Genomic DNA, 72,089 nt, shown 5'->3' with positions numbered 1-72,089 from the left:
AAGGCCTCGCCTAATAGATAGCAGGCTAGTCTACGGGGAAGGGACTCGCGGTGCTAGGCACTTAGGCCGGTATACTAGTCTATTACGTTAATAAAGCGGAAAACGTGTTTATAGATTAGTTTAGTTCCTTCGGTCTTAGGATCCTAGTCGGTAGCGAAGTATAAGGGGGGCTTAAAGTAGCCTAGGTCGTTAGCCTTAAATCGGTGCGTCCGATTATTGCGTTGGCTAAGAATAGCGAGCAGATCCGATTATCGTATATATAGGTATAGTTCCGGGTAGCTAACGCCCGGCGTGTTCCCTAGGAGAGGACCTACGCCGGGGGGGTTATATCCGGGGGCACTATTACCCGGAGGGGCTATCCGGTACCATAAGCGTTCCGGATTCCTATTATTCCAGGTTCCGATATCCTCTATCTAATCGCGGGGGTAATATATAATATCAGAGGTTATAAGGCTTATATAATTATTATAATAGCTTATAGTTTCGGCTTATTAACTATCCTAATCGGAGAATAGTATATAGTTATCGGGTATTAGGGTATAATTAGGCATTCCTTTAAAGGGTTTAGCGTACTTTAAAGAGGGGCTTTCCGCCATATCTTCGGGGAAACTTCTAACCGGCTATTCGACTATACTTATAGCGGGGCGGAATAAAAGCGATTCCGATCCCTTAACCTTAATCTTTAGTTCCGTTAGCAGAGAATTATAGCCGGCGGTAAAAAGGACTAGTTTTTTTCTCTTTATTATGCTATAGGGTATAACTATAGACTTATAAAAGTCGATATACTCGGGCTCCTTTTTTAGCTAATTATAGAATAACTTCACGAATAAGTTATGATAGGTAACCCACTTCGCGGGCTAGGTTAGCTACGGAGGCAGGAAAGCCTTAGAGACTCTTCCGCTAGAAGTCGTAGCGTGGCTAGCTCTACTAATATCAGGGAGGTTCCCTGCTTACTTAGCTATAAAAAGGAGTGCCCGATATTCGGGTAAGAGAGCCTTTTCGGCTATGTCTAGATAGGCGTTTGCTATTATAGCGAGGGGATATATGCCTTTTAGATCTCTTAGTGTTAGGGGATAGTCTAGGAGAATAGGCTAAGGACCGTTAGTTATTATTAAGCGGGTGCTATAATAATACTATTTAGTATTCGATAAGTTGTTTTAGATATAGGCCTATCGGATAACTAGTACTCGTGGACTCTTATACTTATCGCTTACTCCCCTAGTCCTAATAAAGGGGAGGCGCTTTACTTAGTAGACTACGGTTAACCGGTGCCGCTTTAGCTACGTGTCCGCTTAGGGCGCTATATATAGCTATTCGACTAAATAGGAGTTTAGTACGCAGACCTTTACGTATCTCGCTAAAGGGCTAGTAGACGTAGTAAGGGGTACGTGGGTAAGCAGTTCCTTATCGGCGCTATTAGACTATAGCTCGATAGTCGCTGCTCGTCGCCTAGTCTTATTTAAAGGGAGGCACTTTATTAATAATAGATAGTTATTTACCCTGGGATCGTGTAACTAGAATAGTCTATACGGTCGTTTAATAGGATCAGTATATAAACCTTACTAAGATCGAATAATCTTATTCTAGCTACTACGATTTAATATACTAACCGTATATATCTCTAGCTAGCTAATAATATAAGACCTATAAGAGGATTTACGTTAGGTAACCTTAGGGTATAGTAAGTAATATATAAATAGGATGATTTCTCTAAAGAGAGAGGGCGAGGTTCCTGCTCTGTATATCTACGGGGCAACCTCGGGCTATCTAAGGCTAGGCGCTATACTGGTTAAGTGCTAGTATGGAGCTAGTATTAATCTAGCGCTATACAGGTTAAGTGCCTATATAGTGCTAGTAATAATCTAGAGCTATATAGTTTTAGGTCCTGGTATAGTGCCGGATAGTGGTGCGTAGCAATATATATTAAGTAACGGAAGAAGAGCTAGAGGATATTATTAGTTATATCCGCCTACTAGATATATATATAATTAAATAAGACGAACCGTAAGATAAAGCGGCCGATATTATAGAGGGGTGGATCGGAGACCCAGTGCCATATCGTTAGGACGTCACGTAACGTTATAAGACGCGCGCTTTTTCATTCATCTTATATATTATATATACGTGGCGACGCCACCCAGACACAGAGGATGCTTATTATCCTACACAATCATTATCCTTTTAACCCTAAGTTTTACTATATTTATTATATTTACTTTATTTAAGCTACGTTACCCTAATCAGAGTAGCGCGCACCTCTAGGAACCTTTTTTAAAGGTCTCCTTATTATATATATTATTTTAGTTATATATACTTCGTGGTCTTAAGCACTCCTGTTATTAAAGACTTATCCGAGATTATACTGCCTAAGCCGTTCTGTATAGTAACGGCTTCGCCTTTCTATAATTAGTGCTCGGAGGCGGATCTATTTAGTGCCTAGGAAGTCCTGATCGTCTAATTAGGGTAACCGAAAGCATTTAAGGGGAGTTCCGGCTTACCTAAACGAACTACACGTTAATTACGGAAGTGGGAAGGGAAGTATACGGCTAAGGGGCTAAGATTAAAATAAAGTATTAATATTCGAAATTAGTATTAAGATTACGATAATAGCCTAAGAAACCTGCCCCCCACGTAGCCTTAATAAAACCTAATAACCAGAAAACGGGGACGGATCCTCCTTACTAAAAATAAGATAAGAGCTATAGACGGAGAGATAGGCCCTTACCGCCGATAAGGTAAAGGTAAGAAAAAAAGCGAAAAACCGTTAAGAAAAAGGTATAATAAGTAGAACGAAGAATAGATTAACTATAAGATAGATTCCGGATATAGTATAGATATAAAGACGGAGGGCGCGCTCCTTTACCGGAATAGGAAAAGCTACGGATATAGACTATTAGGGGCTATAAAACCTAGATATAAAAAAATCCTTTACTATAACCCTCTAAGTATAAAATAATAAAGGCGAAGGGTTAACCTTATTATAATTAGGGTAATAAAGGCCTATACGAATAGCGGTAAGTCCTTAGCCCTAAGAATTTTAAGAAAATCTAGTTATATAAGGCCCTAACGGTTAAAAGAACCTATTAAGGAGCCCCGAGATACTACGCCCTTATATACCCGGCGGTTAGGTAAACCTACTAATAAATCCCGGAAGCGACTTAAACTAATCTCTTATAATAGCTAGCGATACCTTATCCTATTCCTTATAGGTATCTCCGTTAATCTAATTATAGTAGGTTTCCTCCTAAGCCTTAGCGCAGATTACTTATATTATATCCTTTAGGGCCCCTAGGAAAAGGGCTCCTCCTACCCCCTATTACTAAGTAGAATTATCCTTAGACTTATAGACTTAATACATAACTACTTCTTATTTCTTAACCCTTTCTTTTTTTAAAAACCCTAATTCCCCTAATTTACCTAAACCTATTACTATAATAAATTAACCCCCCCCTTTTAATAATATAACGGCTTCGTAATAGACTAACTATCACGACCCTCCCCCTACGGTTATAGTCTATAGCGACTCTAAGCCTAATAATAATAGTATATACGCGGCTATCCTAACCCTAGCGACCACGGTTACGCCTAATTAGGGTAACGCCGCTCCTACGGCTAACCCTCCTCTCGCGACCGTCTTACTTAGGTAAGGGGATATAGACCCCGGTATCGGCCTATCGATAACCGTCTCTTATAGTCAGGGCGTCCCGGCGTCCGGCTACGGAGCCGTATCGGCTTCCCCTTCGCCTAGTCAGGGTAACCCGAACCCTAGCGGCGGGCTAGCTCCCCCCGCTCCCCCTATTCCCCCCGTTTCCCCCGGACTAAGCGCTCCTTAATAGGCTCACGCACCCACCACGGCTATCGCGTCTTCTAACGATATCCTTAAAAGCTTTAAGGTAAGCCTTACCTTAAAGACGCTCGTAGCTATCTACTAGTATATCAGCCTATACGACGATAAGAAGACTCGAGCTATTATCACGTCTTACGCGCCCCTAAACCCCTTCGCCGCGGAAGCCCCTCGCTTTAGTGGAAGGGCCCTATATAACTTCCTTAGGGACTATAAAGACTTTGCTAAGCTTAACCGCCTTAGTAAGGCCGATAAGATCTCCTATATTAGCCTATTCACGGAGCCTAGTATCCGTCCTACGGTTAATAAGATAATCCGACTAGTCAAAGTATCCGGTGGCCGATAAAAGCACTTAAAGTAACGGCTTATTAATAAATACTCTTACCTAGATCCTGACTAGCAGCTTAACCTATCCGACTAAGTACGCCAGTTATAACTTACTTATAAGCACGAAAAAGTTAAGATAGTCTAGTAAGTTAAGCAGCTATTAATAAGCGTTATAGTTTAGAAGTCGAGAGTAGATAAGGTCGGCGGCACCTTTATCGAAGACTATAAGCTTTATAATATCTTCCTCGCTATCTTATATAAAGATATTAATATATAGCTCGGTAACCGGATAAACTATAAGTTCGTTAACCTAAAAGACCGACTATATAGGTATTACGACTTATCGGATATATTAAAGGAGTAGGCAGAAGACGTCTATATAGCCGACGGGCGGCCTATTAATAAAGTAGCGAGTATTATAGATATTCCTACTCCTACGCTAACCGCTAAACTAATACTAGTAGTTACGCCTTGGCCTAATTAGGCTAACCCGATAATATATACGCCGACTATCTTATAGAGGCCTACCGTGGTGCCTAAACCGGCTATATAGATAAGGAGTGATATAGATAAGTTAATAAAGCTTTTAGAGAAGTGCGCTATCTTTATAGTCTATAACGGTATAGGCGTTATTAGGAACGCGGTCCCCTAAATCGTGGCCCTCTCGCGCCAAGTAGGAGCCGATAAGGTTAACGCGATCCTGGCTACCGACCCCTACCTAAAAACCCTATTCTACGCCGCCCTAAAGTAGTCTACTTCGGAGAGGCAGGACGCCGCTCCGGTAGCTTATTATATTACCCCTAATTAGACTAATATCGGTATATATAAGGACGATATATAGTATAGGTAAGGGCTACCGCGGTATAGGAATAGGAATTCCTACCCCTATTCCGGCGGTCTATTATAATACCACCCCATTAATAACTAACCCCCCTATTTACTTTATTATAAATAGGAGCGTTACCGCTATAAGCAGTACGCGGTACTATAGCTAAATAAGACCTAGCACCTAGTTAGGTTCCGCTACCCCGACTACCTCGCCTTAGACCAGAATAACGAGTAGTAGCCCTGCCCCTAGGATATATACCTTAAGCAGTAAGACTAGCCGTACCGGCGGTCCGTCCTCTACCAGCTTAGCACGCGCCTTTAAGGAAAGTATAAAGACCTAGCTAAAGCCCACTATATTAGTATTAACTCCGGAAGCCTCCCTATTAAGATAAAAGATATTATACTAGTAACGTTAGAATATTATACTAGGCTAAAGGAGGAAGAAATAAAGGCTAAGGCTCCTATAGTAAGCACTAGTATTAATTTCGTGTCTATTATATCCGATTATTAGTAGGCGGATATTTATACCGCGTCGAAGGATACTCGGAAAAAGCAGCCCCCCTTTTAGCCTTTTTACACGATTAGGAGTAAGAGGATCGTTAAACCCACTCTTAAGGTTATCCGTTTCCCTAATTAGGTTATTAAATAACGTCTATAAAAGTTAAACCCTAGTCCTAGCTACCGGGTCCCGACCCCTATTATAACCGAGGTCGTTAATAAAGAAGTGGAGATAGATAAAACGCCGATATAGCCTAAATAGTAATAGCTAGAAGTTATCGGTAAAGGCAAGGCTAGTGCCTCCGCGGATAACCTTTACGATATTAAGTAAGCACGGAAAGACCTAGATAGGTAAATCAGGGATCTCCGGATTAAAGTTCCTATCTAGTACCACCTTATTAATAACCCGGAAGTAAGGCTATAAAATAATAAAAGGATACGTGCCGCTAAGATTAGTTAACCTTAGCGCGAGATTATTCGCCTAACCGCTAATAAAACCTTCTTCCTTAATAGACGAGGTCCCCCTAGTATACCTCCTCCCCCGCCTTCGTCTAAGGGATATACCGTCTTATTTACCCGACCTAACGACGCTAGCTCGAATACCCTTATTATCCTCGAAAAAGAGGTAGTCCCTAAAACCGATAACCCTTAAGTTATTACCCGATATATAGTCTTAAAATATAGGCTTACTTATAAGGGTGCCTTAACGTATAACCCCGACGTTTTTATTAAGGCTATTATTGATATAGGGGCCACTTTTAATACTATCTTTATAGACACGGTAAAACGTTTCGGTTTAGAATATCGTATTAGCTAGACCGAAATCCGGATTAAGGGTATTAATAACTAAGAGGGATAGCTGTGTATAGGGTACCTTAAAGAGCGTTTATAGGTCGGCGGATAAAGTAGCGTTTTTAACTTCTAAGTTCTCCTTAGTCCGGGGCCCGATATACTACTTAGTATACCATAGATCCAGGAGACTAAAGCGTCCTTTTCTTTCCGGGATAATTAGATTGATACCGACTTTACGCTCGGTAACGCCTATATTCTTATCCCTATCGCCTATCGCGAGTAGATTAAGCAGATACCGAGGAACTAAAGCTAGCTAAACTATAAGGCTAATAAAAGGTGTCGGATTAATAAAGATTAGTCTAATTAGGCTAATTAATATTAGCTCTAGGATAGCGACCCTACCTATTAGCCTAGGGCCGCTACCTCGCTATCCGTTAAGGAAAAGGCTAACTATTACCCTTTAGATATTCTAAAAGAGGGCGATAAAATCTAATACACGATTAGGGATACCGACGCAGCGTCTTTAGTGGCCTTCGTATTCTTTAAGGAGATTAAGCCACTTTTGCTAAGGGTATACGTGGCTTTAAGGGTAATACCACGGAATTAAGGCTAAGGGTATAGGAAATACGATAAGGAAGCCTAATAACACTATAAACACCGTTTTCTTCCTTTACTACTATATTTTTCTATAAGTCCTTATTATAGTTACCCTAATTAGCCTAATTTATACTAAATCACTTTTACTAATTTTAAGTCGGAAGCGTAGAAGTCTTACTAGTCGTTAACGTTATCGGCTCTAAGGGCTAAAGACGCGGGTATTATTAGCACCGCCGTAATAGCTATAAAAAAGCTATAGACCGCGAAAAAGAAAAAGCACTAAGACCTAATCGAGGAGGTATACCACGAGCCTAATCAGGCTATCTATACTATATATAAGCCGAAAGCCTTTAAGATTCACCCTATAGATAACGCGCCGTCCGATAGTTCTTTCCCCGAAGGCGACCCCCTTTAGAAGCAGAAGATCTTAGCGGAAATCCTAGAGGATATATAGAAACAGGAAGACGACCGTTTTATTAGCCTAATTACCCTAAAGTTCTCTAAGATTACCCCTTGCTTAAGACTTACGGAAAAGCGACTTAAAGATATCTTAGACTCTACCGACTATCTATTACCTATAAAAAAGGAGCTCTTAACGAAGACCCTCCTAAACCGCGAAGCTGCCCTTATATAGGATTAGCAGGAATACGGGAGGCTCGACCCTAGAGTCGCCCCGCCGTAAAAGATTAAGGTGGTTCCGTATAAGGTATAGTAGGCGAAAGGGATCCTTATCCTAAGAGCCTTAGAGTCTATTATCGTTAAGATAATTAAGGATAGGAAGGATAAGGGGGTTATTAAGGAAAGCCACGCGGCCTACCGTAACCCCTAGTTCCTTATAAAAAGAAAAAAGATAGTAATATACGCCTTATTAACTCTACTACTAAGATTAACGCTATTACCCTACGCGATGCCTTTATCCCGCCTAGGGCTAACGAGTTTTCCGAGGACTTCGGTATATATAAGATAGTTTCCCTTTTAGATTTCTTCTCCGGCTATAACCAGGTCCCCCTTAATAAGGAATTAAGGGACTTAACGACCTTCGCCACGGTTTTAGGACTTTTTAGGATATACACCCTTCCGTAAAGGGCGACTAACTTAGTAGCCTAATTTATATATACTATAACCCGTATCCTTTACGACCTTATTCCTTAGTGCTATTAACCTTTTATAAACGATATCGCGGTTAAAGGGCCGACCACTACCTATAATAATACCCTAATTAGACCTGGAATTCGCCGCTACGTGGCTAAGTATATTAGTAATATCGATAGAGTCCTTTTTAATATAGAGCTCGCTAAAGGTATTATAGCTAGCGCTAAAAGCTAATAATATCAGAAAGCGGCTATTATTATAGGCTATATATACAGAACCGATAATCGTTCCCCTAAATAGGCTAAGGTGGCTAAGTTAACTAAGTAGTAGAAATACCGGACTATTTTTAAAGTCCGTTCTTTTCTTAGTCTCGCCACCTTTTACTGTATCTAGATCTACCGCTTCGCTATTATCGCGGGGCCGTTAATAGACCTACTAAAAAAGACTTCTATCTTCCTATAAAGCGAGCCTTAGTAATACGCTATAAATACTCTTAAGGTTACCCTAACCTCTATACTAGTCCTAATTATTATTAAGTATAGTAAAAGGGCTAGTATTATTTATATAATTATCGACGTATATATTAAGGGCTAAGGCGGAATCTTAGGCTAGTATATCGACGGGAAAAAGGCTATCGCCCGGTACAAAAACGGTAGATAAAACCCGGTAAAGAAGGTCTACGATACCGGTAAGCTAAAGCTAAGGGGAGTATTAAAGGTGCTTCGCTAACTTCGTAACTATCTTTATAGAGTCCGCTTTATACTAGAAATAGATACTTAAGCCTTAGTATCCTAGCTTAGTGGTTCTATAACGGACCTGCCTAGCGCACTTATTACTCGGTGGATTACCTGGATCCGACTCTTCGACTTTAAGGTTAAGTATATTAAGGGAACTAAGAATACTACGGCTAACGGACTTTCGAGGATACCTACCACTCCGTCTAATTAGGCTAATAACGCTATAAAAGGAGATATTAACGACTTTATTAACGGCTAAATCTTCCTTATAGACGCGGATAAGAGGTTTAATAACCCTACCCTAGCTAAAGACGTTTTAGACCCGGATATTACCTAGAGCCAGTTCTCTTAATAAGTGGCCTTATACTTAACGAGCCTACGGATACCCTTTAGAATAGACCCTTATAACGCCCGCCGCGTTAGAGATTAGTCGACCCGTATTTTTATAAAGGACGGTCTATTATAGATAAGAGTTACTAAGAAAGATTCGACTCCTAAAAGGCGGATTAACGATAAAAAGACTTAGGTTACCCTGATTAGGAAGGCCCACGACGAGTCAGGCTATCGTGTAAGGGACAGGACATACTAGAAGCTTACCCCCTTATATACCTAGGACGGTATCTATAAGCAGACTAAGGAGGTTATTAAAGTATACGCCGAGTATTAAAACCGCCGAGGCAAAGCACGCGAGGATCCCCTAATCGCTACTTAACTACAGTGGGTAATCAAAAGTGGCGATTAGAAATACCCCACTAACGCGTCATAACGCGTTTTCCCTCCTTCAACACCATCAACCCTTTAACTTTAAAAATTTATCAAAAATCAGAAAATGCCCCCAATTACGCCGCGCGTTGAGTATTCGCCTTATAAACGGACCCTGATTGCGCACGCCTATTTTAGTGGGCTTAGTCAAAGGGAGGTTAGGATTAAATTCAATATATCTCCAGGGTCAGTATCTAGCATCGCGCGCCGCTACGAATCATAAATATCAGCCCGATTAAGACCACGGTCTAGCCGCCCCCAGGCCCTTAATACGTACCAAAAAAGGCGTATTATATATACTATCGGTACTAACCCTTTTATATTACCCACGGATTTAAAGGTTTAACTAGGTCTTCCTTATTTAAAACTCACTTTATTACGATACCTTCGTTTAGAGGGCTTTAACCACTTCCGCGCCCTACGCCGCCCGACCCTGACTCTAAGGCACGCGCAAATACGGTTAGAATAGTGCCTACGCCACGCCTCTAAACCCCTAGACTAGTAGAAACGGGTTATCTTTTCGGATAAAACCACGGTCGCGCGCGGAGAAGGGCAGAGGCAGAAATGGGTTTTCTGCTATGTTATAAGTTAACTTTATTAAGAGTTTATACCTTTACTAACAAATTTATAGGGAAAGCGACTTTAACAGGATATTATTCAGCCTCGTAATACGCCTACGCGCTATTCGCAGATATTCTAGGCCGGCTTTTCGTATAATAAATGCACCGAATTAATCGCCCTTCACGGCGACCCTAATACGCCGCGTAAAGGCGTTACGGCAGCCGTTATTAAGCGCACGCTTAAAGAAGCGCTTCCTACGATATACGAACCGGGCAGCGTATTCGTTTAAGATAACGCTGCCGTACACAAGGCGCGCCTCGTTCAAAATTAGTTACTGCCGTGGGGTTTAGAGAATAAGGTTACTATCCTGGATTAGCCGCCGTATTCGCATAATCTTAATCCTATCGAAAACCTATAGAAAATACTAAAAGAGAGGATCCATTTACGGAATCCTACTCTAGCGAAGATAGGCTCTACGATAACCTTACACGAGCTACTCTGCCGGGCCGCGGTGGAGGTGTGGAACGATTTTAAAGAGGAGCTTCTACAGGCTCTAATTAAGTCGATGCCGCGGAGGGTTAAGGCTTATATCGAGGCTAGGGGGTGGTACACAAAGTATTAAAAAGATATAACTAGATATTCCTTTTATACGGTTATTCCCCTCTATAAATCTGATTTTTCCGAAATTTTATAAGTAGTATTCGTAAAGTTATTTATATTCGTATTCGAAGGGTTAAAATAAGGTTCTGGTGATAATATTTGGATATGAGTCGCCTAATCGCCACTTTTGATTACTCACTGTACCTTAATAAGCCCTCCCCTTTATATAGGTAAGTCTTAATATCCAGTATCTTAGTGGCTACTACTTAGTAAAGGCTTAATATATATTCACGGGATAGGTCGAAGCCCGTCTACTATAGAAAAACACGTCGCGAGCCGTCGCGATATTCTTATAAGAAGACGTTATCTACCGGCATAAGCTATACTAGTATATTATCGTGGATAAAGGACCTAAGAATAAGGGTAGCGTGATTAAGCTAAATCGGGTATACCTAATAAAGCGTAAGGTTATCTCTGTCTATTACCCCCGCGCTAATAGTCTAAATAAGGTAGGATATAAGCCTATCGCCTACACGCTAGCTATCTAGTAAAAGATTTACCGCGGTACGTTATATAAGATCCTGCCTATAATCCTTTTCGCGGACCGTATAACTATCCGAGCATCTACTAAAAGAACCCCCTTTTACCTCCTCTATAGCTATAAGGCCATCACGCCTATTAAAACGACCTGCCTTACTTAGAGAGTGCTCGACTAAGGCCGCGTTAAGACCCCTAAGAAGAGATATTACTACGCCTAAGAGCCTTCGCCTAGTTAAAAGCCGACCGGAGGACCGCCGCCGATATAGTTAATAAGTAACGGTAGCAGAAGACGGGCTCTATTAACTGTTTAAGAGTCAGGACCCTGCGTAAGCAAAGACTCCGAGTCGGCGACCTCGTCCTTATATATAACACTAAGCTAGCTATCGATATAAGCCGCGATAAAAAGCTAGACTACCGCTAGAATAACCTATTTCGTATTATATCGTCTAATCAGGATAATAAGACCTTTAGGTTATCGACTTTATTAGGGGAAGATCTCTAAGGCGTCACTTTTACCGCTAACCGCCTTAAGAAATTCATCCAGGATAAAGACGGATACTAGGAACCGGAGGACTAAACGATACTAGAAAGGGATTATGCTAAAGAACTAATAATTATATACCCTGCCCGCGGCGTCCTTATCGATAAAGAGCTAGTTAAAGCACCCCTCCTTTTAGGTAAATCCACTAATAAAGATACTAGGGCCGAGGATAATAAGCGTTAAGATAACGCAGGTTCCCCTAATCACACCGTTAATGCACTCCTATAATAGTTAGTAAGACTTCGGGACTTACTAGGCGAGTATTATAAGAGGTTAAAAGTAGAGCTCCGGAAAGCGACGTAGTTAGGAAGAGTCGAAGTCTATATCCCTAGAGATCCTGACTTTAACCTATATAAGTATAAGGACTATACTAGGACCTTATACTTTATCCCCTACTGTTACATCCTACCTAGTTAACCTAATTATAGTAATACTATACTTAATAGGAGTCTTATATATAGTATTAGGGCCGAGGATATATAAGGCACCGCTATCTATTTATTATTAAAAACTAACCCCTACCCCTTAAAATAAAAACACTACTTTTAGGACTCCTTTACTCGCTTTTTTTCCTATTTCTTTCCCGTTTACCCTTTATTACCCTAATCACCCTATTCCACGCCCTTTTACTTATTATTTTATTTATTAGTTCCTTTTATTTATATTTTACTATTACTATTTTCTGTTTATACGCACTAACTAAGTGGATACTATAAAGATATATCCACTAAACATATTTATTATTTATCTACCTTTCCTTTACCCGTTTACGCCGCGTACTAAAATAAAATATCCTAATCATACTAAGGTTACCCTAATTATAATAATCACTACCCGAATTATCTATCTATATCTTACTCCGGCTTACTTTTATAGTTACTGTTACTAGGGCCGTATACTTCCGACTTATACCGCTAAACCTAAGCCCTAAAGATAAAGGGGATATAATACCACTCCACCGTCTCTTCTTAATCCCTTTTCGTCGGGTTATTCTAAATAGTATAATAGAACTTCTTAAGGTCGTCCTTATATTTATACGCTAATACAGGGACCTATACTATTATATAGTCCTACGGTTTAAGACCCCTTCCTTTATAAACATCGCGTATCTGCTAAGCATTTTCACGGTATAAAGCAATAGTGCTCACTATAAAGACACTATACTAAGGGAATAGCCGCGGATATATCTTATCATCGTATACAGACTATAATAGTACTAATAAGTCTTTAATACACGGATTAACGTGACTAACACCTATATAGTCACTATCCGGCTATAAAACCTCCTAATCAGACTAATAGAACTACTTCCGAAGTCCCTTATCGCGATATATACACGCCGTCTTATGAAAATAGCAGTTAGTATAGTCCGGGAATCGATTATTACGTTAAAGCGATATATACTTAAAAAAGGGATAAGTGATCTTATTATTAACCCGATCACTTATAGCCGACCACCGTTCCTTATAGCACTAATATAGCACTTTATTAATAACTCCGAACCATTAGATAATCAGGGCTCTAACCGTATAAGCTCGGGTTATAGTCTTTATAATATACTCCCTCTAGGGACTAGCGAGGTCCTTAGCCACGAATACATAGCGATAAAACAAAGATAAACCATTACTAGACCTTACCTTCTTAAATAACTCCTATTCCACGTCTTTATTAGTAAGATTTAGTAGGCTATCCTAAACCCGGCCTATAATAATAGCTTTAGAGTCGCCCTAGATAACCTAACCCATAAAATCCAGCTTAACGTATAAAGCGCCACCCTTACTAGCCACTTTATACTAAATAAAATACCAGTTTACTTATATCTATAATATTAGCTTACCCTAATCAGGGTAATATAATAAAAAGCATAAAAAGAACTCACCACTATATCTTAAACTATTATAAAAATATTATACTTATTAACCGCACCCGCGATAAGTCGTGTCTTAGACTAGAAACACGGTATAGGATAAACTAACTCTTAATAAGCCACGGCTTTCTTACGCTTATAAGAGCTAAGGTTATTAAGCCCTACGATCAGAGCTTTAGCGGATATATCGATAATCTTATTATTATTATTAATAATAAGAAGTTTATAGGAAAACATAATATCGAGTTATAAAATAATATAAAGACGTAGAACCCGAAAGATACGCCTCCGGCTAGCAGCCCTCTGCCTTATATCCCTTAACGATAGGTAATATAGCCTAGCGATTTATAGTTTTAGTGACTTAAGAAGGCGTAGTTAAATAAACGGCCTATTTTAAGTTACTAAAAAGATCAGGCTTTAAGCGTGATTTATAATTACCTTCCTTATATCGCTTTATTACATAGTCGCGACTATAGGTATAATAAAGAAGGTACTATCTAATCTTTTCGTCTAATCAGATCGGGTATATAGTAAGCCGACTTCCGTATTTAAATCCCGCGCCTAATTCACTAAGTTACCTTTATCCGAAAACCATAAATAGTATTAGGATTACCCTTTCTTTAATAATCATAACCCTATTTAACTAGCAGCTATAATAAAAACTCCAGTTAAAGCCAGTCTCGTAAAGGAGGCACTACCTAGAAATATTAGACATCGATAAAGGATATATATCCCTTATTACTACCTCCAGTTAACCCGTCTTCCCCCTCTTCCTCTCTTTTCCTATATCGTTAAGTTTATTTTTCTAACTTACCCCCGCTATCTATTTCTTTACTATCTACTACCTCGCTGCCCTTATATATTTTCCCTATATCCGCCACCTACACGTTACTATAATCAGGCTAATAAAGATATTCAGAATATCCGTATCCCCTACCTTTAACTACTAGGAGCCGGCTCCCGCTAGTCCTATCCTTACCGCCAATATTATTCCCGCTACCCGTGTCACTATTAATAAGACTATACGCCCCCGCCGTATTAATAACCCTAATAATAGCCGATAAGTATTCCCTATATAAGGACTACCGTACCGTTTATTTAACGTCCCCGATAACGCTGCCCCCTTTATAGGTTTCCCTTAATAGCCGGAAGATAATATACACGTAGTTTAACGCCTCCTTAAGAATACTATAAATAATAAGCTTAACGCTATCACGGTTAATATAATACTACCTTATATTCCTATAATAAGCACGTTCACTAAGAGACCGCGAGATACCTACCCGGTAGTATAGTCGTCCTTTAGGATATACTATAACCTAATAAATAAGAGATAGCTAGAAAGGGGCAGTTTAGAGGATATAATACGTGCTATATTTAAGCGTAGATAAGGGGATACCCGTCCCTTAGTATAGATCAGTGTTACGCCTTACTAGGAGTTAAATAGCCGTATAACGGTCTACTTATCTTAGCCGCTTAAGGTAATTAACCGTATTAAAAGAAGTCGCTTTATCCCTATTATTTATTACTTTGATAATCACTTTATTAGTCTAATTATAGATTAAGAGATACAGTGTATATATAGATATAATAGCATTTAGAACACCAGTAATACTAAGGACCGCCTCTTACGGTTATTTAAGTGCGCTATGGGTTAGCTATATAGCATTAATACACCTAATAAGGCCGTCTCTAGCCTTACTCGCCGTTTTTATATTATTCCCGGTCCCTATTAAATAGATAATTACTTATACGGCCTCTTCGTTATTAAGTAGATACGAGCTATTATCTAGGAGGGCTACTTATTCCCTTAAAGCTCGAAGATTCACCGGTTCGTATAAGGACGCTACTACTCGAATAACGGTGCAGCTTACGCTTATTATATTAAGGAAAAATAGCTATCCTATATTAAAGCAATTCTCGGTTTTAGCTATTAGAAGATACTAGTAGTCCCGGTGGTCCCTTAGTCCCCTCTACCGCCTCCTCCTAAAAGCATAGGTTTCACCCCTATTAATAAACCTATTATTAAGTCTAAGCCTGCTACCCCTGGTTCCTTTAATCAGGTTAAGAAAAAGACTCAGGCGCTAATTAGGAGCACTCTTAAGAAAGATACTAGTATCCCGGTGCGTCCTAAGATACCTAAGGCTATCTCTAAGAAGCCCTCGGCACCGAGCACGCCTAAAAAGATCGCTAAGGTCACGAAGAGTCCTAAGAAGACTCCTAAGTCCTCTAAATCTTCTAAGTTTGTTAGTATTAACCTAAATAGCTATAACATTATTTAGATATCGCTAAAGAAAGTCTTAGTATAGCCTAGGAAGATTAATATCTAAGGTAAATAGGTTAAGGATATAAAGGAGCAGGATAAGGGCGTCGAGATATCTTGTAGTTATCTATTCTATAGACTATATAATCCTCGCCCTATAGACTCTCGTGTTAGTCTGATCAGACCTAGCTTATTCTCTTAAAATAATTAGGTTTATTTATATAATAGTGTTTACCGGGCGATACTTCACGATACCGCCGTTAATAGCTCCTTATATATACCGCCTTTACGCGTAATTCCCTAGGAAGGATAGTTACGGTATAACGCTAGGATTAAGTAGGATAAGGATATAGTTACGGCCACTATAGAGTAAGTATATACTAAGAAGGAGGATTATATAGTCGGTGGACGGACTCTCCGTAAGCGTAAATAAGTTTTAGGATAGTTTTACTAGATTATACTTAGCTTAATCAGGGTAACCTAATTATATTTAGAGTTATTATAGCCACGAGGATATAAGTAAAATAACTAGGGCCGATTATAAAGGGGTAGATCGGAGACCTAGTGCTATATCGTTAGGACGTCACGTAACGTTATAAGACGCGCGCTTTTTTATTTATCTTATATATTATATATACGTGGCGACGCCACCCAGACACAGAGGATACTTATCATCCTACACAATCATTATCCTTTTAACCCTAAGTTTTACCACGTTTATTATATTCACTTTATTTAAGCTATGTTACCCTAATCAGAGCAGCGCGCACCTTTAGGAACCTTTTTTAAAGGTCTCCTTGTTATATGTGTTGTGTTGGGGATATACACTTCGTGGTCTTAAGCACTACTGTTATTAAAGACTTATCCGAGATCATACTGCCTAAGCCGTTCTGCATAGTGACGGCTTCGCCTTTCTATAATATATATATAATAGCATAGTTTAAGCCTATTCTTTAGTCGGGTAGCGAGGTTAACGAACCTCTCCTAAGGGCTACGCCTACCGGCCTCGAGGCTCGGGGGGTGGAACCGTTTATAACGCCTAAGAGACCGGAATACTAGGAGGAGCTTATAGAGCCTATAAGGCCGGAGCTAGAAAAAGACTCCTCCACGGCCGCGATTAATCACTAACGCCTAGATAGTCACCTTCTAACTCTACTAAAAACCCCTCCTTAGGCAGGGCTTATAGCGGCTGCTTTTACGGGCTATATATCTATAGAGCAGGGGGGCGCTAAATTTCGAAGCTATAGCAGTAGCCGCGTCTCTGGATCTCTGCTTTTAACGCATAAAGATATGCTCTATTAGTCCGTAAATTAAGAGGCGTGTTATTCCGACTATACCACTTGGTTATTCCGACTATAGTTCTGATATAGACCCATATTTTTCCTTTTTTTAACTAATCAAATATTTTTTTATCTAACCATATAGTCACTAAATCGATCTTCGAGCCTAAGGTTAATTTAATTATCACGATTAATCTAATCTAATCGCTAATAATCGACGGTATCTTTAATCTAGTCGATTAACGCCATAACGCTCCTGCCGCCGATCTTATTTGCCTTAGGGTATAAAGAATTTCAAGATCTTCTAGCTTCCGTTGGTAACTAAGTAAAAGAACACGGATATACTATTATAATTCGTCGCTCTTCTAATAAGAATAAAAGCGGCCGATATAGGCAGAAGGAGCTTTACTACGATTACGGCGGCAGTGAACGGGAATTATAAGCTACTAGCGCTCGCCCGAACGTATCTTTTAGGAAGGTCAGGTATCCTTTTACTATCGTAGTAATCTTTAAAGATGACCGCTGGTTTATAGATATCACAAACCCTGACTATAGCTACGACGCTACCCTTAATATATCGTCGTATCCGATCCATCGTAAACGAACCTGGACTCGCGAATAACGTAACGAAATCCCATAGTACTTTAAGATAAGCCTTACCTCCGCCCGCTCTATCACTGCCTTTATACGCGAAAAATACCCTTCCTAGACCTAGGTATATACCGATATTCATAATAAGATATCTAAGGCTCGAGAGGAGTTACTCGCCGGGTACACACTTATATAAGCCCTTATCCGCGAGTTCCGTGATCGTGGTATTAAGCACTTTATCCGTTAGCTAGATAGCCGTGTTACGGGACTCCTTTAGACGATACCATAGTGCGAAGAGATATAGAAACGTAATCCTACGGTTCTCTTTATGGATAACATATTTAAAACCAACGGATTTAGAATACCTCTAATAGATATCTGCGGGGTATTAAATATCGGCTCTATATTCAACGTTGTTTTTACCTTAGCTACTAAGGAAGATAAAGAGATATATATATAGTTAATGGAACGCCTTAAAGAACTCTGTTGCTAGCTTTCTGTTAATATCTGCTACTAATAACTATTATATAGTTATAGGCAGAATAATAAGAAGCATAAAGATATATATTTCTTTATACTAACTTATATATTTTACTAATATTAATAAAGCATTTATGGCTTGATTATTAATATATAAGGTTAGTAATAAGAAATACGAGAAGAGAAGAAATCTATTACGTAACGTAACGTAGTCTACCACGTAATAGTAAACTATTACGTAAAGTAAAAAGCTTATATTAAGTCTACTACGTAATACAGTATCCTTCTCCTCTTTATTCCTTCGTCTATATATATCTACTTCTTCTCTCTCTCTTTTCCTCTTTTTCTTCTTTTCTAAGCTAGTTACGATATTCTTAATATATACGGAGGTTATCTATAATAACTATTATATTCTACTAGATTATCTCGAAATCATTTATAGGTTATAAGCCCGGCAAGCTCTCCTTTCTTCCGCTCTTCTCGACGATAATCCTGTCTCGAAGCTCCTCTCGAAGACGATTCTTTTCCTAGAAAGCTTTCTGCTTTTCTAGCTAAGTTACTCTTCTAGCTACTTTTCTAGCTACTCTTCTAGCTACTCGACGATTTCTAGGTTAAAGGAAGAACCGAAGACGTTTCCCCCTTTCCTGGAACTTGCTAGACTCGCTGGCTTTCTTAGAACTTCCTAGGACTCGGCCTCTTTTATTAGGACTTCCTGGACTCGCTGACTTTCTCAGAACTTCCTAGGACTCGGCCTCTCCTTTTAGGACTTCCTACGGCTCGCCGACTCCTCCTATGACCAGTCTAACCTTCCTAGATCTTCCTAAGACCCGTTAAGACTTTATTTCTTTTCGTGGAATTTTCTATGAATTTTCCTAGATTTTGTAGGATTTCTTCTAGAATTCCCCTCGTCTTCCTATATTCCCGGCCTTCTGGGATTCTCCCTGCCTTTAAGGAATTCCCCTATTTTAGGGGATATTCGCTATCTTCGAGATTTCCCTCCTTTTCGAGAAAAAAGCTTATTTTCGTACTAGAAAACTTAAATCCGTTCGGATTTATTACCGCGGTTCGGCCCGCTTTTTCTAACTAATAATACCTCTTTCCCACTAATAGAGGTTCTGCCCGTTTTCCTGTCTCTTAGCACCTTTTCCTGACCGATAAAGGTTCCTTTTCCTTTATTTTTAGCTATAAACGATCGAATCGAATAACCGATTTTAAAAAAGAGATAAAGTAAAAATAAGAATAGGGATTAAACGGGTAAAAAATAGCTATAAGTATACCGTTAGGCTACTTATATTATATCTTTTTATATAGCTATTTAAAGTGGCTTATAAAGGTGGTTTAAATACTTAGCTATAGTTAAGTAGAAGTCTTTACTTACATATTATCTATAATAGCTAACCGTTTTATAAACCGTTTTTATTTCCGGATCCACTATCTATTGCTCTATTTATAGAGTATATAAGAGGTCCTCCTGTTCCTTAAGTGTTTTAGGAATTAATGAGGAATAATAAAGATATAAAAGAGATTCTTTATCTTAAACCTTCGTGGTTATTAAGGTTATATAACCTTAGTTATACCTTTTATACGTAAGTATTAAGATATACTTCTTCTTATTACAGAAAGCTTTTAAGGAACTATAACTTTAAGCTATTTTCTTTATTATAAAAGGAAAGAGAAAAGTCTTAATACTTAAGGCCTACTTCCCTTTATTAAGGAAAGGCTTTTAAAGGAAATCATAACTTTATATTATTTACTTTATTAAAAAAGGCTAAAGAAAAGAATGAAGAATCTTTATACCATTAAAGAAAGGCGAAGCCGTCACTGTGCAGAACGGCTCCGCTAGGGCCAAAACAAACAAACAACCAACCAACCAATAATAGGCTAGCCGAAGGGAGGGTCAGGCTCGTCACGGGTCCGTATCTAGAGCTAAGGGTCCCGAGGAGACGGTCGCCGGGCCTCTAGAAGGGTCGGCAGTGGTCCGATCAGGGGAACGAATAGCTAGATAGGCAGGCGGGCCTACGGTCGGCTCTTCTGGATCGTCTAGATAACCAAAAGGGGTAGGATGATGCAAATTGTGATTGTGATGGGTGATAGGTGACGATCGTGAAAGATCGGACGAAAAGCTAGCTAGATATAGTGGGTCTATTCCGAAGAATAGCCGCATATAAGACCAGATCTCTGGGACCGCGTACGTGGTCACGTGATATCCAACGTCCTGACCCGGAACACGGGTCTGCCCCTCTACACCATAGTAGATTATTATCTACGTTTATAGTAAAAGTCTTAAAGTTATAAATATAAGTAAATATCCAAAGATATTAGGTATAGGCTACTCTATTATTATAACAGAGTAATATAAAGGTTAAGACTTTTATATTTCTTTATAAAACCTAGCAGCTAAGAATTATTCTTAACTGGATATCTTTCTATAGAAAGGTAAAGGAAATAATCGTGTAACTATATAAGCTCTTTATTATATTATTTTGAGAGTATTAAGAGTACTCTTAATAAGTCTATAACTTTATGTATCGATATTAATCGATAAGTGGAACTAAGTCCGGTTATTACTATACTTCTTAATAAATAGAAGTAGTTAACGGTTATCACCCTACTTCTTTCTTAATCTAAAGAAGTTATTAAAATACATTCTTAATATCCTTAAACAGAAAAGATATAAGGATATAATAATAACTGTTTTAAAAGCAGGATATCTTTGCTTTATTATATACCCATTGTAATACCCTAATACCTATTAGGTTAAGGGGGGTTAAGTTATAAATAGTTTAAAAGAAAGGTTCTTTAAAAGGAGTATTAAGGCTTTAAGCCTCGCTCCTATTTTCTTATGAAAGAAAAGAGGCAATAAAGAATTTATATCTTTAAGCCTTGCTAGTACTTTTCTTAATAAAGGAAACTTAATAAAGGAAAGGGGTAATAAAGACTTAGTATTAATCCCTTACTTAAAAGAAAAAAGGATAAATCATTATCTAGTAAGGAATTTAATATCTAAAGGAGATAGAAAGATTATAAATCTCGTCTCTGGAAATTCAGAGCATAATATAACTTTACTGTCTTAAAGACTATAACGTTTAGATAGTCCTGGTAATATTGCTAGTGATACGAATCTTAGGATATTTATCCTATTTACTATACCTATCTAAAAAAGCTATGGATATTATAGAAGAAATAGAATAGGTAAAACCTTTTATTATTTATAATAAACTGGTTATAAAATCAGTTAATAAATGAAATAATACGAAGTATTATCTTCGTGGCCTTATAACATTAAATAGAGCTACTGTTTTAATAGTAAAGTTACTTTACTTCTATCTAAAAAGGCATTATTTATATTTATTATATCCTATTAACAGCAGGAGCGGGTACTAGGCTTATAGTATTAAACTATCTATAAAGAGTATATAGCCTTATTATAGCTAAGAAGTCTTCCTACCTTTTATAAGGAATAAAAGACTTAATAATAATATTATTATTATATAACTCTTTAGATATATACTATATCTATGCCTATAACGGTTTTATTAAACCTTATGATTAAAAGTCGAAGATTTTTATGTCTTAAAACAAATAAAGCAAAGAACGTATTAAAGATCTAGGATTTATATATCCATTAATAGATCGAATTCTACCTTTAAAAGGTCTAGGACTTATATATCTAATAATAGACCGGGTAGAAAACAGTAATATAAAAGCAAAGAACAGCTTTAATTTAAGGAACTTTATATTCCTAAAGCATAAAAGGTTACGTTATTTAACCTAAGGCCTTAGCAGTTCACTTAAAGTACTCTACTTCGCTAAAGGATTAATTATATCCAAAGAAAGGGTTATGAATATAAGAACTGTATTGCTTAAAAGCAATTAGGGGCAGCGAAGTATTCTCTTTAATAAGACGTCTTATTATAGACGTTCTCTCTATATAAGTCCCCTATACGCCTAAACCATATAGCTTAAGTTATAAGCTATGGTTAGTATAGTTATGAAGGTGAAAACCTAGCTTTCTATACAGGTTCTGATATTTCGAAGGAAAGCATTTTACTGGTCTATAACGTATTATATTATACGGACCTTAATCTTGGAAAATCAGAACTACAATTCTTACGTGGTCTATTAACAGGCTTATATAACTATACGGAGTTCGGTTTCTATTTGAAATAATAACGAACTTAAAAGCGTATATATATATATAATCGGTTTGTATTTTATTATATAATAACTGAAAGTCTTTTAAGCAGCGCAAGGAGTCTGATTTAATTAATCTAAATTAGGAATAACAGACTATGACTTCCCCTTAAAAGCGACCCTGTAAAAGAAGATTCCTCTATCCGAAGAAGACGAATAATAATAATATCAAACATTATTTAATGGGCTACGACCTATAGCGGCATCAGAGCTCTAACTAAGACTTAGTCTTATATAAAAAGACCCGCCGTATTAATAGGATCGTTAAAATTCCTCTATATATCTATGAATATAAGAGATGAAAAAGGTATTTCTAAGTTCCAGAGACCCTCCAGGCAATCTAGGAGTGGTGCATCTGTCTTTTTTCTAAGAGGGAAGCTATAAGGACTTTATCTCTGAGTCCTAAAGATCAGATTACGATCTAAAAGTAAGGCCTTACTATATTAATCAGAAGATACCCTTTAAGGAAGTCTTTAGCAGTTTATTATACAGTATTTACTCTTAAACTGCAAATTATATACGAACCAGCTATCTAAGTAAAGCCTATTAAAGCCTGAATAAATTATAAAGGATAGAAGCTATAGAAGCTGAGATTCGAAGAAAAACCTGGAATACCACCTATCTTATATATACTATAATATCTCATAAAGAGGATATAACGCTGCCTATACACCTAAAGGGGCGTGGTAGGTCTAAAAAGATATAAAAATGCGTTTATACCGGAAAGCCAATATAAGGCCCGGTGGATTATACATGGTTTTGAAAACGGGCACTCAAGTACCGTAAAACCATGATTAATCACCTATAAAGCATATAGCTATAGGTTAACCTATATCCATGGAGTTTATATCCGTTGGATACTATACAGCTATGATCTGCTGTAAACTTAACCAGCGAGTATACGCAAAGCAGCTAATATACGCTATATAGAATATATATACTAAAATAGATATTAAGTTATCTATATAGCCTTATAGTCTTTGTAACTATTATAAGGCTTAAAGCCGTTATTGCAGGCTAAAAGACAAGGCATCATTCGGGCTATAAAAGCCCGTATCACTGGCATTAACTCCTAATGGAATTTCTAATATTCTAGGGAGTATAATATCGCCTAAAGTGAAGCTGCCTAAAGTATTATAAGTCCTGCTATAAAAGGACTTAAGTAATAAGTTATATACTTATTAAAGGTTCTATCTCTATCTACAGTGAGTTTCAAAAGACCAGTTCAGGCTATTAAACTACTATTAATTCTAATAGGAAGGTATAAGCCTATACTACCTAAACGTTATACCAGTATATAACTCAAGTCTTTAACGGTATATACCCCTTTTACTACTTAAAAGATACTTTATTTCCTTTTATAATAAGAAGTATATAAGGCCGATATATAATATATTAACAGGAAAAAGGTACCTTACTTTACCTAGTACTGCAAAATAGACTAATATCAGTCTATACGGTATCTATATACTAGGTATTAAAGTAACCCGTTAAAGACTATTTTACGGCTTTAAAAGAGGGCTAAGGCAAATCCTATCCTGATATAGTCTGTATAAGACGTATATATATATTCGGTTACTGACTAAGACTTGTTAATATCTATACTTAAGAGGATCTTTTTTTAGATTCCGGTATAGAAAAAGCCAACTAACCCTCTATTATCTTATAAGATCACGAGGGGGCTAACAGATTTACTTAAAATCTCTAAAAGTCATAAAATATTACTAGATCATCTAATCGCTGTTGGTATTTATACTATAATAGGAATATAATAACCGTATATTTAAATACGGTATTATTATTATAATCAGGGCTATTAACTATATAACATAAGACAATAACTGGTATATGAGTATTTCCAACTAAAGTCGCAGAGTTACAAGCTTTTATTAATGACTTATATTATTTAACGAAAAAGGCTAGTAAATCAGGGGGGTAGTAGGTTTTTTACCTTTCCAGGTTTTCCCACTATACGGATTTTTAACCTTTTTTCCTATTATAAAAGGCTTAGTGGGTTTTTTACCATATTATTTTCCTATACTCTAACCTAGATGGTTTTTGCCTAAATTATAGGGTTTTTACCTGGGTATAAAGATTTTTAAACTTTTTATCTATTATAAAAAGTCTTAGGTTCTCTTGCTTACATTATAAGAGATCTACCTCAGAAGTAGGCTTTTACCTATATAGGGTTGCCCTATAGGTTTTCCTGCTATGATATCCTGCTATGATACTTAGAGTATTTTCTCCCTTTTATAAGGGTTTTTACCTAAGTAAAGAATTATCCGCCTTTTAAGGCGATTTTCTTAAATAAAAGAGGGGTTTTGTAAAATACTTATTTCCCCTATAGTATGTATAAAATGCTACGGACTTATTCTTTGTATAAAAGAAAGAAAGTGGAAAAGAAGAGCCCTAATACCCTTTTAAGCAGCTATTAATTTAGCAATGAATGCTATCTAAGCTAGATTGTCTAGCTTACGAGGGGGTGTTAATATCTGCTATTAATAACTATTATATAGTTATAGGCAGAATAATAAGGAGCATAAAAATATATATTTCTTTATACTAACTTATATATATTAATAATATTAATAAAGCATTTATGGCTTGATTATTAATATATAAGGTTAGTAATAAGAAATACGAGAAGAGAAGAAATCTATTGCGTAACGTAACGCAGTCTACTGCGTAATACAGAAAGCTTATATTAAGTCTACTGCGTAATACAGTATCCTTCTCCTCTTTATTCCTTCGTCTATATATATCTGCTTCTTCTCTCTCTCTCTTCCTCTCTTTCTTCTTTTCTAAGGTAGTTACGATATTCTTAATATATACGGAGGTTATCTACGATAACTATTATATTCCACTGGATTATCTCGAAATCATTCACACTTTCCACGATACCTCGCCGACACGTTATTATTACTAACCTCGATTAAGCTCTGAAAAATACTATCGCGACTATCTAGGACGATATAGAATAGCAGATCTGCGTATAGCACGTTAATAAGAACATCGCTAGCAAAGTTAAGGATAGATAGCTATAGGAAGGCGATTGTCCCGAACAGCAACGTGGAGGTTTTAAGGCTCGTGAAGCGCCTCTTTTTAGGGAACTGACTCTTACTAAATAAGAGGAAGAGCACGGCACTCTTCTAAGAGGCTCTTATATCATACACGATCCTCGGGGCTTGCTTATAATATAGAAGGCAGTCGTCTACGCGAAGACGGAAGAGGATTTCGAGTAGCCCTGGCTATATCTGCTTATAGAATTCCCCGAGAAAGTTAAGGTTATTCAGTATATCCTCTAAACGTGGCTGCCTTAGCGGCGACAGTTTATGAATTACTGGATTATAAATAATAGGAACTAGGGCCACCGTATAACGGCTCGATCGAAGGCTAACTATAGCTTAATTAAGGGATATCTGCTTAACTCTTCTACCGATATTAAGTTCCTAGTGTAAAGGGGCAGACACGTGTTCCGGGTCAGGACGTTGGATATCACGTAACTCCTTGGTCCTAGAGATCTGGTCTTATATACGGCTATTCTTCGGAATAGACCCACTATATCTAGCTAGCTTTTCGTCCGATCTTTTACGATCGTCACCTATCACCCATCATAATAACAATTTAGATTATCCTCCCTTTTTAGTTATCTAGACGATCCAGAAGAGCCGACCGTAGGCCCGCCTACTTATCTAGCTATTCGTTCCCCTAATCGGACCACTACCGACCCTTGTAAAGGCCCGGCGACCGTCTCCTCGGGACCCGTTTAGCTCTAGATACGGACCCGTGACGAGCCTAACCCTCCCTTCGGCTAGCCTATTAGTTAGTTATTTATTTTAGCCCTAGCGGAGCCGTTTTATATAGTAACGGCTTCGCCTTTGTTTAATTAGTGCTCGGAGGCAGATATAATTGGCGTAGGGGACTTTATCCTTCCCTATGCTCGAGGGTAGTTCCGGCCTGCCTCACAAACGGCCTATTAACGTGTTAGTCTTAGTCTCGATACGGTCACGGGTTTCCCTTTAAGTCTTTAGCCTTAAGGCTTTAGTCTTTAAGTCTTGGTTTGGATATAGCTTCAGATATAGTATTATTTTAGATACGATATAGCTTCGGTTTCGGTATAGTTTTAGATACAATATAGCTTCGGTTTCGCTATAGTTTTAGATATAGTATAGCTTTAGTTACGGCACGGTTTTAATTTATCCTCTAATAGCGGCCAAAGGGCTTAAGTTAAGGCCCGGAAGAATAGCGCGTTACGTGGGTACTAGAAAACAAGAAAAGGATTATAATACGAGTTCTGATTCCGGATATAATACCGCGATAATAATAAAAATAATAAAAATAAAAACAGTTTCCCGGGGCCCGAGTCTTCGGAAAAGCGATCCTAATAATACTTCGCAAGAGCAGAGGCTGCCTGCTTATTAATAGCTATAATCTATCCCGACGCAGAGACTACCTGTATACTAATAATCTGAAAGATCCGGCTTAATAGTCCCGAGTACCACGGATCCGGAAAAGCTGAGACTACCTGCTTATTAATAGTCCTAATATAAAAGGAAGACGCCTTGGCGTCGTAAAAGGAGGATATATACCGGTAGGCAGGGTGGTTAGAGTCGCGCGTAGGATACGTTCCTATTCCTCTTAATCGGGTTAGCCTCCTTTTTCGAGGCTATCGTGAGAGTCACGCTTAAGGCGTGCGAGGTAGCTTTATAGGAGCTATACTCTCTATAATCTAGAGACTCTTTACTATTTACTTCCTATTCGTTTAATTAGACTAATAGTAACGTTGCTGGATATAGGCAGCCCTCCGTTCCGGGCAGCCTACATAGCCGAAGCTGTAATCGGAAGAGCCGCCGCCGCGGTAGAAGTACGACTCCGCGGAAGAGTCTGATTCGGTAAAAGAGTTAGGAATAGAGTCCCGCCCGGTATATTCCTATTCGTCTAATTAGGTATTATTCCTGCGGTCAGGAAGGATACTATTAGGGGAATATACCTAAAGAAAACGAAGAGCCCTGTTAGCTCTATAATCCGGAAAAGCTCTTATAATAGCTCCGCGCTTTAGAAGAACTGGCGCGTTAGTTCCGTTAATCCTATTATTCCGGCGTCGAGCTCCTATACTAGCTCCCCTGCCTCTATTGATTCCGTGGTACCGGTTCCGAAGAGTCCTCCCGTGGACTCCGTGACCAAAGAACCTGCCGTTACTACCGCCCCTCCTCCCGCCGTTCCTTTAGTCCAGAGTCCTCCCGTGGACTCTATAAAGGAGAAGAAGACGCCTACCGTTCCTGCGGTAGAAAAGAGTCCTCCCGTAGACTTTACCGTTCCCGCTATTCCTACCGTTTCTATTATTCTACCGCAGAGCTCTTATACTAGCTCTGCCGCGCCTACCGCGGAGGCGAGCTCCCGTCCTAGCTCCCCCGCCTTTACCGATTCTATAGCACCGGTTCCGAAGAGCCCTCCCGTGGACTCTATAATAAAGGAACCTGCCGTTACCGTATCTACCGCCCCCCCTATCCCTTTAGTCCAGAGTCCTCCTATAGAGTCCACCGTTCCCGTCGATTAGCCTAACGGCCTGCGTTTCCACCTGTCTCTAGGCCTAAAAAAGAAAATATAGGTATATATCGATAAGTATACAGAAGAGGAAGAAGAAGAGGAGCGGCGATATATTAGAGGCCTGCCTCCGGCTATTAAGACCGAGGCCGGTATTACCGATCCGTTTATTAACCTCCTTGCCCGCCTACCTGGATAGACGGCTTTCCTTTTACCTAACGGCTTCGAAAATCCTTATCTATAGTGGTATATAGGCTATTATAGTCTATTAAGCCGGCTATAGATCGAAGAGATATTCGGCAGCTCCCTTAAAAAGGAGGTGAAGATAGTTAAGATCTACGCTTTATGGTAGGTAACAAAGACGATAAAAGTAGAGGTATAGCAGAAATAGGGCCTTTATAATTAGGCGTTAATATAATCGCTTTCGGGAAAAAAAGATATTCGTGATATTATAAGAGCTTTTTCTAGTTCTTAATAGCCATTAACGTCTTCTGTTTAGTGGATTTACCCTAGGGCTAAGGGATTTTTAATCCTGTTTTTCCTCGCTATCTTCCTCCTCCTCCTCCCTCTTTTCCTTTTTCCCGCCCTTTTCATTTACCTAATTAGGCTAATAGAATCGTTTTGGGAAGCAGAAGTCGCTTATAGACTCCGTAGGAGCTGTTTTAGTTCCTAATAGGGGCCGTGTTCGTGGACTTATATCTAGGGCCGCGTCTTTCTTTTTAAATTACGCCCTAGGACCGGATTCTTTTTTTCCCGAAGCTACTCCGTTAACCTAATCAGGTTCTTTTTATTATTTTATTTTTAGGTTATTTAAAAGCTGCCCTCGAGGGGGACCTCTTCGTATAGCTTTAGGGCCGATAGATATAGAGTCCTGCCCTCCCCCGATTTTACCCTCTTTTCTTTTTAGAAAGCTATACGCGCAGGAGCTTCTTTATATAGCTTTAGGGCCGATAGATAACTAGGCCCTAGGCCTAGCCTATAAGCCTATAGGAGTCCTGCCGATGTTTTAGCTTTTCTTCTCACCACTTTCTTTAGACTATATCTTGTATAGTTTTCTATTATTTCTTTTACTTATAATCACGTTAGCCTGATTAGAAGAAGATAAGTCGAATGGCTCCAATTTTAATTAATTTAGATTATTAGTTAGTAAGTTATATATCGGTTAGTTTAGCTACTATTCCTGCCGCCCACTATTATTTTACTTTTTTTGGATCTTAATCGTGCCTGTTATTTTCTGCTGGTAGTCACCACGAGCTTTTTCTTTATTTTTCCCTCTTTTTCCTACTCTTTTACTACTCTCTTTTCCCGATATCCTTATTTCTCTAATCGGCCCGAGCCTAATCCGCCTACCCATAGGTAATCCGATTAATCCTATTAATCTAGTTAATCCCGTTAATCCTGCTTCCTCTTTCTATTCCTTCGAGCCCGGCCACGATACCACCGTCTCAAAGACTCCTGCCGCTAGACCCGAATCTATTCTTCGCCTACCGACTCTATAAAGAATTAACGAACCAACCTGCCCCCTAGGTGCCGTGCCACGCCACCGCTAAAAAGATCCGACCTGTATGCTTTACGCCTACGAACCGAGAAGTAGACTACCTGCCTTAATATAGGTAGTAGAGAGAGATAGATATACTCTGCGTTATCGCCTACTTTTACGTTTAGCATCGTTAATCTTTTACTAGGGCCGCCGCGTTGCTTTATTTCTATAGTTATAACCCGGAACCGAAGCAGCCGCCGCCGCCTACCCTATATATACCTTCGTTATCACGGTCTTCTCGAAGACTACGCTAGGGCCGCCGCCTATTTACCGCCGCCTACTACTACTACCGCCGCCGCCTAGCTTACGTATAAAGGACCCACGAGGTCACCTCTATCTATAAGGTCACCGTCCTTCGAGCTTACGTCTTCGAGAGACGTCTTTAGGAATATACACGTGCGCGAGGAAAGAAGGACTATTACTAGACTGCTTATTAATACCCTAATCAGGGTAATAGAGATATATTTAGAACGGTTATGCTATTATTTATAATAAAATCATTAAGACCACGGGGCGTGGCTTAATAATTTAGTGCCGATTATAGAGGGGCAGACCCGTGTTCCGGGTCAGGGCGTTAGATATCACGTGACTACTTAGTCCCAGAGATCTGGTCTTATATACAGCTATTCTTCGGAATAGACCCACTATATCTAGCTGGCTTTTTATCCGATCTTTTACGATCATCACCTATCACCTATTATAATCATAATTTATATTATCCTCCTTGTTTAGTTATCTAGACGATCTAGCAGAGCCGACCGTAGGCGCGCCTGCCTATCTAGCTATTCGTTCCCCTGATCGGACTACTGCCGACCCTTCTAGAGGCCCGGCGACCGTCTCCTCGGGACCTTAGCTCTAGATACGGACCCGTGACGAGCCTGACCCTTCCTTTCGGCTAGCCTATTGGTTGGTTGTTTGTTTTGGCCCTAGCGGAGCCGTTCTATACAGTAACGGCTCCGCCTTTCTTCACTAGCTAAACGGATTAAGCTAATAATCGTAAATACTCGGGTCGATTACGAGAGCAATAAATCTAACTAAGCCTAGGGTTAACTTAAAGAATATCGTACGCGGTATTAGATAGGAGACGTGCGATAATCCTGTAGTAGGATCGCCTTAAAGCTCCTATTAAGGCAGTTTTATCACGCTATCGGTTCTGCTAAATCGCGAACGCCTTCTACTACGTGTACCGGGCAGTTTAGACGGCAGTTTAGAGTCCCTTAGGGCTATAATATTATCGCCCACGAATAAACTAAGACTCCCTTTACCTATACCGACTTCTATCCCTACTAGCATCTTAGCTCGTATCTTAGTCAGGATCCCGATAATAATATACGGCGGTATCTAGACCCTCTTATTCTAATAGTTGGTCGCGGCCGGCCTTGTATCGCCCCCGAGGATATTCCGATAGCGTTGATGCCTCGTGGGAATAATATACAGAGATAGGCGTAAAGGACTCGCGCGCGTGATGCCTCCGAATAGGAATTAGAGGAATAAGCGGCGGCGGCCCGGCAGGAAGAGATAGCGGCGCGATTTACTGCTTCGTAGCAGGAACAGAATTAACGTGGAAGAGGCTGTGGAAGAGAGCCTGGGCGTGGAAGAGGCCGTGGGCATGGAACTACTACTGCTGCTTCTACTACTACTGCTTCTGCTACGATCGGCTTTAATCGAACTAACGAGCTTATCCGTTAATTATAATAACAGCAGCAGCAGTAGTGCTGGCTTAATGTACGAGTAATAAAGTACGGGGAGCCAGATTCGGCAAATAGACCTTAATTAGTGGTATATAGTAATATAATAGAACCGTGAATCTCAGCAAGGTCGTTCAGATCATCATGGCTACTGCCTTTAATTGATCTAAGCGATTAAATTAATCTAAATAATAGAATTAATCCATTACGTTAAAAAACGTTAGTGGTTTACGACCGTGAGCGTGTATAGGATTCCGAAAAAGGAAAAATATGGGTCTATGTCAGAACTATAGCCGGAATAGCCAAGTGGTACAGTCGGAATAACGGGCCTCTAAATTAAATAGTAAGCCGATAACTAAGTTAAAAATCAAAGAGGCACTTAACAGACCCTGTAAAATATACTATAATTAACTACCGGCCCCTTTAAAGAACTAACGAGACCTTAAAAGCTACCTATACTAGTTCCTATTCTAATAAGCCTAAAGAGATTATTTAAACCGTTATATGGAGATAGACTCGTGGATCACGGTGCCGAAGGATAAGGCAAAGGGGTATTAGGTGCTTAGATATATATAGGTGATAATCTATAAGTTTAATAAACACGGCTTTGTATAGAAGTGTAAGGCTAGACTAGTGGTCCGCGGAGACTAATAGTATTAAGACTCGTTAAAAGATATATATACAGCCACTCTCCCTGTTACTCCTTTAGATCGTTAATAATAATCGCTGCCCGCTTCGATTTATGCTTAATATAATACGATATCATTAACGCAGTTATGCACACACCGCTACTACACGATATATATATATGGTTCCCCCCCGGACCGCGTGCCGGGTTAATTACTATTACTAAACAAGGTATTTTACGGGCTACGGGAGTCTCCTCTGCTATAGTAAAAGCATAATATAGAAGTGCTAGAAAAGCGCGGGTTTAAGATAGTACCGTAAGAGCCCTGCTGCTTTATGCGCTATAGGCTAATCCTGTTCTTCTATATAGATACTATCGTGATCAGCTCTAAGGAAGACTTTAAGGAAGAGATAGAATAAGCCGTCACGAACCTCTGAAAGCACTACGCCCTATAAGGCGGATAGCCACTATAGTGGTTCCTTAGCATTAGGGTTATTCAGGACCGTCCCTTAAGAAAGATATAGCTATTATAACGCGAGTATATTATAAAGGTAGGATATCTATTATTAACGGTATCTAACTATAGGCCTATAAGCCCTATAAAGCCGGCAGAGCTACTACCGTATATAGGGATGTCTACTACCATTAAAAACTATTAATATATAATAGGATTCGTTCTATACGCCGTAGTAATATTATATCCTAATATCGCGTTTATAGTATCTCGACTTTATAGATTTAATATAAACCCGAGCCGTTAGTATTATAAGGCAGCCGATTATTTAATTCGATATCTGCTAGCTATATAAACCTACGCCTTAGAATTAAGTAGAGGCGACTCTATTAAGGTATTCACCGACGCGTCCTTTATAGGTAACTTAAGGTTCTAGTTATTCCGACTATACCACTTAGTTATTCCGACTATAGGTTAGACCTATACCCTTTGTAATCTTCCTATTAATCTTCTTTATTAGTCTATATCATTGATCTACATCATTAATCTACATCATCAATCTATATCGTCAATCTACGTCGTTAATCTACGTCGTTAATCTACATTGTTAATCTACATTATTAATCTATGTCTTTAATCTACGTCGTTAATCTACGTCGTTATGCTACATCGTCAATCTACGTTATTAATCTACGTTTTTAATCTATGTCAACAATCTATGTTATCAATCTACGTCGTCAATCTACATTGTCAATCTATATCGTTAATCTACGTCGTGTCGCATAGGCTGGCCTAAAGCAGGTCCGGAGCGGGTTATTCCGGGCCTAAAAGTAGGAGTGGATCTGCCGCAGGAATAAGGGCAGGAATTTAGCACTACGATCAGAGATTTCTGTAGAGTTAATTAAATTAATAGATCGATCGCTTACTTTACGTGATTAAGTTGTACGCTATTTATAATAATTAAGAGTCTTATTTTTTCTTAATAACCTATTAAAGCTATTTACGCCGAGCTGCCTATAGCTATAACTATAACCTTAAATACGACTATCTATGCGAGCCATAAAGACTAGGAGGTATAGAAGCGTCTATATAAGGTTAGGGCCCGTAGTAACAGAGTCTAGGACTTCCTACACCCTAACAATCTAGCCCCTAGGCCGTAGCGAGCTACCCGTCCCGAATTTGCCTCCTACGCCTTTATCGCTAACGTTAACGGGTAGCCTACTAATGTCTCTAAGCTAACGGTTATGGGTAAGGCCGCCTATACCGAAGACTACCTCCGTTATAAAGAAGATTGTAAAGACTACGAGACCTATTAGAAGGGTATTAACGGTATACTTAGGTGGGTGGAAGACTCCATCGTAGCGAGGAGATAGAAGGCCCTGATAAAGGGCATAACCTTGGAAGAGATCTACGTAGTAGTGTAAGCCGATACCGTACCCTATATCGCGACCCGTATAAAAGACTTCTAAAAGAACTATAATCTATATAAGAATAAGCCGCCTACTAACCCCCGGAAAGTAGGCGCCTAGCTAGACGATTAGCAGGACTAGCTTTAGGACTATTATAACGTCGGGATATATAACAAGCCCTAGGAGATTTAGATTAACGATTTCTTTAACGCTATACGACCTGCCCTGGGTAACTAGGTGGATATAATAGAAGTAACGCTAGACCTTAAAATAGTATTGGCGATAACCCTTATTATAGAAAGGAAGAAGGCGGCGGAATAACTTAATATACTGCCTACTCGAAGCTATAAAACCATAGCCTTCCCGGCCCTAAACCTAGGTAAAGGTAACGATAATAACGCGGTATAATAGGCTAGGAGGACTAACCGGACCGGAGCCTAGCGGGGCTATAGTGCCTACCCTAAAGGTAAGATAACTAACCGTATAAGCTCTAAGCGCCGGTAATCACTCTTCTATAAGGATAAGTACCCCGCGTGCTACCGGCGCGACTATAATCTACAGGGCTGCTGGATTCTATTCCTAGAGTTAGCGCCAGAGGGCTTTTAAGCTAACGACTCTATTAGGAGGCTTATAGAGAAGTCCCTTAGGATAGACCGGGACCTATAAGGCGCTATAGAGAAGATTAGGTCCCGAAATAAAAAGACAAGGACCGCCGCCACCGAGTATAAAGTTATAGATAATAATAACGAAGTTAGTGGCGGCGGCGGTAACGGCGATAATAATAACAAAGCCCTTAAGGAGGCGTGACTACGTATAGTAATAAGAGCCGCCGTTAACGGCGCCGAAGTCTTTTTTAAAATTAAGAAGACCACGAAGCTAGAAAAGCTTATAAATGTATCCTATAAAAGGCAAGGTAAGGCATTAAACACCGTCCGTTCCGGGCTATTCCGGATAGAAGCTCCGGCGGCCGCCCTCTTAGCCGCTATATATCCTTTACGTTAATCCGCTATATTAGACTTAGGTGCTATATCCTATGTTTTCTATAATAGAAATAGGTTTACGGATTATAAACCAGCCCGCCCTGGTGACGTTATAATCGCCGGAACTATAACGGTGCCGATCTAAGGATATAAAGACGTTATTATTATAATAGAAGGAACGGCCGGCTTAACGAAGTTCCGGTTAAAACATATAGCCTATTACGAAGATTTTGTTTATAACCTAGTCTCTAATAAGAGGATATGTTAGAATGGTTATTGGTAGGACTAAGAGCCACTAAACGATTATATACGCCGCCGTGACCGATTAATCCTTTATAAGCTAAGTGTCTACTACGATTAAACCGTTATAGAGCTGTTTCTAATTACTAACGCCCCCGTTGCTACTACTCTTCTAGCCCCGAATCTATTAACCTAAAAACCGATTAAAAGAGTAGCTAGCTAAGCCGACGGTAACCTATGGTATCTCTCTTTAGATCACGCTGGCTCTGATATAATAAAGTAACGAGAAGAGTAGTTATAGGGCGTGAAACAAAAGGGGCTAGGAACGGTAGAGTATAACGCCTACGGTTAATCGAAGATAAGTTATTAGATTAGCCGTCGGACCCGTATAGCTCTAGGCTACGCCGGCGAGAGGTAGGCGATCGACTTTACGGAGTTTCTACTAACCGCTAAGGGATATATGCGGATTATATTCTTTACGGATCGATATAGCGGATTCATGGCCTGCTATGTTATAACGTTAAGAAGGGCTTCCGATATTTATGTAATTATAAACTACTATATCCGATAGGTTTAGAGTTAATTTAATCGGTAGGTACGGGTCTTTAAGTATAATAACCAACTGATATAATCGCTCGAAATACAGGGCTTAGCTAAGGGTTTTGGTATCTAATTAGAGTCCTCTTTAGTAAAGACTCCCGTATAGAACGGTGGTGCCGAAAGATCTGGGACTGTTATAGAGCCCGAGAGGCCGGAATGACTGGTTATAGCGCCTGAGAGGCCGGAACGGTAGGAGGAGCTTATAGAGCCTGCGAGGCCGGAGCTAGCAAAAGACTTTTCTATGGCCGCGATTAATTACTAACGCCTGGATTATAGACACCTTTTAACTCTACTAGAAACCCCTCCTTAGGTAGGGCTTACGGTGGCTGCTTTTACGGGCTATATACTTATAGAGTAGGGGGGAGCTAAATTTCGAAGCTATAGTAGTAACCGAGTCTGGATCTCTGCTTTTAACGCAGGAAGATATGCCCTATTAGTCCCTAATTTAAACAATAAGCCGCTAATAAAGTTAAAAATTAAAAAGGTATTTAAGGGACCCTGTAAGATACACTGTAAGTAACTGCCGGCCCCTTTAAGAAATTAACAGACCTTAAAAACCACCCATATAAGATCCTGTTCCGATAAGCCTAAAGGGATTACCTAAAGAGTTATAAAGAGATAGGCTCGTGGATTATAGTGCCGAAAGATAGGGCGAAGGGACATTAAGTACTTGGCTGTATATGGGTGATAACCTATAAGTTTAATAAGCACGGCTTTCTATAGAAGTGTAAGGCTAGATTAGTGGTCCGCGGAGATTAATAGTATTAGGACTTACCAGAAGATATATATATAGCCACGCTCGCTAGTCGCTGCTTTAGATTGTTAGTAGCAATCGCCGCCCGCTTTAACCTATCTTTGATATAGTATAATATCGTTAACGCTTTTATACAGGCCCCTCTACCCCGCGATATATATATACGGTTCCTGCCCGGGACCGCGGTGCCGGGTTAACTGCTATTACTAAAAAAGGCGTTATACGGCCTACGGGAGTCTCTATTACTATAGCAAAAATATCTTATAGAAGTGTTAAAAAGAGACGGGTTTAAGATGGTGCTATAAGAGCCCTACTGCTTTATACGCCATGGGCTCATCCTGTTCGTCTATATACATGATATCGTGATCGGCTCTAAGGAAGACTTTAGGGAAGAGATAGAATAGGCTATCGCGAGCCTATAACAGCACTATGCCCTATAAGGCGGGCAGCTATTATAGTGGTTCCATAGGATTAAGGTTATTCGGGACCGTCCCTCGAGGAGGATACAGCTGTTATAATACGATTATATCGTGAAGGTAGGATATCTGTTACTAACGGTATCTAACTATAAACTCATAAGCCCTATAAAACCGCCAGAGCTGCTGCTATACGCTAGGAAGTCTATTACCGTTAAAAGCTATTAACGAAAAATAGGATTAGCTCTGTACGCTATAGTGATTATACGCTCCGATATCGCCTTTATAGTATCACGACTCTATAGATTTAATATAAACCTAAGCCGTTAGTATTACGAAGCAGCCGACTATTTAATCCGATATCTGCTAGCTATATAAACTTACGCCTTAGAATTACGTGGTGGCGACTCTATTAAGGTGTTTACCGACGCGTTCTTTACTAATAACCTAATTAATCGTAAGAGTAGTTAGGTCTTTATAATATGCCTATTTAGAGGTATAGTAGCCTAGCGAGCTAATAAATAAGTAACGGTCACGACGTTAATAATAGAGGCAGAGCTGCTTTTACTTATATAAAGTACGAAGGAAGGGATATTGATAAAGGGGTTATTAGAGGCGATAGGCATGATATTAGATGATCCACGATTAAAGATACGATGCGATAAAAGCTAAACGATACGCCTGCTAACGGCGGAGATCGCTTGATTAAATACGCGATTACGGTACGTGGATATATTTAACTACTAGTTATAAGAGGCGTAATAGTATAGAAGGATTAAAGTTAGTTATATTATAAGCGCCGATATAATCGCTAATAGATTAACGAAGGCCTTATCCGGGGAAAGGTTGATAAGCTTTGGGGAATAGGTAGGAGTGATGGATATATAGGGACGTCTGTATATAAATAAGCTAGAGGAGATCTTACCGGAGTATCTAGAAGAGCTAGAAAAGAAGTTCGATAGAAGCTACGTGGACGTTATAAAAGGGGATATATCGATAAAAGAGGCCTATGAATAACGTTAACTGAGTAACTGATATATAGTTATTTAGTTAGGGGGGGTGTGTCGTATAGGCTAGCCTAACGCAGGTCCGGAGCGGGTTATTCCGGGCCCGAAAGTGGGAGTGGATCTGCCGCAGGAATAAGGGCAGGAATTTAGCACTACGATCAGAGATTTTTCCAGAGTTAATTAAATCGACAGATCGATCGCTTATTTTACGCAATTAAGTTATAGGCTGTTTGCAACACGTCGTCAATCCACAGATACAGGCAGCGTGTTCTATTACCTTATTATATAAAGTAAGAATAAGATGGCCGTGGTCGTGTAGGCGTGGGTGTGGACGTGGAAGAGGAAGAGGAAGACGAAGACAAAGATAAAGGAGTTACTGCTACTGCTGCTACTAGCTCAATTAAACGAATAAGCTATCCTAGCGTGTTGTTAATTAAGTCAGCGCGATTAAATTAATAAAAAAGACGTCGAAGTAGTTTACGACTATGGTTACGAAGGGTCTATGTCTAAACTTTACAACGGTCACGAAGAGATGGAACGGAAGAGGAAGATGTAGAGGAAAAGAGGCAGTTTTTATTGTGGAAGACTGTGAAAACTGCAGAAGTAAGATACAGAGAGAGAGAAAAAAGGAAAGGAAGAGGGAGGCGGGTAGCCTGGTATATATAGTCCTTTCCTGCGGTTTATTTAAGCTACTGATTTGGTGTCTAGACCCTCGAAGTATAAGCGAGGGTCCGTGGGTTATTCCGGAGGTCCTGAAGGTCTATGGGCCTACCTAAAGGTCCGTGGGCCTACCTGGAGGTCTATGGGTCTACCTAAAGGTCCGTGGGCCTACCTGGAGGTCCGTGGGTCTACCTAGGGTCCCGGGGGACTCGGGTAGACCCTGGAGGACTTAGGAAGTCCCTGACTTATAAGAGGTTTCGTATATCGTACTATACCGTATATAAGTATATTTATTTTCTGGGTATAGTACTAATACCCCCCCGTAAGCTGATTCCTATATAGTAGGTGCAGCTTAGCTAGTTATTTTATAGTCTATATATTGTTAAGGCGAGGAAAAAAAAAGAAAACCTCTATGTTTATTATCGTATAGGGAAAAAATTAAAAACCCCTTTCTTAATTTTATTCTAGGAAAACCTGTCTATAGATAAAAAACCTAGTATTTAAGTTCTTTTATTTCTTTATATGGCGGTAGGTTATATTCTAGTAGTGTATCGTCTTTATAACCTAGGTTTATATAGCCGCAGAGTGTGTTATAAGTCTTTTTTAGTAACCCTTTAGTTATTATATCGGATATATTATATTTAGTGTTTATATACACTACCTTTATATTATTTTCCTATAGTTATTATCTATAGAAGTGAAACTGTCTATCGATAAGCTTTACTCTTTTATAGAATTCCGGATTTTTAGCGACCTTTTTAGCACTCTCGCTGTCTATAAGAATTATAGGAATCCTTGGTTTATTATTACTGAATCTTATATTAAGGTTATCTATGAGTTTAGTATATAGATTATATATATAGATTCCTTCTTTTATAGCCTCGGCCAGAGCCATATATTCAGCTTCTATTATTAATAAAGCAACGACTTTCTGTTTCGATAAGGTCCAGCTAATAGGATTATTTATTCCTACACAGTATATATATCCCAAGGTGGACGTTCTATCTTCGAGAATATCTAAAAGGCTGGTATCAGAGTAACCGTATATATATAGGTTATCTCTTTTATAGTTATATAGAAGACCTATATTAGGATATACGTTTATATAGGCCCAGACTCTATTTAGTGCCATAAAATATTCCTTCGAGGGGTTACTTATATATCGGGCGCACTTATTAACGGTATAGGTTATATCGGGCCTTAAGTGAAGAGCTAGATATAGTAAAGCTCCTACTTCTTATTAATATTTCTTTATATCTTCTTTTAACGGCTATCCAGGGTTTGGTATTAGGACCTGTTTATAAATACACGGGGTATCTACCTTTTTACAAGCTCGTTTATTATACCTTTCCAGTATTTTATTCGTATATAGCAGTTAGATTATAGAGAGTGTCTTTTTAGTTGTATTTATATTTATTTCGTTGCCTAGAAAGGTATATACTTTACCTAAGCTTTTTAGTAAAATATCTTTAGATATCTCTTTATAAAAGTGATCTATTATAGTATCTAAAGGGTTTATAACCACGATATTATCTATATAGCAGAGGAATATGGCTCGGTCTCCTTTATTATGATATATAAAGAGTCCTTTATTAAACTCGGAGACTTTATAACCTAGTTGAGTAAAGATTTTAACTAGGAAGTTATACTAGAGTCTAGGGCTCTGCTTTAGGCCGTATAAAGCTTTATTTAGCTTATAGATAGTTATACTATTCCCTTCTTATTTTTCAAAACCCGTTAGTTAAACGGTATATATTAGAGTATCTATATCGGCATATACGAAAGCGTTTATTACGTCGAACTGCCTGAATTTCCAGCTTAAGGAAACGCCTAATAGGAAGGTAAGTCTATATGTTTCGGGTCTACAGGTTATAGAAAAGGTCTCTAAGCAATCGATTCCGAGTACTTAATTAAAGCCTTATATAACCCATCTTGCTTTATATTTTATTAGTTCTCCTTTATTATTTAGTTTTATTTTATAGACCTATCGTCCGCCTAGGACGTTATATTTTTCCTTTATTTTATTAAGGGGCGTATCTTTTATAGTTATTAAATCCCAGGTCCTTCTTTTTTCTAGTTCCGTTATTTCTGCTATCATAGCGTCTATCCATTCTGATTTATCTAAGCTTTATATAGCCTTTTTATAGGTAGCTGGTTCTGATAAAGAGTTTATAGTTAAGAGGTAGTAAGGCTCTATTTAAACCATAGGTTTCCGAGAATAGTATCTTCTATTAAGTATAATAAGCGCTTATTGTTTTTATTATTAACTAATATATAGTCTTTAAAAGCTGACTTCGGTTTCGAAGGTATTTTAACTTATATACTAGAATAGCCGGTGTATACAGGTCTATCTAGGTTATCATAGCCTATTACTACTCGTAGACTCCTCGATTTATTTTATAGGTTATTATTATTTTCTTCTTTAGTTTAGATAGACTTAAGAGGTCTTTTTAAGACCTGTTATTATTATATAGTGTGTTCTAGAAGCTAATAAGGCTCTAAGTTAGAAACCTATTCTTCTTAGAGAGAGATATTACTAGTATTTAGGTCTAAAAAAGAGTATATAAACTGATTTTCAAGTATATATACGTGTCTAAACTAACCGATTCTTCTTAAGACTAGGTTATATATTTTATAGTTATAGTCCTTAAAGCCGATAAGGGCACCACAAATAGCTCTGCTATCTAGTTTCTTTTAAGTCGGGTCATTATTTTTATAGTAGGCTATAAAGCCCTAAACCCGAACATGGTTTATATTAGGCTTTTTCTTTTTAACTAACTCAAAAGGGGTCTTAAAGCCTATAGCTGAATTCGGGGTTCTGTTATATATGTATACTGCTAAATATACAGCGTCTCCCTAAAGGTATCGAGGTAGTCCTGAGTAGAAGAGCAGGCTACGAAGCTTTTCTATTATAGTCCTAATAGCTCGTTTAATCAAGCCTTAGGTCTTATAAGTATATAGGGGTTTTATATTATATTTTACGCCTTAAAAAAGACGTTTGAAAGAGGCGTTTATGAACTCCTTTCCACCGTCTATATCTACTTGTTTTATTCTTATATCGTAGTTATTATTTTCTACTAGTATTTTCCACTCTTTTATAGCTAGAACGACGGTTACTTCTGATTTATTAGGTAGTAATTTTACCTAGAGGAACCGAGTAGAACGGTCTATAATTAGTAGAATCCAGCGCTTCTTATTATAAGTTATTGGTTCTATTAGGCCGTAGAGATCTATATATACCTTTTCTAGGTAGGAAAAGTCTTTGTATTTATTAACCGAATCTTTATTAGCTAGTATCATAGCCTTACTACGGCGGCAGGCATCATAGCTATTTATATCTGTGATTTCTTATTCTGATACTTTAAAGTCCTTAAAAAGAGAGGTATTATTATATAGGTTTTTTAAGGTAACCGGGTTTATATAGCCCATTCTGTTATACCATAGTTATATAGTCTCTGTTATTTTTACGGTTCTTTTCTTATCATTTTAGTCTCTTTATTTCTGAAGGTCTAGACTTTTCTGATTTCTTTATTTCCTTATACTTTATTCCAGGCTTTATAGGATTTCCTTTATTATATTAATTTCTTTATTCCCTCCTTTTAGAATAACTAGCCTAGCTATAGCCTAGTAGAGTCCTCTAAAGAGTCTAGCTCTTATATATATATAAAGGGACTCTTTTACTATTTCGTTTTTAAAGAGGATAAGCTATTTATTACTAGATAAACCTCTAACTTTGCTATCGAGGTGTAGGAGACTTATTATATTAGTTCCTAGTTTAGGAATATAAACGCACTCTTTTAGAAACAGTGTTTTTCTACGATCTTTAAACTTTATAATATAGTTTCCTACGCCTATTATCTTTATTATATTTACTTTACCCTAACTAGCGAGCCTAGTAGTGGTTTTATATATAGAGAAGAGAGATTTATTTATTATTATATAAGAGGTAGCTCCGCTATCTATATCAAAATTTAAGTCTCAAGTAAACCTACTCTCTGCCTGAATTCTAAAAATCCTTTTAACTATCTCACCTATATTCAGGTTAGTATACAGAGTATTCTAGGGATTTTAGGTTATTATATTTACTTCTTTAACGTCTATTATATCCTCGGCTTCAGGATTCGGGAGGACGTCTTCGAATATAATCGTTTCGTCTTCTTCTTCTTCTTCGGGTTTATCAGGTTGCTTTTTAAGGATCATATTCACAGAATCCTTGTTATTTATAAGCGTCTAAAGCAGTTAGTTCTTTAAGAGAGCCATAATAGCGTCCTCCCTTTTCTTATACTAGGGATTTAGGGACCTAGATCTGCCCCTAGAAGAGGAGGAGTACTTAGTGCTCTTAGAGACCCGATTCTGCTGCTTTTTTCCGGTATTTTCCTTCATAACCCAGCTCTTAGGAGCCTTATCTAGGTAAAGGAAATAGTAGTTAGAGGAGATATAGCCGGGTTTCTTATAGTTCTTATAAAATAGTCCCTTAATCTTTTTCTAGGGTTTTTTAGACCCTTTAACGAGGAGAGTATTATTTGCTAGGGAACGCTCTATTTTCCGGGAAGCGTCTATTAAGTCAGTAACGATTTTATTTAGCGTATAACTCTAGATATCGTGATAGAGGGACTAAGTAATCTAGTTAGTAATAGAGTTATATCTCTTATTAAGAGCGTTAAGAATCCATGCGTAAATCACCTTATTAGGAAAGGAAATCTCCTTTCCTTCTAGAGCTATTAGATTTTATTAAACCTTATATAGGAAGGATTTAAGGGTTTTATAGTCTAAGGGGGAATTATTAAAGAAGGTTCCTAGGGCATTAAAGTCAGCTTAGAAGCCTTTCCTTTCGTACAGGCTATTTAGCTTTTCCTAGACTTCGTAGGCTATATCTAGCCCTTAAACCTATACGAGAGGTCCTTTAGAAAGGGTGGAGAGTATTTTACTAGTAGCCTTAAAAGAGTCTTCCTTCTGCTTCCAAGAGGGATTCTAAAAAGGCTTAGTTATATCGTTTAGAAATTTCCCTTTATAGGTAAAATAAGCGTGCATAAATATCCTCCAGAAAGGAAAATCGGTATTACCTTATAGTTTCTTGACCGTAGGGATAAAATCCTTACTGGTTATCTTCCTAGCTTTAAAACGGTGGTCTTTTTACTAGTATTAGAAGGGGGGAAGTGGAAATACCCGATTTCTGGTTCTAATTACCCGAGGGGTAGTTATAGGGGTAAAAAGTGGGTCTAAAGCGGGGAACAGTGGGGCCACGTAGTAGTATAGTTCACGGATATTAAAAAAGTGGAGCTGTTTCTCGTATATCACGAAGGAGAGATTAGCTTTTTCTTTTTTAGAGACTAGGGTTTATAAGCTATATAATATTATAGCCTTTACAGGGGTATAGTAGGGCGGTATAGCTACTATACAGGGGGTATAGATACTAAGACTTAACTATTCGGAACGGGGTCCCGCTATAATATTTTTCTGTTTTTTCGGAAGGAAAAAAGGGAAAAGGGGAAAAAGGGTAAAGGGGGTGGCCTAAAAAGGGCTTTAGAGGTGGCCTAAAGAGGGCTTTAAGGTGGATTTTAGGGTAGAGATTACCTAAAAAGGACTTTGAAGGTGGAAGAAAGAGGGGATTTAGAAATTCCTTTGCTTTTCCGGGCTTATAACCTTTATAACGGTCACGAAGAGATAGAACGGAAGAGGAAGATCTAGAGGAAAAGAGGCAGTTTTTATTATAAAAGACTATAAAGACTGTAGAAGTAAGATATAGAGAGAGAGAAAAAAGGAAAGGAAGAGGGAAGCGGGTAGCCTAGTATATATAGTCCTTTCCTGCGGTTTATTCAAGCTACTGATTTAGTGTCTAGACCCTCGAAGTATAAGCGAGGGTCTATGGGTTATTCCGGAGGTCCTAAAGGTCTATAGGCCCACCTAAAGGTCCGTGGGCCTACCTAGAGGTCCGTGGGTCCACCTACGGTCCCGGGGGACTCGGGTGGACCCTGGAGGACTCAGGAAGTCCCTGGAGGACTTAGGAAGTCCCTGACTTATAGGAGGTTTCGTATATCGTACTATACCGTATATAGGTATATTTATTTTCTGGGTATAGTACTAAGATAAACTATAGTCGGAATAACTAAGTGGTGTAGTCGGTATAACTCGAACCTAACTTAATTAATTAAAAGAGTAGTTAGGTATTTATAATACGTCTAGTCGGAGCCATAGTAGCCTAGGGAGCTAATAAGTAAGTAACGCTTGTAACGTTAATGACAGAGGCGGAGCTACTCTCGCTTATATAAGGTATAACGGAAGGAATATTCACGAAAAGGTTATTAGAGGCGATAGGCGTGATATTCGACGATCTATAATTTAAGATACGATACGATAATAGTTAAACAATACGCCTACTAATAGCAGAGATCGCTTAATTAAATACACGATTACGGCACGTGGATATATATACTGGTGAGTTACTGGAGGCGTAGCAGTATAAAAGAATTAAAGTTAGCTATGTTATAAGCGCCGATATAATCGCTAATAGGCTAATAAAGGTACTGTCTAAAGGAAAGTTTCTAAGCTTTAGGAAATAAGTAGGAGTGATGGATATATAAAGACCGCTTTATATAAATAAGCTAGAGGAGGTCTTACTAGAGCACTTAGAAAAGCTAGAAAAGAAGTTTATTAGAAGCTATATAGACGTTATAGAAGGGATATATCGATAGAAGGAGCCTATAAATAACTTTAACTAAATAACTACCGAATAGGTATTAGTTAGGGGGGTGTGTCGCATAGGCTAGCCTAAAGCAGATTCGGAACGGGTTATTCCGGGCCCGAAAGTGGATTAGACCTCTTATCGGAATAAGGGCAGGATTTTAGCACTACTATTAGGCATTTATGCCTAAAGTCCCCGATAAGCCTGGTAGGTATAGTCGTAGAGCCACAGTCTATACTGCTCCGAATACGGCGGCACTCTTATTAGATATATTATAGTGCTTTTCCCCCTGTTCGAGGTATATATATAATATCGTAGACTAGCACTCTTTTATCGTCTATAATAAACATAAGTTATACTTTATATAATATTAGTGTCCTGACAGTTATAAGCCCGGCGCTCTAGTAAACCCCTCTATTCCGGTCGATCTAATAGTTCCAGGCTCTATGCCTCTCTCTTTTGAAGCCCTCTTTTTGAAGGTCTTGATTGTCACGATTAAGCCTCTCTTTTTAAGTCTCTGCTTTATTACGGATAGAGCCGTCCACTAGCTTGTCCGCCTGCCTATTATTACCAACCCCCTTAACCGCCTCCCCCTTTTTCCTTCTCCTTCTTATCCACACCGTCACGATGACCTTGGTTATACTAACCTGCTTTAAGAATTGGTATTAGTGGTATCTGCGTGTGATAGACGTCGCCCTCTTAGTAAGGTTACGAAGCTCGTGAATCCGGAACTTAACGATACTAAACGTCCGTAACGCCTCTAAAAGGTTAGCCCCCCTACGGAAAGCACAGAATATAACTAGTACTAAAGGTATAAGCTATGGCTGCATGCCTATAACGAATATAAGCAGGAAATAGCCGCGATAAAGGCGATGCTGGATTATATTACTACTATCGTGGACTAAAGCCTCGCGGAGCCCTTTACCGGTAAAGATAACCCGAAAAAGATCCTACGAATCCTAAAGGCACGTCTTAAACTCATTAACTCCGCCTAGAGGTCATTAATTAAGCGCTATTAGGACGATTATATATAATCTATTAGGAAGATACCTTATTAACGCTAGCTTAACGACTTCTAAAAGTTATATAAAGAGGTAAAGACGTATTAGATTCGCGCGATTGATTCGAAGATAGACTAGCTTAACGGATTCTTTAACGCGATCGGATAGATTTCCGCGGAGTGGTCGGAAGCCCGATTTTCTATAATACTAATAGAAAAAGACGAGGCTAAACTACCGGATATCGAGAGCGTTATTAATGAATATATTACCTGGTTACGTTATAGACACCCTTTGTATTTTTATCGGAAGCCGGGATTATTATCGTTTTATATAGTCACGTTCCTAGGAAAAGATAAAGAAGGTTAGTAATAAAATTATTAATCGAATCGTTAATCGGATTATTAAAAGTGTCGTTAATAGGTGCTAAAAGGGACTTTAGTTATAATTACCGTCTGGCCTGGAAGACCGGTACCTATTATAAGCTAATTTAGACCTACCCGAATATTAACCCGGCCCGAAAAATAAAGACCGTTAAGCTATCTAAGGAGATATAAGAACGCTATAACCGGATTATCGCTAGCTAGGATAACGACTATCGAAAGAGGTTCTAGAGTAACCTTAAAAAGGACGCCGAAAGTAAGGGAAATAAGGGTTAATAGAAGTTACTCTCGAAAGACCCTTCTAAGGATTTATCTAATTTTATAGCCACCGGGTGCTCTGCTTAAGACTCGGATTTGTATAAGGGAACCGGATTATACGGCATATATGGCTATTTATTAATAGTAGCTACAGCCTTTAAAAACAAGCTATTAGTTAATTCCGGCACTATAAGACATATCACTAATAAGCGTTACCTTCTAGAAGACTACCGGCTCGCGGAAAAGTATATAATATTTGATACCGGTGGAGGAGAGTCGGACCCGGTTACCGGATTCGGCACTATAAGGCTATAAGTTAAACATCGGGATCATTAGCCCTATACGCTGATTTTCAAGGATATAGCATATATCGAAGGATATCCTATAACCCTTATATTAGCCCTCTGATTACTTCTAACAGGATCGCTTATTACCGGTAGATAGGCGTAAGACATTAAGGAAAAAGGTAGGACGGTTACCCTGCCTTTAAAGAAAGTGGGAGATTAGTGTACCCGGTAACTAATAGTTTAAGAGGCCCGTTATTCCGACTATACTACTTGCTTATTCCGACAGTAGTTTATATATATTACGTTGTACAACGCACGTAGATAGACTCTTCGGAATACCAATATAATAACGTACGGTCGCAAACCACACCAACGTCTTTTAACAAGTTGATTAATTTGATCGCGCGGATCAATTGCGTTGTATTGATAGACAAGCTCATCAGTTCGAAGCTAATAGCAGCAGTAATAGTAGCGCCTCTTCCCTTCCTCGTCCACGCCGCCCACGCCCACGCCCACGGCTATCTTATTCCTATAACAAGACAACGAACGCGCCGCCTTCTATTCCGTAGATTAACGACGTAGATTAACGACGTAAATTAACGACGTACTTAGTACATTAAAGATGTTGATCGATAAGGCAGTAGGAAGATTGGGTTTGATTAGAACTATAGTCGGAATACCTAAGTGATATAGTCAGAATAACGGGCCTCTAGTTTAATAGCAGAGGTTTTTAAATAGCACGAGAGCCCCGATTATAAGCATCGTCGGCACTCGCTTATAGTATAAGCGGCTAGGCCATGTAAGCGCCGAAGCCCTTAAACACATCACGACCGCCTGTATAGGCGGCACCGTTTCTAGAGGGAACGATTTTCCCCCTATAATAGAGTACGAGAGCTGCTTTAGTAGTGAGGCCCGAAGGCTAGTATAACGGAGAACGCCTAACCACTAACCTATGCGCCCTTAGCAGCGTGCAGATATCGGCCTCTTCTCTAATAACGAGTCCTTTAATAGCTTTATAAAGCTAATACTATACTATTACCCCTACACCCACTTTATCGCGGAGGACTTACTAAAGGACCTTAAGTCAACTTTTCTATCGGTAACGTTTTTCGAGCTGTGTATAGTAAGGTAGTACCACTATCCTATTATAGTGATACGCCTAGATAATAAGCGAGCCCTATAGAGTAATCTTAATAACTAGGCGTATACTAGAGAGATCCTGATTAAGAGGTTATTACCTAATACTGGCGTATAGAACGCTAGAGCGGAACGGCACGGGGCTATTATATATACTATCGCCCGGGCCCTCGCTATCGCCTCCGAATTCTAGTAGGATATATGGCCGGAGATCGTCGCCGCCGCGATATACCTATATAACCTGATTCTATACCGGGACCTTAGGTGGATATCCCCGAAGGGTTATATAGATAAATAGTTTAATAAAATAGAGATCTAGCATATTACTAGGACCCCCTTAATCGGTTACCTAAAGAGGTATCGTTGCTGTGCCTATCTGTTAACTGCTAACTATTAACGTGGGCGCTAGACGAACTAGAAGCTCGCGGAGAGGGCTTATATCGGTTATTTAATCGGATATAAGAGCATTAATATTTATCGGATTTAGGTGCTAAATCTCGGAATAGCCCTGCGTATAAGAGATGTTAGCTTTAAGGAAAAAATCCTGTATAAGGATCGTGAGATAGGCCTACCTATTGCGATTAAGCTTTTCAAAGAGCTTAATCTGCCTGACGATGCCGAAAAGGACTCCCTGGAGACCGTTAGCGTGATGCCGGTTTACGATTAATTTATAGTGGTATAGTAGAATACGACGATAGAGTCGTTCTAGCATATCAGAAGACTGGAATAGCGTAAAGTAATTAAGAGAGTTTAAGTAGTTAAACAGGTTAAAGAAGAAGAAGTTAAAGTAGTAGCTGTTAAACTAATAGAAAATTAGACTCCCTCGCCTAATTCCCCCCGGGGGTGGGGGGGGGGGGGGGAGATAAGTTATAATAGCAATCCTAGCCGCCTAGAACGGTAGCTATAGTGGCCACTATTACGGGTTAACCCCGTGGAGATAATCCGGTAAAGCACCGGATCTTCCGACTAATCATATCGCGTGTTTAGTGGGTCGCCGCGATATTATATTTAGGTCGTAAGCGCCTATAAAGATTTCTCCTTTTCCTCCTTTTCTCTATAGCTTTAGATAATTTAATTATTCGGCCTTACTCTATAAATAACTTACGACTAGCCGCTTATATATCTAAAGCTTAGCGAAGCCTATACGCTACGCCTATAAAGATAGATTATTAGTTTGATCCACCCCCCGGCGCTCCGTTACGCTTAGCGGGCGAGTCGCCTAAGGCTACGGAGTGGAGGAGGGAGATTATTAACCCTTTATAGACTTAGGTCGCCACCTTAACTACCTAGATCTAAGAATAATAGAACGCTATTAATTAACTACTATAAGTAATATAAAACTAATAACGCATAGCTATATCGCGCCTAACTACCCTATTAAAGGAGGTTATTTAAGGCTCCTAAACGCCTACCCCGATACACACGCCCGACCCGACGCCCGCTATAAACAAACAAACTAAAGCACTCCTACTACTATAAAAGTTTAACGGAAAACGCTTAAAGTACGCGAGCTAGTTATCCGAAATATATAAGAAGCTCCTATTAGATTAACACCTTTTCTAGAGCCCTAACGAGAAGTAGTACTTTATTAACGCCTATCTAAATAAAGCCCCTCGCCGCGTTATCGCCTCCTTTTAGGCGGCGGGCGGAACCGACGGTTATTATAACCCCGAAGACTTCCTTAATTACCTTAATCGTTATAACGAGATAATCGCAGACCCATCGGCATATAGTCGGACCGATGGCTGCGCACGGACCACCGATCCGAACCTATCTCTGTGTATACGTTAAGGAATTAGTTTAATCCCTTAAGTTAAAGTCTTAGTTTAAAGTTAGCGCTTAGTTAACGAATATACTATAATTACTCTACGATACTAAGCTACCAAGCCCTTTCTATAGTATCTTTTCCTTAACTAAAGTCTACGGACTTTCCTTTTATTATAATTCTTTAACTTCTATACCCTTAAGGTAGTTAGGCCGAAGATACCACCGAGAAGGACTCGAGGAATAAGCGTCCCCCCGGGGGGAGCTAGCGAAACGGTCACCGGGTAGCCGCCCGCTATACTAAAATTAATAACGATAATGGCCGAATAGGGACCGTCGGATAAAAATAAGGGGTTAACGGATACGCCGGTTACGCTTAGTCCTAAAGATAGTGGTTCGTAGGTTAATTAACGATCCATCGCCGGCCCCTCGACGTTAACGTAAAAGGCGTTAATTATAATATTTTCGTAGTATCTTTAATAGCAGAGCGAGATTAACCGAGTAATTATAAAGAAGCTCGCTAAATAACCGGCGCCCCGGCGTGATTATAAAAAACCGCTAGTATATACTTATAAGCTAATTAAAGAGTTATTTATGGTTATAGAAATCGACGATTAGTTAGTAGCGATTAAGGCTAGGAATTAGTTTAGGCCTAGTGCCCTAATAATATAACAGATCGAATAGGCTTTAACGAAGCTCGAATATACCTTCTAGACGTCTTAAAGGCACCACGCCAGGAAGATCGCTAACCCGAACTAAGACGACTTTAAGGCGTTTATTCGGCGAGAGTATCTATCCCGCGATATATAACGGTACTATTACCGTAAGGAACTTCGTAAGCTATAAATAACCGGCGATATAATACCGATAAAACTATTCGAATAGTAGGATAACCTATATAGGCTATTAGGCTAGGAGATAAGCGGAAGTAAAGAGCGTGCGTATAACTATTTTAGTCGACTGCCTCTATATATTAAGGATAAGATACGGGAGCGGAGGACTAAACTAGACGAGGCCGTGACGCTGGCTTAAGAGGTATAGCTATTCTAGCATACGAGCCCTATTAAGAAGGCGAATAGTAAGCGATTAGACGCTAGTCGTAAAGGGACCTTATCGAACTTCTAGCGTTCGGATAGTCGCTTAAGCCGGGTAAGCACTCCGGCGACTAGTCGGCGTACGCCCGCTAAGCCAGGTAAGGCAGACTTAAAGGGGGCGCCCCCGACGGGTTAAAAGGCACTAGGCCTAGAGTCCTTATAAGCGTAGCCTAGCACGCGTGCCTTTATAGGCGAGTATTATAATTATAGTAAAAAGGGTTACTATCCTAAGGACTGGTATAGTAATAAGGAACGGCGGAAAATAACCGATAATAGGGTAGTAAAGAGTCGCGCCCGTGTTAGTAACATACACGCTATATATAACGACCTTAATAACGATATTCGGGTCAGAGAACTTTATTTATCAGGAAATAAGTCGGCGTAGACGGGGGGGCCGAACCTACGCCTAATAACCGGCCGGTAATCGTAGTTAGCAAGGTAGCGAGATCTATAGCGATAATAATCCGTTACGGAAAGGAGATCGAGTTTATCGTGGACTTAGACACCTATACGCAGGTAGATATTATTAGCCCGGCGTTAGTAGAATACCTAGGGTTAAAACCGCTCTTAGAGGTCGAGACTCTAGAGATTAAAGGCTTCGACGGTAGCCCGGCAAGGTTTCGTGGAGCGTACGGCTTAGCTTTCTATCTGCTAGACGCAGAGGGGCGGCTATACCTATTAAAAAGGGTCTTCCTATATACGGATCGACCTAAGGGTACCGGGTAATTATTACTCTTAAACGATAATATAGATTAAGAGGGTATTATACTTAACACGGCTCGCCGAATATTCGTCTACGGGCTGATCTTAATTATAGACCCCGAGCTATAGGCTCGCGAGGTTATCGAAAAATAAGCGAAGGCGTATATTATATATATCGCTGCCGCTATTACTATTATACCGGGGACGCCGGATATAACAATTCCGTTTATAAATAATAAGGTAATGTACGGACTAGTCGTTAAACTACCGCCGGAAATCGCTAACTATTAGAACGTGTTTTCGGAGCAGGCCGTAAGGAGCCGCCCTTACTAAAAGACGCCGAATACACGATCGACTTATAAAACAGGAAGAACCCGCGATTCGGGCCGTTATATCCCTTATCTCGGGCCTAGCTAAAAGAGCTAAAGAAGTATATCGCCGAAGGGATAGCGAGCGGTCGTATCTAATAGTTAATAAGCCCTGCAGGCTTACTAATACTATTCGTGCCTAAGAAGGATAGTAGCTTATAACTCTATATTGATTATTAAGGGTTAAACGCTATAACGATTAAGAATAGGTACCCTTTACCCCTAGTCGGCGAGCTATTAGATACGCTTACCGAGGCAAAGTACTTTTCTAAGGTGAATATCTGAGATACCTATTATAGGATCCGGATTAAGAAGGAGGACCGCTAAAAGACGGCGTTTAGAACGCGATACGGCTACTACGAGTATACGGTTATACTATTCGGGCTAATAAATACTCCGGCTACTTTTTAGGCGTATATTTACTAAGCGCTTACCGATTTACTAGATATATATTATATCGCTTACCTAAACGATATCCTTATATATTCTACGTTAAGGGAATAGTATACGAAGGACCTAAAAAAGGTCTTAGATCGGTTTCGTAGGGCCTAGCTATACGCGAAGCTATTAAAGTACGAATTCTATTATAACCGTATAGACTTCTTAGGGTTTATAGTAACCCGCGAAGGTATCGTAATAGATCCGGAATATATATATACGGTCGCCGAGTAGCCGGCGCCCGAGTTATTCCGGGATATCTAAGTTTTCCTTAGTTTTACTAATTTTTATAGGAGGTTTATTAAGGGATACTCTAGAGTCACCACGCCGTTAACGGCGCTATTTAAAGGCAGTTAGGCAGGTTAAAGAAAAGGGACTATTTAAGTTCCCGGATAACGCTAAGCGGGCGTTTAAGTTACTAAAGGTCGCCTTCGGGTTAGCGACTATTCTACGGCACTAGAACCTAGTACTAGATATAAGGGTTAAGACGGACGCCTCGAATAAGGCTATTTCCGGGATCCTAAGTTAGAAGTATAAGACGGGATAGCGATTAGTCGCCTACTTCTCGCGGAAGCTTTCCGAAATAGAGTAACGATAAGGTATAGGATAATAGGAGCTATTAGCTATAGTAAAGAGCCTTAAGTATTAACGCCACTATCTTAAAGGCACGGGATAGGTGTTTATAGTGCTAATAGACTATTAGGCGCTTAAGGGCGTGCTAAACACGCTAGCGCGGGACCTTCGTAGAAGGCTTGCTAGATAGGTATACCGATTATTATTATTCGACTTCGAGGCTTAATCCTCTCCGGGTAAGATAAACCCGGTAGACGGCCTATTAAGACGGCCGGATTATATAGTGGATAAGACGCCTTATAATAATATACTTCCTACCTTATTATTAAGATTACGACTAGTTAGCGACCTCCCGATAAGCGTTTATTAACGGATCGCGAGTATTCACCTTACCCTAATAAGTAACGCGGTAAAGATCGTATATATTTAAGCCGCTCGGGTAACGCTACCCGAATATAGGCCTAATAAACATAAGCGGGCATAGACTCTATAAGAGGGGGCCCTGCCTAGCTTAGGAGAATATAAGGACGGAAAAGGGCTATAACCCCTATAACCTACTAACGGTACCTAGCGTGTTATCGTCGCTACTATTACCCGCTCCCGAATATAAGACGTAGGGTATAGGGCGATTAGCTAGCGAAGGGTCGCCGATAAAATATCGTAGACGCCTAAGGCTAAGGCTAGGGTTACTATAATACCGGATTAGTATATCCCACGTTCTATAGCCAGAGAGCTAGCCAGGAATAAAACGGCAGGTCGGTATACTATTAGCGAGGAGCTAGAAGATCTAGTTAGAGGGCTATAGACTACTAACCCGGATTATATATTCTTAATTAAGAATATTCGCCAAGGGACCGGAAAAAGAGCGGGGTACTCTCTCGGAGATAAGGGTATACTACTATTTAAGGGACGGTTAGTACTGCTTATATAGGGCGCCCTAAGGGCGGAGGTCCTATAATAGCACTATAATAACCCGAGAGCTAGGTATATACGAGCGAATAAGACGCTTAAGCTAATTTTAAGAAAGTTCTACTAAATAGACTTAGCGGCGGACGTTTATAATTACGTCGCTATATATTCAGCGTATTAAGGAGTATAGGTATTATAATATAAGCTATACGGTTAGTTATAGACGCTACCGTTATCCACGTATCTATTCTAGGAGATTAGTATAGATTTTATCACGGGTCTACCGCCTATAAAAGGGGCCGATAGGCAAATATATAACACTAGCCTAATAATTATCGACTAGTATATAAAGTACGCTTTATTTATTCTTACGCGGAAGGACCTAATAGCACCCTAGCTAGCGGCGCTATTATATAAGGAAATTAAGTACCGATTCGGTAGCCTAAAGGGTATAGTAATAGACCGGGATAAGCTATTTACTAGTTAGTTTTAAATAGAGTTTTACCGGGAGTAGGCGAACGCTTAGCGACTATCCACCGTATACCACCTATAAACGGATAGTTAGATAGAATAAACGTATTAGTTCCTAATTAAGTACCTATTAATAATCGCCGGTAACGCGATAAAGTAGTGGCCTATTTAGTTATAGGAAGCAGGGTTCGCCTATAATAATAGCGAGCACTCCTCGCTTAGTATCTCGCCGTATAAAGCGTTATACGGGTACTATCTATATATAATAGAATATATCCGACCTAGGGATAATACCCGGGTATAGGGCGTTTAAGAATATATTAAGAAGCTAGCGGAGGTTCGGTGGAAGGTCCGCGAATACTAGGCGCGTGCCACGGAGTACTAGGCTCGGTATTATTATAAGCGCCACTAACCGTAGTAGTATAAGGTAGGCGATATTATTAGACTATCCATAAAGACCTTCTGATTCCGGTAAGGGTCGAAGCTAGCACCGCGATATATTCGGGTATAAATAACTAAGAGGATCGGCGAGTAGGCGTATAGGGTTCGCCTTCCTGCGTAGTATATAAAGATATATAATATATTCCTGGTATCCTTATTAGAACTATAAAGGGACCGAGTAGCCGTAAAGCTATCGGTAAAGGATCTCCCGCTTATAAAGGAGGAGTAAGATAAATAGGAGGTAGAAGATATCGTTAATTATAAAGAAGAATAAGGGAAAACGTTTTATCTTATAAAGTAGGCAGGCTAGCCGGTAGAGTATAATACCTAAGAACCAGAGGACCACCTATAAAACGCTCCAGGGATCCAGAAAAGGTACTAAAAGCATAAAAAGCATATATATAAAAAGTAGTATAACTACGAGATAATATAAGGCGCCGAAGGGTTATCGGATATAAAAATAAAAACTTAATTATAGGTTATAATAACCTTTTTCCTTAATAATAACTAGATAAGATAGGGTTAAGCCCTAACTAATCCTATAATTATAAAACTATCCGTATAAAGTTTAACGCTATTTTAGGCGATTATTACCGGCGATTACTCGGCGAATAAAAAAAAATTAGTTACTAAAACCGTAGAAGTTAGTCTTATTACTAATAGCGGCGGCTACGATATCGTTATTATTAGCGGGGGCCGGCTAAGCGGCGGGGGTATAGTAATAGGGCGTGCGAATACGATAATAGGGGATATCCTCCTTATCGGAAAAGGCGAATATTAGCGGCGTATACTCGGCGTTACTAGCCGGAGTATTAGTAGCCGATAAGGCGGTAGAAGCTCGACGATAAGCGGGACGGCGGGGACAAGCCGTAGCGGGGCGAGAGGCAGGCTTAATAGCCTTATTAAAGCTATTAGTAAAAGGGTTATTATCACTATTAACGGAAGCAGTATAGCTATAGCGAGTAACCGCTAAACTACTAGCAAAACGATATACCAGGGTAGGGCGTTAGGGGTTATTTATAGCCGCTAATAGGTCGGCGAGCCTATCTAGTAAAGGGAACGCCTCGAGGCTATATAAGCGATCCTCGCGGTCGAATAAGCTGAAACCGTTTATTACTAAATCCTTAATAAAAAAGATAAGCGACTTAATATCGCGGAGGCCGCCCTTATAAGGAGAACGGGTTTAGTCTAATAACGCCGACGCTTCGGCGTTATTAATACGACTAAGACGGTATATAAAGTTAACCGTTATTATAGAGCGTAAGGATAAGATCTTATCTAAAACCAGTATCTACGACTACTAATTATTAAGAATATAGCCGAACGTTTAGTGATTAGAAAAAGAACTTATATCCTTAGCGGTAGGCTTTTTCTTACCGCGGTCTATAACCACACAAAACCACTTATAGGCCTTAGAAATACGTTTATACTCGCGATGCCAAGCCATCAGCGTTAAGTTATTATCTATTATATAAACACGCTTACTATTATTATATAATAACTAAACAGCGCCTAATAAGAAATCCGGAATCTAATACTAATTACTATAAGAAAAACGCCGAAGAGTCGGCGGACCTATAATAACGTATTTTTAATAGCCGCGGGCATAGGCGATATAGCGACTAGCGCCGGTGCTATTACTAGCCATATCGAAGTAGTCGATACTAATATAAGCGTCTAGCCGGGATACGCAGAATAAGCAGGGAGCTTCGTCCCTAATAGCTAATTCCCAGCCTTTATTAGTATTATATTTAAGCTTACGTAAAGCTATAGTAACCTATAGATTAACCGATAATGTAACGATAATTAGTCGGCATAATAATAATAATAGCGATAATAGAGGTAAGATAAACGAAATTAATAATTAGCGAACGGTCGGCGATTATAATAATAGAAGATAGTTATAAAAGGAAGATCGGGAGCTATAAGGAGAATTACGCGAAGGAACTATATACTCGTCGCCGAAGAGTTACCTAAGGCTAGGCATAATATCCGCGAAGGGTTAGATAACTATAGGCAATAATAATAAGCATCGCGGAGTTTCTATAGTAATATTCAGATAAATCACAAGGTATATAGTCGGCGATAGAACACCGAGGAGCAGGTAAATAAAGGAGCGGCCACTCTTTTTCCTACGGGTTTTAACAAGGGCTCGTATAAAACCAGATAGACATAATTAATCGCGATAAACGCGTAATTAAAGGCATCACGATAATATAAGTCTATAGGACCAGACTTATTAGGGGGGGGCAGTGTAACGAGATAATCGCAGACCTATCGGTATATAGTCGGACCGATAGCCGCGCACGGACCACCGATCCGAACATATCTCTATGCGTACGTTAAGGGATCAGTTTAATCCCTTAAGTTAAAGTCTTGGTTTCAAGTCAGCGCTTAGTTAACGAATATACTGCAATTACTCTGCGATACTAAGCTATCGAGCCCTTTCTATAATATCTATTCCTTAACTAAAGTCTACGGACTTTCCTTTTATTATAATCGTATATATAAGGACGTTAATGAATAACCTTGCGCGGCTAACGCCCTATAAACGTTATAATAACATAAAGACTAAGTATTCGGTAGTTTCGTGCCCGGCTTTAAATAATGGCTAGCTATCGCGGGCGGAGGTTAATAGGATAAGATAGCGAAGATCACGTTCCTAGAAGGAGCTCTTAGTAGCCGCCTCTGTGCCGCTTTTATTACTATAAAACTCCTAAATAATTACTATACTTAGGTAGTAGAGGTATAGAGTATTACTTAGAGACTCGAAGCCCTCGCCACGAGGCTATATTTTAGTTAAACACCCCGTAATAGTAAGAATAATAATAACTACGCCCGCGATCACGACTGTAATATAAGGATAGGAGGGGTTAATAGAGTATAGACTAAGAGGAAAGAGATAAGAGAGTACTATAACTACGGAAAGAAGGGATACCTTACTAGGAAATACCGCTTAAAGAAAAAGGACGCTAAAGATTAAAAGGAGAGCCGTGCAGCTAAAGTCTTAACTACCTTAGATAACAAGATAACCTATATAGAAGTTATGGATAATAACGAAAACTCAGGAAAGGAATAGCTCTAGTACGAAAACGGGTCCTAGAGCCTATTATAGAGGAATAGAGGGATTAGAAAGAGTTTATATTATAGTCGCGAAGTAGTTACTTAGCTCTTATATAAGCGCGGATAAATAAGAGGTTAATCACCGCTCTTATAGATACTAGATATAACTGTTATACTGCTATAAGCGAACGTCTTATAAAGTCCCTCCGCCTCCTATTAGTCGATAAGACTAGAAGACCCCTCTCGGGGTTCTCCGATACTATAGGGTCTATTAAGAGTTCCGGTATTACCGTATATAATCTCGAGATTAGTAGATATATATAACGATTATTCGCCTATATAGTACTAGGATTAGATCACGATATATTCCTAGGAAAACCTTAGATAGAATATAACGATATCACCTATTATATAAAAAGGTATCGCCTTTACCACGGAGTGGCTCGGATTAATATCCGACTCTAGGGTAAAGAAAAGCCCGATAATATCAGACTATTCGCGGAGCTTAAGTAGTAACCGGGTCGGTACTCGCCGGTATTATATAATAGTTATAAAGGAAGTAACGATTTAAAAAAAGGAGCTAGCGCTCTACGTAGTTAGTATTAAAGATATCGATAAGGCCCTTTAAGGTAAGTCTCTAGTCGATTCCCGTAAGTATATCCCGGAGGAGATCCTATAATGATTTCCTAACTTATTCTCCGATTCGTAAGTAAACCGCCTTTCCCCTTATCGACTAGGGGTAGACCACGAAGTAAACCTTATATAAGGGCCTAACGGTAAGGAGCCAGAACTACCCTAGGGCCCTCTTTATAATATATCTAGAGAAGAACTGCTAGTCCTGCGGAAGACCCTTACCGACCTAATCCATAAGGGGTTTATATAAGCTAATAGTTTAGCCGCTAAAGCTCCTATTCTATTTATAAAAAAGCCGGGGGGTAGGCTATAATTCTGCTACGACTACCGCGCTTTAAATACGATTATATAAAGAGACCGCTACCCTCTCCCCCTAATTATAAAGACACTCCGAAACCTTAAATAAGCTAACTGGTTTACGAAACTCGATATAGTTACTATATTCTATAATATTCGAATAGCCGCCGGCTATAAAGCGAAGATAGTATTTCGAACCCGATTTAGCTTATTCGAATAGTTAGTATACCCCTTCGGACTTAGCGGCGCCCCCGCGTCCTTCTAATAATATATTAATAAGACGCTATACGGTTACCTTAACGATTTTGTTACCGCCTATATTAATAATATCCTAAGCTACTTAAGTGGATCCCTATATAACTATAAGAAGAAGGTTAATATAATACTATAGTTACTAAGCGACGCAGGGTTAACGCTTAACCCGGTAAAGTACGAGTTTAGCGTGAATACTATAAAGTACTTAGGGTTTATAGTTACCGCTAGTTAGGGTGTTTCGTGTAACCCCGATAAGCTTAAGGCGATCTAAGAGTAGGAAGCCCCGACCTTAGTAATAGGAGTCCGAAGCTTTTTAGACTTTATAAACTATTACCGTATATTCGTGGAGAACTTCGCCTATATTATAGCCGCCCTAATAAGGGTAATATAGAAGGATCGAGTATTCTCCTAGGGTCCTAATAAATGAGCGGCCTTTAAAGAAGTTAAGAAGAGGTTCTAGGAAGAACCGATCCTATAGTAATAGGTCTTAAGTAATAAGACCTTTATAGAAACCGACTACTCGGGATTCGTACTAGGAGGTGTATTAGTTTAAGAAAACGAATAGGGACGTTATTATATAATCGCCTACTACTCGAGGCGACTTATAGGAGCTAAGTATAACTACCCTATCCACGATAAGGAGATATTAGCGATTATAAGCTACGTGATATATTAGAGAGTAAAGCTCCTAAGTTATAATCGCTTTATGATCTTATCCGATTATAAGGCCCTAGAATACTTTATAATAAAGAAGATACTTAATAAGAGATAAAGCCGATAGGCCGGCAAGCTAGCCTAATACGACTTTATACTAGAATACTATAAGGGTGCCGATAACTATACTACCGATACTCTCTTATAAAGAGAATAAGACGAACTAAAAGACTTCTCCGATAAACGGGAATAGGCACGATATATATAGTTAATCCTAAAGACCTTAATCCCCCTAAAGGTCCGCCTCCTTCGCGAACACCCACGAGTATTTATAGCCGATAACGAATTATAATAATTATAGGACGCTATAGTAGAAGAAGATAATTAGTATCGCTAAGCTATATAAGCCGTATCTAAGGGCGATTAATAGTTGCCTCCCTTATTAAGTCTCCGAGCTTAGATTACCGAATATAGCACTACCTCTTAAGGACTACTAGTATTCCGAGACCGTCTATAGGTGCCGGGAGCTTAAGAAAGGAGTATATTATAAACGCGAGTAATCTAATCTATATATAACTCCACGATTAAAGGCTATCTAGGATAAGATAATATAATCGCCCTTATAGCGAGACGCTTCTTCTAGCCGGGAATAAACTAAGACGTATATAGGTTTATACGTAACTATAACGTCTATAACTGGAGCTATACGTGGAGGAACGCTTAATAAGGACTCTTAAAACCACTCCTGATTCCTAAACGAATAAGGAGTAACCTATTAATAGACTTTATAATAGACCTGCCTCCTACTAAAAAGAAGAAGTATAGGTACCTTTAGGTTATAACTAATCGGCTTATAAAGGCTATTACCCTTAAAGCGATAGACTTTATAGAAGCAGAAGCGTGCGCCGAACGGTTCCTATACTATTACTTTTCTTTTTATAGTATACCTTATTTAATAATAAGCGATAAAGGTTCTAACTAGATAAGTCGCTTCTAGCAATACTTCTATAAATTAGCTAGAATCGAATAACGATTAAGCATGGCTTATTACCCCTAGACTAATAAAGCCACCGAATAAGCGAATTAAGAAGTATAGGGCTACCTCTAAGCCTTTATTTACTACGCGTAAGACGATTAGGATAAGTTACTGCCCGCCGCCTAACTAGCGTTAAATAACCGGGAGAGCTCTACTACTAAGATAAGTCCCTTCTTCTTAGAGCACAGATACTATATCGACCCGATCCAGATTCACGAAGAACTAAGTAGCGACGCCTAGGAGTTTATAGCCTATAACCTGCTCCGCCGCCTCTAAGAAGCCACGGAGTTCGCCTAAGCCTTAATAGCAGCTATATAGCTATAATAAGAAGAGTTAGCGAATAAGCGTTATATCCCTACTAAACGGCTCTATAAAGGCTACCTTATATAGCTCTTACTTATAAACTATTCTACTCTACGATTATCGTATAAATTAAGTTAGCTATACTAAAAGTATAGGGTTACTAAGGTTATTAACCCGTATATTATAAAACTAAATATACCTTCGAATATATACCCGAGGTTCTATATGGACCTCCTACGATATACGAGTAAAGACCCGCTCCCTGGTTAAATCTTATATAACCCCTAACCCGGGCCGATTCGTGACGGTCTAAAGAAAAACGAATAGATAGTAAAGGAAATCCTATACGCTAGGAATAGGAAGGTAGGCAGAGGCGTAGTAAGAGAGGCGTTAGTAAAGTAGGAAGGATACGCCTAGATATCTTAGGAACCGATAAAGTCCCTATAAGAATTAATTACCCTAGACCGTTAAAAGAGAAGTATAGCCTGATTAAAGTTAATGATAGACTACGCGAATATTACGAAGAGAAGAAGGGTTATAAGAAAGGCAGTAAGGATTAAATAAAGGTTAGAATAATAGTAAAACCGTCCGCGTTAATTAAATCGGGGCGGATAAGCCCCGCCCATAGTTACCAGGTTTAGGCGTTAAGATTAACGTTATTATGTTTATCCTCGTGACTATTAACGCTTTCGGCGATAATAGGAGATAAAGTAGACGGCGCGACCTTAGCCTACCTATCCTTCTCCTTTCCCTTAAAGGACTTAATATCCTCTACCTTAACTATAACCCCCACGACGTTCTTAACTATCTATTAGAACCGGTTAAGCCGGCGTAGGCCTTCTACCCCCGTAAAGGTAATCGTTACGCTAATAATAGGCGTAACGATAATAGGAGGCGCCGCGATAAGTGTAGGTCTACCTGCTATAACGTGGGAGTCCCCGCAGGGGGGGAGGCGGTGGCTTATACCGATAAGCGAGGCTTACCGGTACCCGAGTTAATAGGTGTTAAAGTAGACTCGTCCTCCTATAAAATACTAAAAGTCCTTTTCGAGACCCCGGACCCCTTCTAGAAGGCTAAATAAGCTATAGCGAGCGCCTTTATCGCCTTAGGCCTATAAAAGGGGTTATCGTTAACTACCTTCGCCGCCATTAAGAGTACCGCCGATAGACTAATTATCCTAGGCGGAGGAGGAACATACCTATAACTGCGCTTTAAGTAGTTATAGTATTTAGGATCGGGTATCCTTATTCTGGGTCCTAACTAGTCGCGGTAGCGCTACCTATCCTGGCTATTAGTAATTACCTTTATATAAGCGAAGCAAAAGACCGAACGGGTCCCTCTAGGAGGATATTTTATTCTATAAGCACGCTTCGCGGGGCTTTTAACTACTATAAAAGCTTCGCCCGCGGAACGCTTACCCTTAGCCTTAGCGGCTTAGGCTAGCTAGGCGCGGCGGTCTATAGCTAAGGCAGGAGTAGTAATCTCCTTACTAGCCGGGGCGGGAGTAGGTGCCTCCTTGCCGGTATTATTATTATTATTATTATTAGCCCCCTATATTATATATATAAGTTAGTAAATATCGCGCGAAGCTTATAAAAAGAACGAGAAAACGTACCTTAGGGGCCGGAGATAATCCTAAAAACTTAAATATCTTCTAATAAGAGAGATAATAGGTTAGAATAATAAAACGGTGTGCGAAAGGGTGGTGGGTAATAGAAAACGTACTGCTAATAGTAAAGGATGTTATTAAAGAAGAGAAGAAATAATAGAATAACGGAGGTAATAGTAAAGTTAGTATTATTAATAAGCGAGTTATATAGTCAGGGAAGGTACATATATTAATTTCTTATATAGAAGGAACGATCCTAGGACCCGTCTACGAATAATAATAATAATATCCTTATATAACACGTTAATTAACCCTATAACTATAAAGAAAGCCCGCCTTAAGAGCCCTTTAACGAATAAAAGGGTTATTTAGGGTAAAGAAGCTGCTAAAGGTCGTTGTTTAATTGATAAGAGACGTTATCTAATTAAATAATAACGCTTTACTACTATACCAAAATTAACGGCTTACCGAGGGGAGGAGGGGGGTAATATTACGGGTTAACCCCATAGAGATAATCCGGTAGAGCACCGGATCTTCCGACCAATCACATCGTGTGTCCAGTGGGTCGCCGCGATATCATATTTAGATCGTAAGCGCCTATAGAGATTTCTCCTTTTCCTCCTTTTCTCTTTAGCTTTAGATAATTCAATTATTCGGCCTTACTCTATAAACAACTTGCGACTAGCCGCTCATAGCCACTAAGGTTACTCCTTCCGGTATAACAGCCACGGCTTAGGGCTCTGCTATAACGCCGGCTATAATTACTGCTATAATTATCTTTAAAACCTCTCCTATAATAACCTCTTCTATAACCTCTAAAACAACGCCCTCTTCTTTTTCTTTTTCCTCTCCTATAATAATGCCTCTAGCTTCACGTTAATTCACGCCTATGGCAGCTATTCTAGCTACTGCTGCTACTATAGCTATAAGCTAGTTACCGCCTCTAGCTCCTATAACATTAGCAGCAACCGCCGCTGCCTTTAACGACGATAACTCCGATAACGATAATAACTCGGATAAAGACTCTTCCGATTCCGACGACTCTAACGATACTATAGCGCCCGCCGCCGGCGCCGCCTCCGGCACTACCACGGCTATAGGTTTATTATCCCCTAATTAGTTAGTTCTAGAGGGTAAAATAACGGCTACTGCCACGGCTACCGTAACGGCAGCCCAGGGCCCCTTAACCACTCCTACAGACGCTATTTAACACCTGCCTCCACCGGCTACCTTTTTAACGCCGGCTGGCCCTCTATCTTTGGACTGTCTAGCGCCGGATACTCGTCTATCCTCGTTCGCGGCGGGTGCCCTATCTTTAACCGCCACGCCGGCAGCCTCCTCTTAGCCGTAACGTAACCGCCGGCCACCGTAACGATACCCCGACTCTGCCTTCCTTTATCTTAACCGCTTCAATATACCGAAGAGGCCGCTGCTACGCTGCGATATACTCGAAGAGTCGTCTAATTCGACCCAGATAATAAGGTCTCTATACAGGGTATGATAGGTTATAGCCGCCTTTAAAAAGGTATAGGCTCTTATTAAGATAGACACGTTTAAAGTAGTAAACAGTATACTACTATTCCGAGCCGCCCTTTAGATCTGATATAGGTATTTGAATATAAGGTTAATCTATCCGGCTATATTACTACATACAAGGCACGCCTCTACGTGTATAGTCAAGAGCGGCTGGTTATAAGTTGTTTATAGAGTGAGGCCAAGCAATTGAATTATCTAAAGCTAAGGAGAAAAGAGGGAAAAGGGGAAAACTCTGTAGGTGCTTATAACCTAAATATAATATCGCGGCGACCCACTAGGAACACTCTATAATGATTCGGAAGATCTGGGGCTCTACCGGATTATCTCTACGGGGTTAACCCGTTGTATTACCCCCTCCCCCCTCGGAAAGCCATTAATATTCGGTATATAGTCGTGAAGCGTTATTATTTAATTAAATAAGATCTCTTTATTAATTAAATAACCACCTCTAGCAGCTCTTTAACCTTAAATACCATCTTTATTAGTTAAAGAACGCTTAAAGCGAGCCTTTCTGGTTAGACGATTAATTAACGTTCCGTGTAATAATATTATTATTATTCGTAGGCGGGTCGTAGGGTCGTTCCTTTTATATCAAGAGCCCTTATAGCGTACCTTCCCTAACCGAGTAACTCACTTATACTAATAATCCCGACTTCGAAGTTACCTCTAAAGATTAGCTTTTCTTCTTTTCTTTAATAATAGCTGTTACTATCTGTAGTTTATTTTCCGTTATCCACGACTTCCTTATATATCGTATCACCTCGCCAACCTCTTATCTCTCTTTTAGAAGATATTTAAGTTTTTAGGATTATCTCCGGCCCCTAAGGTATATCTTTTTATTCTTCCTATAAGCCTCGTATAACGTTTATTAACTTATATATATAATATAGGGGGCTAATAATAATAATAATAATACTAGTAAGGAGGCACCTGCTCCTGCCTAGGCTAATAAGGAGATTACTACTCCTGCCTTGGCTATAGACTGCCGTGCCTAGGTAGCCCGAGCCGCTAAGGCTAAGGCTAAGCGTTCAGCGGGCAAAGCTTCTATAGTAGTTAAGAGCCCCGCTAAGCGCGCTCGTGGAATAAAATATTCTCCTAGAGGAACCTGTAAGGTCTTCTGCTACGCTTATATAAAGGCAGTTACTAACGGCCAGGATAGGCGGCGTTACCGCGATTAGCTTGGACCCGGAGTAAGGATAGCCGATCCTAAATATTATAACTGCTTAAAAGACGGTTATAAATACCTTCCTCCTCAGCCTAGGATAATTAGTCCGTTAGCAGCACTCCTAGAGGCGGCGAAGGTGGTTATCGATAACCCCTTTTATAGCCCTAAGGCGATAAAGGCACTTATATCGGCTTATTCAGCCTTCTAAAAGGCGTCTAGGGTCTCGAAAAAAGCTTCTAGCACTTTATAGGAGGATAAGCCTATCTTAACGCCTATCGACTTAGGAGCTAGTAAGCCTCGCTGATCGGTATATATTACCGCCTTACCCCCCGCGGGGGCTCCTATATTATAGCAGGTAGACCTATACCTATTATAGCGCCTCCTACTATTATTACGCCTATTCTTAGTATAACGATTACCTTTATAGGGGTAGAAGGCCTACGCCGGCTAAACCGGTTCCTATAGGTGGCTAAGAACATTATAGGGGTTATAACTATCGAGGTAAGGGACGTTAAGTCCTTTAAGGGAAAGAAGACGAATAAGTAGGCTAAGCTCGCATTATTTATATCGTCTCCTATTATCCCTAAAACGTTAACGGTTATAAGGATATTCGTAATAACGTTAATATTAATACCTAAACCCAGTAGCTAGGAGCGGGGCTTATCCGCCCCGACTTAATTACTATAAACGGTTATACCGTTATTCTAACCTTTATTCAATCCTTACCGCCTTTCTTATTACTCTTGTTCCTTTTATAACGTTTACTGGGTCTATCGTTAGTTTTAATCGGGCTATACTTCTTTTTATAGCGATTTAAGGCGCTTAGTTCTTATAGGGACTCTATCGGTTCCTAAGATATCTAGGCGTATTCTTCCTACTTTATTAACCCTTCTCTTACTATACCTCTACCCACCTTTTTATTCCTAGCGTATAGGATTTCTTATAGTATCTATTCGTCTTCTTCTAGACCGTTATAAATCGGGCTAGGTGTCACGGGTACAATTCGTCGAAGACAGGGATAGCCTGAATAGGAGGGAATGATACGTTTTGGCGGTTACGAAGGGGATTAGATAGGGTATGGTGTCCGGAGATAGGTGGTTAAGTCGGCTCCGGGACTAGTATTATCCGGGCTAGTCTGGTATAGTGTGATAGGGAGGACCACCGGCGGATAGATCGTGGTCCTAGGAATGCTTTCGGGGGGATTTTATAAGGTTCTTAAGGAAGAGGCTCTGGTTATCTATAAAAGGGATGGGTAAAGCTAAACTCCTGACTTAGAGGTTTAGCGAATAATTTAAGTCTTAATTCGACCTATTAGTTTATATTACCTTTTAATTATCTTATAACGTCTCTTTACTCTTTATATAAAACCCCCTTAATATATTATTCGCTTAACTATTTTAACGGGTATAACGACTATTAAGAGTTATAAGTATAATTTACCTCTGCTAGTTAGCTAACGAATAACTATACCTCCTTATACGCGTTTTAGTATTACTCCTCCTAAGGATAGAGATCACGAATCGGTTCGTAAGCACACGCTATCTCTTAGTCCTGGAAGCGATACTACCGCGCCTCTGCTTAGCGAATAGGAGACTATTATCCCGTAGGGCCCTTTAGAGCTATAGCTAGAACCGTCTCTAGCACCTTAGCGTGAGCCTCCTATAGTCCCTTAGCGCGAGATACCCGTGGTTTAATTATCTAATACTATAAAGCCACCGTCTTACCCTTAATCGGATATACGTTTTAATATCGAGGAACTAAAGAACTATCTTCCGGATTAATTACTTCCCGAGGAACTAAACTTCCTCCTAAACTATTATAAGGAACGTAAGTAGTAAGAGCGTAAGTTAGAGTATCTAGAAGCTATTTATTATAGCGAGGACCTAGATATTACCCTACCCCCTTATTTATCGAACTATTATTATCCTCGAGGTGGTCGCGGCGATCTATTTAAGGTAAACCTTCTTACCCCGAAATAGGATAGTAAGTCGTATAACTAGTTTAGAACCTTTATAAAAGAGATTAAGGAACGCTTTTACCTTAATCTAGCTAGTTTTATAATAAAGGCGAAGAAGGTCTACTTTACTATTAGTTATCTTAAGAGGAATACGAAGTCCTATTAACGAGCCTATTAAAGGAGGACCTATAGTTTTTTAATAAAGGCGATATAGGCCGAGCTAAAGACCTTCTTAACTAAGTAATTAGTTAATAGCAAGACCCGTGAGTTATTAGTTACGGAATAGATCTTTTCGGAACGGACCTCTTAGTAACCCGGTTAGACCTACGATTAATTTCTTAATACGTTAGATTCCTTATTTAATAAGGTGTCTATCCCCTTTCCCGATAAGTGGCGTATATAGTTTATTATATCTAAATTAAATAGACCTTTACGCGATTAAATTATTACTAGGATTCTGCCTAAGACCTTCTAGGAGCTAAATATCGCGGCTTATTAGGCTAAGGTTATATTATCTTATAAGGGTAAACTATCCGATCGGGATCACGGCTATTACTTATATATATCCCGTGATTAGGGTTATAAGAGGAAGCGCGGAACTAGTAGTAAACCCCCGTTACCCTAAGCTAGCGGTTTTTACGAAAGCTCGCCTACGCCCCCTACTACTATAGCCGCGGCTATTACTATTACTCCTGCCTAACCGCGGGATAACCTTAGCGGAACCTTAGAATTCTCGGGCCCTCGGAAATATTACAAATACGGAGAGGAGGGCTATATTCGACCCTTTTACCCTTATCTACGGAATAGGCGGGCCGGCTAAAGTTCTACCTTAGTTACTAACCCTAATTAGGAGGCTATAGCCTTTAGTCGACCCACTCTAGGTTAAGTATAAGCCCTACCCTAAGCCTTATAGGGTTAGGCCTAGGATAACGCGCCGTTAGAGTTAGACCCTCCCCCTAGTCTAGTAAGGGTAAAGCTTAATATACGACTAAACAGTGGATAGGACTATCGAGTTACGATTCTGGATAGCGTTACCGACTTCGATATTATCGATAAACGCGTAGTACCCCCTAATAAAATAATTACCAGACCTCCTAAGGAAGTTAGGTAGTTAAATAAGGAATATATAACCTAGATACTCGGATCGATCTTATCTATGGTTCGGATTATAGATAGTTAGAATTATATACGGATATAGTGTATAGAGTTATATATTATGGATTTAAGTAAAGATAGGTTAGAGGTTATCCTCGGGATCCCCTAGTTAACTAAGCATAACCTAATAGTTAACTAGGCAGAGAAGAGTTAGACGTTTCGGATTTAGAAGGAGGAGTTAAAGTTCGTGGGTTTATAAAAGGAGTTAAAGAGGGCTACGAATAGGGCGAAGGTGACTATTAGACTCGTTAGGTCTTAGGTAGCGCGGGTTAGCTATATTTAAGCTTATATCTCGGAGGATATAACCACGCCTACTCCCCTACCTAAACCACTACCTAAACCCCTAAAGGACCCTTTACCCGCGGGTTAAGAAGAGTTATTAGTAGCCGTGCCGGAGTAGTATTATAAGTTCTTAGATATATTTAATATAAAGGAGGCCGGTAAGCTGCCTAGTTATTATTAGTAGGACTACGGGATCGAGTTAGAGGAAAGGAAGATGCCCCTGCTTAGGCTAATTTATCCGTTAGCGGAGGAGGAGTTAGCGGCGTTATAGGAGTACCTTTAAGGCGCCCTCGCTAAAGGTTAGATTCGCTATTCTACTAGCCCTACGGGTACTTCTATTCTTTTTATACTAAAGAAGGGTAGGAAGTTAAGACTATATATAGATTACTAGGGGTTAAATAAGGTTACTCGTAAAGACCGTATACCGCTCCTGTTAATATATAAGATTATAGACCGGCTTTCCTTATCTAAGGTCTTTACTAAGCTAGACCTTAAGGACGCCTATTATCGACTTTATATACGACCCGGCGATAAGTAAAAGATAGCTTTTAGGACTCGCTATAGTTATTTCGAGTACTTAGTTATACCTTTAAGACTTACTAATACCCTAGCTAGCTTTTAACGGTATATTAACTAGGTATTAAATAGGTTAGTCGATACGATTTATATAGTCTATCTAGACGATATCTTAATTTATAGTAAGGACCTTAAGGTCCACCGAGTATACGTTAAGGAGGTTTTAGGGAGGTTAAGGGAGTGGTCGTTATACGCGAATCCAGAGAAGTGTGTGTTTAAGACTTAAAAGGTGGAGTTCCTAGGGTTTATTATTAGAGTAGATAGAGTTTGTATAGATTAGTCCAGGGTTAAGGCTATCCGCGATTAGTAAGAGCCGAACTCGGTAAAGACTATCTAAATCTTCCTGGGTTTTACTAGGTTCTACCGGCGTTTTATTAAGAACTACTTAAAGATTACGGCGCCGCTCTCGGACTTAATAAAGAAGAGTAGAGTAAAGGGTGTGTTCGTGTTATTTATAAAAGAGAAGGAGGCTTTTAATAAGTTACGCTAAAGGTTTTAGGAGGCTCCGGTTCTACGGTATTTCGATCCTAAATTACTTATTTAACTAGAGCCGGACGTATCGGGGTTTACTTTAGGGGCGGTGATTAGTTAGTGTATAAATCGGGTATAGTATCCTATCGCGTTCTTTTTAAGGAAGCTTAAGGGTACAGAGTTAAACTATTCGACTCCGGACACGGAGTTAATAGCTATTATTAAGGTATTCCGGTATTAAAGGTATTACCTAGCCTATAGCTAGACCCTTATAGAAGTTCTAACGGACTACCTTAATTATCGGTACCTAATAGATAAGCTAAAGATTAAGCTATAGTATACGCGATAGCTAAAGGAGCTATTAGTATTCGACTTTAAGATTAAGTATCGACTAGAAGCTTAGAATCCGGCTAATAGTCTATCGCGGAAGCCGTAGTATATTTCCGATTAGGCGGACCTAAACGCGGAGCGTTAGAAGCCTATTAAGAGGTTTACCCGTAAGTTTATATTAAGAGTGGTAAAGAAGGCGGGCAGAGTATTTAGTACCTCCGAGGACTTATTACTAAGTTTAAAGGAAGAGGTGGCCGATACCTAAAGGGATAATCCCTTTTATATCTTTTTATTTAGGAAGAACCGGTTATCCGACCCGTGGTTGAGGAATAAAGAGGGCCTAATCCTTTTTAGAGGTCGCCTCTTTATCCTAGATATATAGGGGTTAAGGAAGAAGATCCTATAGGCCTTCCACGATAAACCCACCGCTAGATATTATAGTTCCGGTAAAACGATTAAGAGGATTTCGGACTTATTCTATTAGGAGTATATATCCCGGGATATAAAGAAGTTCGTGCCTATATACGGGGTTTGCTAGAGGACTAAGGGGAGATAGTATAAGCCTTACGGCCTATTAGCTAGTCTTCTAGTTCCGTCTTATCCGTTCTAGGAGATCTTAATTAATTTTATTACGGGTCTCCCTCCTATTAATTAGGGCGGAAAGAAGAAGGATACGATCCTTATAGTGGTTTACCGTTATATAAAGTATTCCCTTTATATCCCTTATAGTAGTGCACTAACCGCCGAAGGTTTAGCCGATATCCTATAGTTAAGAGTTTTTAGTATTTATAGGTTACCGGATAGTATTATTTCGGATCAGGGTTCTTTATTCACGAGTAAGTTTTAGAGGACCCTGTATAGTCTCTTAGGCGTCCACCGCCGGATATCTATTATATTCTATTTTTAAACCGATAACTAGACTAAACGTTAAAATTAGAGTGTCGAGCACTACCTTCGTAGCTATTATTCGCGGGAGTAGCCCGACTAGGTGGATAAGCTATCCTTTACGTAGTTTACTTATAATACCGTATAGTACTCGGTAATTAAGTAGACGCCCTCCGTGGCGTTAATAGGCTATAACCCTTATAGCCCTAATAATATCCGGTTACCTAAGTTATTAGATATTAGGGCGGTATCCGCTAAATAGCGGGTAAAGTACCTAATCGCTAATCGTTAAGTAATAGAAACTTTTATTCGGAAGGCTTAAGAGTCTTATAAGAGGTTCTATAATACCGGGCGGACTTAATAGCGGTTTAAGGTAGGGGACTATATCTTAGTCTCCTTAAAAAATATTAAGTAAAGGCGGCCTAGTAAGAAACTCTTAGATAAGTACCTCGGGCCGTACCGTATTATATTAGTTATTAGTTATTATAGTCTCGCTTATAAGCTAGACCTCCTATAGTTAATAAAGATTTATAATATTTTCCTGATCTTTTTGTTAGAGCCCTGGCGGTCTCGCGATAGTTAGGCTCCTGAGCCGATAAAGGTGGATATAGAGCCGTAGGAGTCGGAGGAGTATGAGGTAAAAGAGATTTTGGCTTATCGGTTTAATAGGAAGAGGAGGCAGTATTTAGTTAAGTAGGCGGATTATAGGTATAAGGATAATACCGAGGAGCTAAGACGTTATATCCCGGAGGGACTTTTTTAGGAATATTATAATCGGTAAGAGGAGAGGGCTCGGAAAGTATAGAAACTATTATAACCCTATAGGGCCTTTTATTAGTATTATTAATTTATCTTAGTATAACCCCGGAGGGTCTTATCGTTATTTTTATTAATTTATTATATTATGTCCTAAACGCTAAGAAAATAAAAAGAATAGTGGTGGCCGTACTATATATACCCGGTATCCTCTTAGGCTGGATTAACGGATCTATTTCTTACTATATACCTATAGACCCTTAAAGTGCTTGTTGTTATCGCTATTATCGGCGTTATCCTTTATACT

The sequence above is a fragment of the Sodiomyces alcalophilus genome, assembly GCF_042370955.1.
Source record: "Sodiomyces alcalophilus JCM 7366 unplaced genomic scaffold ACRALscaffold_2, whole genome shotgun sequence".
Taxonomy (NCBI): Eukaryota; Fungi; Ascomycota; class Sordariomycetes; order Glomerellales; family Plectosphaerellaceae; genus Sodiomyces; species Sodiomyces alcalophilus.
The sequence above is the reverse complement of the archived record's forward strand: the minus strand, read 5'-3'. Positions refer to the sequence as shown.